Source organism: Rhineura floridana, chromosome 3 (genome assembly GCF_030035675.1).
Source record: "Rhineura floridana isolate rRhiFlo1 chromosome 3, rRhiFlo1.hap2, whole genome shotgun sequence".
Taxonomy (NCBI): Eukaryota; Metazoa; Chordata; class Lepidosauria; order Squamata; family Rhineuridae; genus Rhineura; species Rhineura floridana.
In genome coordinates this window covers 7,783,889-7,855,470 of record NC_084482.1, presented here as the reverse complement: position 1 = coordinate 7,855,470, position 71,582 = coordinate 7,783,889, and the positions used below count along the sequence as shown (strand labels likewise).

The window sequence follows — 71,582 nt, the reverse complement described above, 5'->3', positions numbered from 1 at the left end:
GAGAATCCCCTCTAACGGAAATGAGAATACAAAACCCTTGATAGCTATAGATTGTTTTATGCCAGGGTGGCTAAGCTGTGGTTCTCTAGATGTGGATGGACTCCAAATCCCATCAGCCCCAACTTGCATGGCTAGGTATGATGGTAGCTGTAATCTGACAGCCACCCCTATATGCAGGGGTGTAGTCGTCCATGGTCCTGGTGGGTCTTAGACCCCTTACTGTGTAGGGTCCCAGAAGGGTCTCTTTGTTTCCAGGATCCTGTGAGGCAATCTGCATAAAAGGGGAGTGTGTTAGCCATTGAGAAGAGGTTTCTGACATGCTTCCTTGTCCTTTCCTGCGGATTGGAGCCAATCAAGAGTGAAAGAAGGTGAATCAGCCACTGAGAAGACTCTTCTCAATATCTAATACAGTCCTCTTTCATGCAGATTGGCCCCTAGGGATGTCTGTTGTTGTGGGAGAAGGCATTAACAAGGATCTCATTCTGAACCCAGCAGCGAAAAGCAGGGGAGGGGAGTGGCTATGACTATCATGAAAGGACCCTACACTTCTGAATTTGCCACTACGCTATTGCCTATGTGCCTTTCTCAATAGTGCCTTCTCACTGTGCAACACTAGAAAAAGACAGAGTGGTAAGCGGCGGTAACGCAGCCGAAAGCACGGCCGGAGTTCGATTCCAACAAATGGAGGAAGTCGAATCTCTGGTAAAAGGGGTTGAGGGCCACTCAGCCTTCCATCCATCCATGGTCGGTAAAATGAGTACCTGGCATATGCTGAGGGGTAAAGAAAGGCCGGGGACGGAACTGGCAATCCCACCCCATATATACGCTCTGCCTAGTAAACATCGCAAGGCGTCACCCTAAGAGTCGGAAACGACTCACACTACAAGTGCGGGGACACCTTTACCTTTACCTTTACACTTCCTAGCTCCAACCTGCCTTTAATATTTAGAATTTTTCCTTGAACTCATTTATGCTCCTGCTTAGCTTCAGAAAAGTGACTGTAACAAGCATCCTAAGACCAGTTGTGCCTGTCCCAATTTCTCCACTGGCTATTTTATAAAGCTCATGTGTGCCGCTGAAACACACATGGGCCTGCAGGAAACCCAGAGGTACCTTTTTAGCTTTTTTTTTTAATACACAGATAACATTTCAATGAGAAAAAGACTTTTAGCTTTTTTTTAATGCACAGATAACATTTCAGTGAGAAAAAGAGAGGTGATTTCATCATCCTCATAATCATTTTTTTAAAATAACATATTAGCAAAAGCACTTTTGCTCAGAGCTTGGAAAAGTTATTTTTTGAACTACAACTCCCATCAGCCCTAGGCAACATGGCCACTGGATTAGGCTGATGGGAGCTGTAGTTCAAAAAAGTAACTTTTCCAAGCTCTGCTTTTGCTTTTAAGGGTCTGCCCTGCTTCTGAGAGGTCAAATACAGGAAGCACAGTCGATTAAAGCAAAAAGTGTGTGGCGCGTGTGTTTGGCATTGGGAGCACACGTGACTTGCACCCGCACCGGAGCCAGCTTGGTGCAAGCAGCTGCTGCCTTTGCAAAGGGAAGCGAGCAAAGTAACGAAGCTCTGCCAGGCACTGTGCAAAAGGTGGCCTTGGGAGCAGCACATACAGCCCTGGGCCTGCTGCGCACGCCAGAGCAGAGCTACATGCAGCTGGCTGGGATCCGTTTGCTGCTGCTGCCGTTGCAGCTGCTCTCGCTCTTTCTCCTGCCCACTTTGCATCCTATTGCACATTCTCTCCTGGTGGCAGCGCTCTACTTTGCAGCTGCACAGCCGGCTAAGCAGGGAACATGGCGCCAGGCCCTGGGTGTCACCCCCTCTGATGGTGTCACCTGGTGCAGTCCGCACCCCCCTAGTGACGCCGCTGCCATTGGCTCCTTCTGCTGTTTGGCTCCCCCTCCCTTTACTCCTCAAACAGCGCATGTACCTGCCTCCAAATCCACTGCTAATTTCCTTTGTCCTTTCCCCTAAGCCCAGAAGCACAGCCAAGTGGGCTTTCATAGAATCATAGAATAGAGTTGGAAGGGCCCTATAAGGCTATTGAGTCCAACCCCCTGCTCAATGCAGGAATCCAATTTAAAGCATACCTGACAGGTGGCTGTCCAGCTACCTCTTGAATGCCTCCAGTGTTGGAGAGCCCACCACCCCCTTAGGTAATTGGTTCCATTGTCATACCACTCTTAACAGGAAGTTTTTCCTGATGTTCAGTCGAAATCTGGCTTCCTTTAACTTGAGCCTATTATTCCGTGTCCTGCACTCTGGGATGATTGAGAAGAGATCCTGGCCCTCTTCTGTGTGACAACCTTTCTGGGCTTTCTGATGTTAATTTGGCACTTTATTTATTTAAAAAATCCAATCACTGGGTAGGAGGGAAGGGAGGAGACATGACTTTTCAATGGTAGAAGGAACAGCTAATTAGTGCTGTGTACAACCTTCTTCTGCAGGTAATTAATAGGACCAGTTTCTTCTGATCTCAATCCTGCAGGGAATATTGTATGGCTGAACAAACTACTGTAAGGACATTTCCACAGGAACTAGACTGCTTTGATTCACTATCTGCAAGATGTTTTCTTCTACTACTTACACTACTGGGAAAGCTGCATCTGATGAAATTTTCCCAAAAGTACAGAAGTTCTCAGGGCCTGGGCCAAACATCCTGCACACACTTCATAGGGCGACACCTGAAAAATCAAAACACACAAAACAGCTCAATGTTTCCAGAATGACCGGAGCTTACCTTAACGTCAATCAGCTCTTCAGATTAATGGGGGATTGCATGGCTAACTTTCATGGCCATAGTAACTTTCATAAGCAAATGGCACTACACATGTGGCCTTAACCATGAGGCAAGGTGAAGCAGATGGCTCTGATGTCATCATGGACAAAACATGCCAATTGAGTGCATTCAGCCTCTGCCATCCTGGCATCTGGGATGCTGTCCCTCCTACTGATGTCTCACTTCCACCAGTCCATATGGTTGCAAGGGATTGGCAGCAGAGTGGTGCTGGCTGGCAAATCCATCTGTCTGGCTTTCCACAGTGGGTATAGATGACAGTGTTACAGCTGCCTTTCACTAGAATTTGTCACACTGTGGAAGGGCTGGTTGGACTGCACAGGCAACCACTTTGCAGTGGCAGTATTTTAATGTTTTTTTTTGGGGGGGGACAAAGAACCTTGAGGGTGTGGCTCCTTAAAAAGTTTATTATGGCATAAGCTTTCATTGACTAGAGTTCGTTTCATCAGATGCATGAAATGTTATCCATTTTCTAGTCCATGAAAGCTTGCTTATTTATTTAAACCATTTTTATCCTGCTCTTTAGCAAAAAAAACTCTCAGACCAACTTGCAAATGTCAGTGACAGTATAGTCCCTGCCCTCAGGCTTACTGTTTAAAAGACACAACACAAAAGGAAAAGGGATTAGGAGGGAGGAGGAAAAAAGTAAACTCAAGCACTATTTCTTAGTTACAGAATTCTTGTAATGACTAGCTGGAAAAGCTCACTTTAGCTAAGATAGTGCCCTTCGGATGCTGTGGGCTACAATTTACATCAGACCCAGTTAGCATGGCCAATGGTCTGGATTATGGTAGTTGTAGTCTACAACATCGGGAAGGGACACCACATTAGCTACACCTGCATAACTTTTGAGGTGCCCCAAGAATCTTGCTTGCTTCTGTTACAAAAAAACAAACATGGCCAACCCCTCTGGGAAGTATTTTGAAAGGCACCACTGAACAATAGAATGCAATCCCAGAGGTGAACACCAACATCTCTTGCGGTGTCCAGAGGGATGCAAAGGTGTCAAATAGCCTGGACAGCCAGAAACTTCAACCAAAAGATGCTCAGGAAACACCTAAAGCTTTCACCAAAAGCTTTCCACAGGAATTCAACAGGAAATCTTCCATTCCACATCAACCATAAGATTTGAAGGACATTAGAACCACACATACACAATTATGTAAATTATCTATGCTTGCCAGAGGGGTGGAGAACCTCAGGCCCAAGGACCGAATGTAGTCCTCCATCTGGTCCTCTGGACTCTCCCCAGCCACAAGCCCTACAAGCCCTGCTCAGACTGGGTGAAGGATGGAGAGGGGTGTGTGAGTATTTGTAAAAACTAGCTTAGTGTACAAAGGTAAAATTTACATTTATGTCTCTGTCCAATTCTCCCCCCAAAAGAAGGGAATGTGGCCCCTGGGCTGAAAAAGGTCCCCCACCAGTGCTTAACATGGTAGTAAAAAGGAACTGTGCATCTTTGTTTCACTGTGTACTGGAGGAGCCCAGAGAAGCAGGCATGAATGAGCATTGATACAACATCCCCTCTACCTTGCAGAGGTTAGATAACAGTAGAATGGCAGAAGACCCCAGGGGCAGGCATCGTGCACACAAAAAATGCTAATCACAGAACTATGGCACGTAGCAATAACGACTGGAAAATGAATGTCCTCTTCTGCTATGCTTAAGGGTATCTGCTTTGTAATCCTGAAGATAATTCCTTCTGTTGTTTATGCAGAGTACGCTATGGATGCTGTGGGGAGGATTAAGAACTGCCAAAGGTCAAGGGCTGTAACTCCTGATGGTATCCTTCATGCAATGTATTCTGTTGGGACAGCAAAAGTTATGTGGATCCATCCCTGTATAGTATCAGTCGCCACGTGAATGAATCCAAACACTCAACAGGGTCAGTTGCCCTAGATATTTAGGAATTGGGCGTGTTGGGTGGAGGAAATCAATTTCAGAGGCTCCTATACTTAGAGATTTAGCTAACATCCCTTCTAACTGCAAAGAGGCTGAATTTTAAAAAAACATTCAAACTAAATACAAGCACTAGATAGTCCCATAGATCACAGCTCCCTGGGCTAAACAGCAGCAGCATAAAAAACAGTTGACACCCCAGAGATGCCCAAATTGCCGTCTCAGCAGCTAGAGCATAATTACCTAGGATCTGCATCCAACAACATATTTTTCAGCTTCAAAACTTGTTTTTTTTTAAAGGGGGAAAAACCCCAAAGAGATGCTATTATATGATATTAGGATTCAAACCTGCAGCAGTCCTGGAACCTGAGCTTCTCAGAATTGTTAGTCTGTGCAGGATCTCCCAATAAAGGAATTGCAGAGCCACATGGATCCCTTGTATTCTTAACTTCCAGTTTACTGGTGTCAGGCAGAGTTGAAGGCCTGCCACCCCAAGAAAAGCATTCAGGCTTTTGACTGGAACATGTCCAGTGGACTCTTGCAGCTCCTCCAAACTAGGTGGTGGTGGTTGTATTCTGCAGCATGTAATTGTGAATTAGTAGTGGATTTACACTGGATTGTCCACACATCATTCCACTTGATTGGTTGTTCTACAATGCTTCCCCAATGTTATTGCACTATTGCTGTCTCAAGGGGCACTGTTACATTATAGCACAATAACTGTAGGACAAAACATAAACTGGAACACTTAACAAGAGGTACTTCCAGACTCTCACTATTTCCAGGTGGGATTCAGTCACATACCAGCAAATTCAGGCTGTGCAATTCAAACTGATTTGTAGTTTTTGCAAAACAAACCCAACAGATCGGACTTTTTGCAATAAGGAAAGTGATGGGAAAATGCACTTGAAAGAGTAGGAGAACACCTGATTGATGCAGTACTGTCTAATCTTAGCACAAACATATCAGGATTAATGCTCATTAAATGGCTGACATGGTTGGATCGCTCTGCAACCAAATCAGGTCAATAAACAGGTTGTCTGGAAGCAACCAGGATTTCAGCAGGAACCTGTGGGACATCTACCGATTAGAAATGAAGCAATATGTTTGCAGGCACAAACAGTATTGAAAGCGGGATTGCATCTAACCATACAGATATCATCATGAGCACAAATCATCATGAATGCACATAATTCTGGAAGGATCCTTACCCATGGGGTGCTCATGCCCATCTTTACCACGTTCCTGACCTTGGCCTGCAGTCTTTCCTCTTGTTCTCCTGCATGGAGACTTACAGCACACAATCCTGTGCCTGTTTACTCAGACATAAGTGCTACTGTGTCCAATGCTACTTAGTTCCTGCAAGTGTACATAGGACTGCAGCCTTAACTTGGTTTTTATGTTAGGGACGATATAGATGTGACGTGTGAGAGAGATCCATTATGTCCCAACTTTTAGAAACTTAAATGCAGCTAAGAAGGGGATGTTTAAGCCTTCCCAGTCTGAAGCTACTAAGAGCCCACCTTGGGGTGGCACGGGGGTGGGATGCAGGTCCTTTTGTCATGGTTGTATTTTTTTTTCCTCCAGCAGGGAATATGGGGAGTGGAGATCAGATTAGGCTCCCCCTCTAGGATGCACACCTTAATGTGGTGATGGGGTTTGAGAGTGCTGAAGAAGCTGAGAGCAATGCTGTCAGGAGTCTAGACCAAGAGGCTAGACTCCTAGCAGGGGCACACAAGGCGGAATGGTCAAAGCTGAGACACCAGACTAAGATGCATCCAAACTTAGAGGAAAGCAATGGTAAACCATTTCTGGATACCCTATGAACAGAGTGTCCAAAATGCACGAGATAGTGCTGGAAGATGAAACCCCCAGGTCAGAAGGCACTCAACAAGCTACTGGGGAAGAACAAAGGACAAGTACGAGTAGCGCTGTGACTAATGACGCAGCTGGGTCAAAGCTGAAAGGAAGCCCAGAGGCTGATGTGCACAGATGCGAAAGGAAAGTCCGGAGCTGTATGACGCACACAATAGGAACATGGAATGTGAGAAGCATGAACCAGGGAAAGTTAGAAATTGTCAAGCAAGAAATGGAACATACCAACATTACAATACTTGGCGTGAGTGAATTCAAATGGATGGGAATGGGACATTTTCAATCAGGCAACTACAAAATATTTTATGCAGGAAATGAAAAATTAAGAAGAAATGAGGTTGCTTTAATAGTGAGAAGTGATGTAGCAAAACCAATTAGGAGCTATAACGCAAGGTCTGAGTGAGTTATATCAATGAGATTAAACGGGAAACCTATTAACATAACCATCATCCAAGTCTACACTCCAACAGCACACAGAAGAGGAATTGGAGAGATTTTATGCAAAAGTACAGGAAGAAATTGATCACACACCAAAGTAAGATGTGCTGATAATCATGGGGGACTGGAATGCAAAAGTAGGGAACAGAGAAGAACTAGGAATTGTGGGAAATGGGGCTTAGGAATTAGAAATGAAGCAGGAGAAAAAAATATTGAATTCTGTGAAGCCAATAATTTGTTTCTTACAAACACATTTTTTGAGCAACAGAAAAGACGACTGTACATGTGGACATCCCCAAATGGTCAATATAGGAATCAAATTGATTATATAATTGGTAGCAGAAGATGGAGAAGTTCCATACTCTCTGCGAAAACAAGACCAGGAGTAGACTACGGTACAGATCATGAACTGGTAATATCGAAAATCAGAGTAAAGCTAAAGAAGAAGAACAAAGCAATCATAATGCCAAAATACAATTTAGATAACATCCCAGAAGCATATAAAGATCAAATAAGAAACAGATTTGAAGCTTTAAACTTAGTTGACAGAGAACCAGAAGAACTATGGAATGAAGTCAGAGACATTATCAAGGAAGAATGCAAAAAGACAATACCTCTAGTTAAAAAGAGAGAAAGACCTCAATGGATTTATTTTATTTATTTATTTAATTTAATTTATATACCGCCCTAAGCCAAAAAGGCTCTCTGGGTGGTGTACATAGAGGATAATATATGAATAGAACAAATATAAGAAAAGCAAAAAGCAAAACAAACAAAGAACAAAAACCAAACAACATCAGAATATACCAGTAATAAAATACTGTTTTAAAATACACTATAAAACAATTTTTTAAAAATAGAATATTTAAAATTTTTAAAATGCCTGGGAGTATAAAAAGGTTTTCACTTGGCGCCGAAAAGATAGCAGCGTCAGTGCCAGGCGTACCTCATCGGCAAGACTATTCCACAATTTGGGGGCCACCACCGAAAAGGCCCTGAAAGGATGACTGAAAATGGTTAAAGAGAGAAGGAAAGCAAAAGCAAAAGGAGATAGAAACACGGTTAGAACCCTCAATGCAACAATACAGCAACTAGTATGTAGGGACAAAGAGAACTATTACAACAGTTACTGTATAGAAATAGAAGACGACAACAAAAAGGGTAGAACAAGAACCCTATTCCAAAATATTAGAGAAATTAAAGAGAAATTTAAACCAAGAGTAGGGATGTTGAATAATCAACAGGGGAACACACTGACTGACTGAGATGAAATAAAAGGAAGAGGGAAGCAATACACTGAAGAACTCTATAAAAGAGATGCAAGGATAACAGATTCTTTCATGGAGGAGCCATATGATCAAGAACCAGAATTTTAGAATGTGAGGTGAAAGCTGCTCTTAAAATACTTAGAAGAAACAAAGCACCAGGAACAGATAGCATACCAATAGAGTTGCTACAACCTACTAAGACTTAATCTGTCCAAATTTTGACAAAAATATGTCAACAAATATGTCAACAAGTATACATGCTTAGGACTGGAATTCACAGCTGCAGTCCTATACCCACTTTCCTACATGTTCCCTTGAATTCAAAGAGGTTAAGTTTTTGACTAGGATTGCTCTATTGTATTGCAGTTTGTAATAGTTGTATGGAGTCACAACATAAGAACACAAGAAGAGCCTGCACTCTCCCCTCGTGCACCTTCCAGCAACTGGTTATCAGAAGCATACTGCCTCTGACTGTGGTGGCAGAGCACAGCCATCATAGCTAGTAGCCATTGATAGCCTTATCCTCTATGAATTTGTTTAATCTTCTTTTAAAGCTATCCAAGTTGGTGGCCATCACTGCCTCTTGTGGGAGTGAATCCCATAGTTTAACTATGTGCTGCATGAAGACATTCTTTTGTCTGTCCTGAATCTTCCAACATTCAGCTTCATTGAATGTCCACAAATTCTGGTGTATTTTTGTCACATATAGTTGATTTTCCAGACTTTGTACCCACAATGAAAAAGACACTCACACAGCAAACATTATAAAATAACTATTTCCCTCAACATTAACATTAATCCTTGTTGGAAATCAGAAATGCTTCATGTGATCAGTAAAAATTGCAACTAAAGGAATGATCTCTTATCTATTAATATTTCTGTCAGTGGAAGAACATAAGATCATTATGATCTACACAAACATTAGGATCTGGACTTGGAAATGCCTGTTAGAAAGGAAAAGTTGAAAGATCTGGAAAGTGTTACTTGTATAACTCTTAAGGAAGAACAGATTAAATTAATTTATGGATGGTATCACATGCCAGTAAAACTGTCTAGGCTATATGGTATGTATTTCAATTGTTGGAGAAAGACTGGCACTTTCCTCCATCTGTGGTGGCCATTTGCAAGTCAACGACCCTATGAGGAAGTAATCAATATTGTGTAGATTTGATGGAACAAATCATACCTACGCCAATGCCATATGATCCCTATAGTCATGTACAATGCTTAAATACAATGGTCTCAAAATATTTAATGCCATAAATGCCTTTACATCTGAAGAAAATGGCAATAGCTTGAAATTGGTGTACTGTCACTGGTCCCTCAGTTAATGCATTATTGTAAAAGATTTGTGGAAGGTTCTAAGATGATTAACTTCATATAATGCATTCACACAAACCAAGGGAATTGATTGATAGATAATTTTAATCTGAAGTTCATCTAACATCACTTGTTCTGTATTGGGAATAATATGTTAGAGAAATGGTATGACATTTTCACATTGATTTTGAGTCAATCATTAGATGAATGTATTCATAAGATTAGTATACCCAATTTATATACAATTTTTCCCTTTTTTAAAAAAAGAAAGGATATTAAGAGGAAATGAACACAAGAGTTGTATAATTCTACTTGCTCCATCCTGGTTCCATAAAACAAATATGTTTGGGCTTTACTCTTCTTTTCCTGGCAGAGCCTTTGGAGAGTCACTATTTGGAAATATGGAACTTCTGTGATTGGCTCATGGCCAAAGATTGACGAGCTTGGAACCGTCAACTAATGTGCTTCAGCTGCCATTACAGAGTCACTACTAACTCCATTGACCGTGGACTGATGGACTATTCAAGCATTATTAATTAATTAATAACATTAATGACATAGCACTTTACAGAGTACATATAAACAAGAAGAGCCCTACTGGTCCATCTAGTTCAGTATTCTGTTATCACAGTGACTAGCTAGTTGCCTCTGAGAAGCCTGCAAGCATCCCTCTCCCCACTCCTGATTCCCAGGAAATGGTATTCATAGGCCTTTGATACTGGAGATAGCACATAGCAATCATAACAAGTAGGCCATTGATAGCCTTATCCATGAATTTGTCTAATCTCTGTAGGGGGTTACTCTCTCTCTCTCTCTCTCTCTCTCTCTCTCTCTGTCCTTCTCATTTGGATTTTGCTTTTAGACAGGCAGAGAAAACAATATGATTATGTCTAGTTTTTATGGTTTTAAATATGTTATACAGATATTGTTGTAAGCTGTATTTTTATTGTATTGTTTCATTTTGTATATATATTAGCCTTTATTAGCTGCCCTCCTTGGAGATCTTTTTGGCTAAAAGGTGGTATAGAAATAAACTATTTATAAATGTGCCCTTAAAGCTGTCATAAGTGCAGCTTACTCCCCTAAAACATTTTGATGAAAAAATCCAAATGGCACCATCACTTCCATCATCATCATCATCATCATTACATTTGCCAATTGCTTTACAAAAGAAAAGCAACTAACAAGATAAAATACAACAACGAAAAACTATTTAAAACCAGGAAAAAAATTAAAAGAATGAACAATATAATACAAACATGGGGAAGCATGAGGTGTCACCAGGCATTGCTTATGCATTTGAAGCCTGTCTTTAAACCATAAGGGCTAGAAATTTAAGTAGAATGAACAGATAAATGGTGAACAAAAGCCAAAATTCTCAGGTTCTTGAATTCTGCGCCCAAACTATATACCTTTCATGTGAAGTACAATGAAGCAATTACAAAATGCACATAGATCTGCTTGTAACTCTTAACACTGCATGCTTATTTCCTTGCCATCAATTCCGAATGTACCACTGAAATGTTGTTGTAAAGCTGCATCTCTGCTCCTCCTTTCCACAGAATGCACCATCACATCTCCCAAGAGTTTTTCCATTGTCACACATCTGGAATTAATTCTGTAAACTTTCTCCATTTCAAGTTCCATCAAATCCTTCCAGTCCAGGAATTTTTTTGAACCGTTCATATCTTTATCTCTAATCTCTTCATCAATTCCTTCAAGAACAGCGCTGAATTCCAAACAGTGATATTTGTCTCCAGGATCCATCACAGCCATAAAATCCAAATCTTTTTCCAAGTCCATAGTTGATATATCTATTCCAATCTCCAGGGCTTGAACCTTTTCTTTTATTTGTCCAGCCATATCTTTGGTCTCATCCACCTCCCCTCTCACAGAATCCTGAATTTCCTTCAGCTCCTGTCTCATTTTGCCAAATTCACTTTTCATCTCTTGTCTGCTCTGTCTCAGCTCCTGTCTCACCAGCTTAATCTCATTCATTATTTTCTGAAACATATCTAGATAGAGAACCCCTTCCTGTACATCCAGGGTCTCAGCCACCTTCTTGATTGTCATTCTTAACTATTCCCAAGCAAAGAACAGTTTATTTCTTTTTCCAGTCACAAAGGAGTTAATCCTCCAAGCCTGCTGGCATCACCCTCTAGACAGCACAAACCGCCTTATCTCTTATGTGTCCAAAAGTGCAAAACAAATTTAGTTCACAGCATCCAAAAAATTAGTGGCATAAAAAGTAAGCAGATTCGTCCAAAAAAAAAAAAAGTAAACCAGAAAAAATAGTCTCAAATGTCATAAAATCAGATTTCCTCCTTAGATTAGTTGCCCCTCATCCATTTATATCTTTAAAATGCTCAATTCCATGCCAGCTTTTTGCAATAAAAAACAAAGATAGGCTATTTTGATTTTCTTCCTCCTTAATTCCGTGTATATGAGAGAAAGTTATAACTCACCCAGGGATTCTTTGTTGCTGATCCTATAACAAATCTCTTTTACTGTAACGATAACAACATGATAAGAGTAGATAGAAGAATGCTTGCCTGTTAGAATACGTTTTTCTTTAAAGAAAAAAAAGTCTTGCTTAATCAGTTTGAGCTTGCTTGAAATTCCCTGGCTCCGTCTGATGTTGCTGGCAGGTCCTTCGTTCCTAATGAATTCAAGTCCCCCAACAAACACAACGAAGCTTGTGGATAATCTCTTCGTTTCTCCCTTGCCTGGGAGAAAGATTTACCAGTCAAAAAAACCCCTTTTGGCTGGTTTTAAAACTGAAAAAGCTTCCTCTGAGACGAGAGCTCGCCTCAGAGGCAGGCACAAGCTAAGCAATCCTTCCTGGAAGTCGAATTATCATAACATTTTTCAACATGCGTTACTTGAAAGCTTTTTGCACTTTTCTTTTCTGTCCCTTTAAATTCTTTATTTCTTTCAGGCTTTTCTTATCACATTGGTCTTTAAGGTGTTTTTCTGAATTCCATAGATAGCTTGGCTTTCACACCTTTGGATTCCCTTTGTTCCTGAAATCTGCATCTGACTGGCTGTCGGTCAGCAGCCTGTTTGCTTAAGAAAGAGGAGACTCCGTCTTCTCTTGCATCAGTTTTTCCTTTGTTCTTCTGAAAGAACTGCACTCTAACTTCAGAAATAATCTCGTTTAGAGTATTGTTTTGTTGTTGCATTATAACTACGAAAGTCTCCATATATTTTGGAAGAGAATCCAGAAATAATGCAACCTGTACATTTTGGTCCAGCTGCGTTCCTGCCTCTTCCGTTCCTTGGATTAACACCATAAATTTAGTAAGATGTTCCTCAAAAGAATCATCCTTCATTTGCAAATTAATAAGGCTTCTTAACATTGCAATCAGATATTCCTGGCTTTTCGGATTATGATGGGATTCAAGAGTATTCCACATCTCTCTGGCATTTTTAGAATTCATAATCAATGGAATCTGAGCATTATTCACAAATTTAGTGATGAGGTCTTGTACCGTTACATCCTTCTCAGTCCAAATTCTTTGTTCCTCCCGAGAAGCACCTTCTCCTGGTTCCGATCCTGTAATAACTGCCAACAGCTTCTGTTGCTTTAGATGCTTCTTCATGCGAAACTCCCAGAGTTTCCACTCTCCGGGCTTGAGTTTCTCCAGACCTAGCCGCTCTGTCACACTGGCCATCCTGAAGTAAAAGCCTCAACTCTTCACTGACTAAAAACTCTGAAGGTCTCTATTTTAGCTTCCTTGATTCAAACACAATAGCTCCTTTAATTGCTCAAATCTCCATTTGCTTGGCTGGGCCCGTAACCTGTCGGAATTTCTCTCTAGCAAAGTTGTGTAGCGCTGCAGAACGGAGAATATTGAGCGAGCTGTGTGTGTTTGAATCTTTACTAAGATTCTACCTTCCCTGCAAATTAGTCAGACAGAGACTTTAAGTTTTAAAATAAGAAACAACTACTTTATTCTGGAAGTACATGCTTGATAGGAAAGAGTCCTTACATCTAACTAACTAACTATGTTGGAGCAGTCTGCACTGGTCTCAGTGCAGCTCTCATCCTGGTTGAGAGGAGAGACAAAGAGAAGATGTCTGCGCCCCTCTCGAGAGAAAGAGAACACAGAGAGAGGCGAGAAGGAACTGAGATCAATATTCCTTTACTTATCAGCCTAGCAGGAAGGGAAGAGAGGGCAGGATCAAAGGGATAGGTATAGCCTCAACCAGCAAGAGGTTTAGCTCTCTAGCTACCCTTATTAACCCCCATGCAGCCTCAACCCACCAAGTTGGAGTTGAGCCTCATACATTGGTTTTGGGCTACACCTAAATGAAACAGCATTGAACTCTTTACATTTGTGTCCCTTCAGTGTGGGATACTACTGCAGCCCCCACCTTTAATTTAAAATACACCACACACACACAAATCCTGATGCTGAAGATTTTTACCGTTTTTATTTTATTTCACAACATTTAGATACTGCTTGATTATAATAAAAGCTCTAAGCATGTTACAAAATAAAAAAATAAACAATCGTCTTATGCATGATTACTCAGCATGGTAAATCTGCTGACTCCTGCTGGACTCCTGCTGGGAGGAATAGCGGGATATAAATCAAATAATAAATAAATAAGTCTTGCTCATTTTAGCAGGGATTTACTCTTAAATAAATATGCAGACAGCTGAGCTGAGTACATGTTGTCTTGAGTTAGCAGGGAATTTGAACCCTGATCTGACTCTGAGATTATTATTAGGAGAAGGAGAAAGAGGAAGAGGAGGTCAATAATTTATATACAACCTTTCTTTTCAAGAAGAATTACCAAGGCAATTCACAAATAATAAATTAAGTTGAGACCTATCCCAGTCTGCATCTGTGTCAAAATTGTTTAATATGTTTTTAATAATGTTTTACCCCCTTTTTAAAGTTGTTTTAAAATGTTTTTTAATGCTGTTTTGTTTTAATGTATTTTAAGATCTGTTTTTTATGATGTTTTAAAGCTTTTTAGTGCTTTGTTCGCCGCCCTGGGCTCCTGCTGGGAGGAAGGGCGGGATACAAATTAAATATTAAATAATAAATAAATAAATAAATTTTGAAGGCATGTTTTTTTATAGGTGGGAGGTAGTGGAAGAAAGGGCATGTAGAGTTCTCATGGCATGGGGGCAGGGAACAGGTGGATAACAATATATATTTGTGAGGAATGTTGATAAGAGACATTGCCCTTTTGCACCCCATAGCCTGCTCCCTCTTCACTGTCTGAACCCCCATTTCTGTTCCCCACTCCTACCCATGCTGCACTTGAAATTTCCCTGCCCAGCTCTGCTTTGTAAGGATTTGGCATGACCTCTGTAGTCAGCCCTAGTATAGCCCTCAGCATTCTGGGTAAATAATCCATGCATAAATTAGTTGTGGCAACTCTTAAAAAATGGCAGGATTGCAGAGTTTATTCACATTGTCATGGGAAATGTGCCTGACAGAACCTTGTGTGCATGCATGAAGTTCCTGCCCATGCAGCAGCCAATCATGTGCACTCACGATCCAGTGAAGCATCTAGCCTTTGGCACATTGCTGAAAAGAGTCGAACAGTGAGGTTTGCAGTGATGCCTCAGGAGCAGAATTGGGTGTACATGACTGGCTGCCTGTGGGCTGAAAACTGGCATGCACAGGATATTCAAGCACAGTTCCCATGGTTCCCATAGGCCATGTGAACTTATTGCTGCCGCCGCCACCACCACCACCATCATCATTTATTACCCAGCCCTCAACCAAAGATCCCAGGATGGGTTACAACAATTTAAAAACATATTAAAAACAACCCAAAACAATCCATTGTTGCCTATGGGATGAGAGCCAACTTCTGAAATCGGTTGAGACATATATCTGACTTGACAATATTAGATATTAGCAAAATGCCCTTATCATGAGAAGCCAGCTGTGTGTGGAAGGAGGGATAGCCTGCACATTGAGGGAGGAGGTGCAATGCATTGTACTCTGTGCAAAGGAGCATATTATACTCACCTAAGGAGTCACTATGGGTTGAGGCCAGGACATTTCTTCAGAGGTGCTGGATTGATTTGGTGACACTTGCTATGTTGCTTCCATAATTAACCCATATGAGTAAATGGTAGCAATCAAGCCATCAATATAACAAAATAAGAACAGTCTGGTGGAACACACCAGTGGCCCATGCAGTCCAGTATCCTGTTCTCTCGCCAACCAAATCCTTATGGATAGCTCACAAACGGAATCCATGTGTAAAAACACTTCCCCTGTTACTGTGTCCAGTGATTTGTGTTCAGAAGCATTAAGTCCTATGGGAGAAAGTAAAGGCATATACTTTAGACACCATTTGTGTGTTTATTGGGAGTCGGAAAGGGTGTGAGATGAGGTTGTATTTTATCACCCTATTTGTTTGATCTGTACGCAGAACATATCATACTGAAAGCGGGATTGGACCAAGATGAAGGAGGTGTGATAACTGGAGGGAGAAACATCAATAATTTAAGATATGCAGACGATACCATACTCTTAGCAGAAACCAGTAATGATTTGAAACGAATGCTGATGAAAGTTAAAGAGGAAAGCACAAAAGCAGGACTACAGCTGAATGTCAAGAAGACTAAAGTAATGACAACAGAAGATATGTGTAACTTTACAGTTGACAATGAGGACATTGAACTTGTCAAGGATTATCAATACCTTAGCACAGTCATTAACCAAAATGGAGACAACAGTCAAGAAATCAGAAGAAGAAGACTGGGGAGGGCAGCTGTGAGAAAACTACAAAAGGTCCTTAAATGCAAAGATGTATCACTGAAAATCAAAGTCAAGATCATTCAGACCGTGGTATTTTCGATCTCTATGTATGGATGTGAAAGTTGAACAGTGAAAAAGGCAGATAAGAGAAAAATTAACTCATTTGAGAGGTGGTGCTGCAGGAGAGCTTTGCACATACCCTAGACCACAAAAAAAACAAATAATAGAGCATTAAAACACATTAAACCAGAACTGTCACTAAAAGCTAAAATGATGAAACTTGAAGTTATTATACTGTAACTATAACATGACAAGACATGACTCACTAGAAAAAACAATAACACTGGGGAAATTACAAATAAGTAAAAAAAGAAAAAGGCCAAGCAACAGAAGGCTTGATTCCACAAAAGAATCCATATATCTGCACTTACAAAGACTAAACAGAGTGGTTCGTGACAGATGTTTTTGGTGGTCGCTGCTTCATAGGGTTGCCATAATTCATAATCGATGTGAAGGCACATAACAACAACAACAAATCTGCCCTATAGCCCAGATGTCTCCAATGTTTTGGGTTGGATTGTGAGGTCATCTTTCATTGAATCTCACTTGTGTGCCAGAGTAGACCCCATTGACTTTGTCCCAGAGATCTCTGTGGCACCTACTGAGAATTGAGGCAGCTTCATCTGCATAGCCCCACCTCTTCATCTGCATAGTTCCCTCCCTGGGTTCTTTTTCTTTGTTTAATGCTCATGTGCCAGAACCGTGGAAACTGGCTTCTATGTGGCATATTACTCCAACCACAGGAATACATTTTAGAAGACCACTGTGATACTGTACAAGTTTCATCTATGCATTATATGCCAGTATATCAGATGATCCTCTTAGCATAAAATGGGTTATTGGGCTAGCCTCCCATTGAAGTTGTAATTAGAGAATTTTGAACATGAATGGACGGTGCAGTAATGTTTAGCGTTATTTTTTGTTTGCTTGCTTTAAAATTTCTGTGATCAAGTGCAGGTGAACTGTCCTGTATTGTCATGATATGCAAAATCTTCCTCATGAAGGGCTCTTGTAAACAAGCCCTCGATATGGCTGGGAAGACTGCTTCTATTATTGTTGTTGTTAGTAGTGGTAGTAGTAGTAGTAGTATTTCCTCTGAGAAGCTCAGGATGGCATCCAAACATGGTTCTCTTCCTTCTGGCTTTATCCTTACAACAACCCTGAGAGGTAGGTGAGGCTGAGAGGCAGTGACTAGCCCAAGGTCACCTAGCGAGGTTCAGGGCCAAGCAGGGATATGAACCGTGGTCTCCCAGGTCCCAATCTGTTACTCTAACCACCACACTACACTGACTCCCAACAAGTTCCATCTCAGAGGCAGCTGCACCTCAGCAATAGGTGTGTGTTTGGGGACGCACACAAAACCCACACAGAGGTGATAGCATCAGGAGAGGAATTCCCTTATAAACAGCTGTGTATTTCATAACCCCATTACTTCCTTTAACTGGCTGCTCCTGCTGTTCATCCACCCTGGCCTGTCACAATGAATCAAAGAATCAATTTGCCTCCTGACTCACTCCATGCCTAGAATCATTTATGAGATGTCGCGGGGACCCCTGCAGCAAGCATTGCAGTAACAAATGAACCCCCTTTCTCCTCACTTACATCCTCTAACCCCTGCCTGTTTATGCTCCATCCCCAGAGCTGGAGTAGGGAGCAGGATCCTGCATGTTCCCCCCATTTACGCACAAATAATCCATCTGAACAGGGACTCAGCCTCTGGAAGCGGTCAGTCATATATGAAGAAGCTCAAAAGCAATATGAGATTATGCCGCCGTCACAACCCTTGTTATTTGTCCCCACCTTCTAGTACTAATCTGGCATATGTTATATCTGCATGTGAGAGATTCCTTCCCTGTTGTGATTAATTTACAGACACTGCTAGGCCTATCTTCTATAAATTTGTTGCCTATAAATTTGTCTATTTTTTAGAAAACCCACTTACGTTAGTGGCTATCACATTATCCTGATGTATTTTCAAGTAACTCAACTCAGTGGCAGGTTCTGTGAAAGGAAACGGGTTAATGCTGATGGACAAGGTGAGCAATGACACAAGAAGGATAAAGGGCACTAGCTAGGACCTCCTTTGGCTCCTGGCTCTTCTCTGTTCTGTTGATCTCTTACCTCCATTCCTGTCTGCTGCTGCTGCAGATGGTATACCCTCTGGGTTAGGGGCACCACCCTTCTATTGAGGTTTCTGCAGTACCTAGCTTACCACTAGGACCAAATAAGTGTTTGCTACTGTAGTACATACTGTTAGCATACTGCTGGGGCTAAATGAATGTACCTCGCATAGCACTGGGATTAAAAAAATTTTTACTAGCCGTAGGATGGCAGCAGTACATTAGCATACTTTAGAGAAAGGACTGTAGCTCAGTGATAGAGCATCTGCCTTGCATGGTTCCAGGTTCAATCCCTGCAGTAGTTTAGTGGCGAAATCAGAAGTGCAGGGTCCCTTCACGATAGTCACACCATACCCTCTCACAGCCACACCACCTTTTCCACTTTCCCTCATGTCCCTTGCTCTCTGCATTTCCGAGTCCACACTCAATTACAACAGACATTCCTAGGAGCCAATCAGCACGATTGTGTGTTAGCTACTGAGAAGAGTCTTCTCAGTGGCTGCTTCACCTCCTTTTCACTCTGATTGGCTCCAATCAGCACAAAAGGACAAGGACTCTTCTCCGTGGCTAACATTCTTTTTTCATGATGATTGGCTCACATGTAGGGACCTAGCTGAGAACCTGCACCCCCAAAAATAAGGGTTCTATGACTCCCACACAACCCTGGATGACTACACCCCTGAATCCCCCACCATTCCCAGTACAACAGGGAGAGAACCCTCCCTGTAGACAGTACTGAGCTAGAGGGACCAATGGATCTGATTCAGTATAAGGCAGCTTCCTCTGTTCCTACTGCTGGGGTTAATGCAATTAGCATACTGGGACTAAAATAATGTATACTAGCAGTGCTGTAGGACAGCAGTAGTACATACTATTAGCATACTACTGGGCCTAAATAAAGGCACATGGCATACTACTGGGACCAAAATGTTTTCTACTAGTGTAGGATAGCTATAGTAATCTATACTCTTAGCATGCTATTACTGGGGCTAAAGAAATGTTTAGTAATAGTGTAATAAACATTCTTTTAGCCTTACTGGCATGCTAATTGCTGCTGTACAGGAAACATACTAGTCACAGAGGGTAGCAGGATGGACAGATTAATTAATGGATGGTTGCATGCTCCTCCTGCGGCCACGGAGCCTTACTTCCTCCCCATGCCTAATGGTCAATCCCTGGCTTCTTAAGAACATAAGAAGAGCCTGCTGGATCAGGCCAGTGGCCCATCTAGTCCAGCATCCTGTTCTCACAGTGGCCAACCAGGTGCCTGGGGGAAGCCCACAAGCAGGACCCGAGTGCAAGAACACTCTCCCCTCCCGAGGCTTCCGGCAACTGGTTTTCAGAAGCATGCTGCCTCTGACTAGGGTGGCACAGCACAGCCATCACAGCTAGTAGCCATTGATAGCCCTGTCCTCCATGAATTTGTCTAATCTTCTTTTAAAGCCATCCAAGCTGGTGGCCATTACTGCATCTTGTGGGAGCAAATTCCATAGTTTGACTATGCGCTGAGTAAAGAAGTACTTCCTTTTGTCTGTCCTGAATCTTCCAACATTCAGCTTCTTTGAATGTCCACGAGTTCTAGTATTATGAGAGAGGGAGAAGAACTTTTCTCTATCCACTTTCTCAATGCCATGCATAATTTTATACACTTCTATCATGTCTCCTCTGACCCGCCTTTTCTCTAAACTAAAAAGCCCCAAATGCTGCAACCTCTCCTTGTAAGGGAGTCGCTCCATCCCCTTGATCATTCTGGTTGCCCTCTTCTGAACCTTTTCCAACTCTATAATATCCTTTTTGAGATGAGGCGACCAGAACTGTACACAGTATTCCAAATGCGGCCGCACCATAGATTTATACAACGGCATTATGATATCGGCTGTTTTATTTTCAATACCTTTCCTAATTATCCCTAGCATGGAATTTGCCTTTTTCACAGCTGCCGCACACTGGGTCGACATTTTCATCGTGCTGTCCACTACAACCCCGAGGTCTCTCTCCTGGTTGGTCACCGCCAGTTCAGACCCCATGAGCGTATATGTGAAATTCAGATTTTTTGCTCCAATATGCATAATTTTCCCCGTTTATCTGTCTAATGTCTATCTACTGTGTTCAATAATAAGATTAAATTTGATAGTAAATTTGACATGCGGATGACATGGAGATTAATGGCCAGATTTTATACAGATTACCAAAATATGGGAATATCTTTAGGGGAATGAAGGAACTGCCAGTGAGTGTGTGAGGGTAGATTAGGATGGCATAACAGAGATGAGGCGGACCGGAGATTTATCGATGCAAGAGTGCGTGGGGACGGACGAGTAGCAGCTGAATGATTGTAAGGGGGGCAGGCAGAGGGCATATAGCGGACGGACGGGATGGCGGGGTGGTGGTGGATTGGTTTAGAGATGCTACGCAGGGCAGGACAGGACTGAGCTCGTTGGCGGCCACACACAGACTTCGGGCTGGACAGAAGGGATGGCGATGGAGGAACAGAAAACGCGAACGTCGTGGGGCACTGATGAAAACAAAGTGACGTCTAGTCTAAAGGCAGAAAGGCCGTGAATGAAAGGAGTCGGCGACGGGGCTGTGTGGTGGTGTGGTGGGATCACCGCGCCAACCTCGACTGGCGGGCTCGGAGTCCCCTCCCCTCCCCGAAGTCATCCATATTTATAAAGCGCCCCGTCCCCCCCCTGCTCCTCTCCTCCCTCCCTCCCCCTCTGTTAACTGAATGAGGGAGTGAGCCAGACCAGACGGCAGACGAGTGTGCATTTCTCCGCAGCAGCGACCAGGCGGCCGCCCTGTCCCCATCTCCTCGGGGGGTGACCCCGCCTGACACCCCCACACGGAAGCGGGGCAGGCTTCGCCCTGTCGCGCCCCCTTTTCCCTCTCGCAGCCATGCCCCCAGGGGGTTGAATGGGGGGCAGTGATCGGAGGGCATCCCCACCCTTCCTGCCCAGGGCTATGCCAGGGTGGGGGGGCCGGGAGGGTGAGCGACCCGCCCCCCCACCTGTAGGATCTGAATGAGTTGACCTATCTCCCAAATTACGGCCCTCTCGGTCCCACCCCTCGAGCGGCATCGCCATGGGATGTAACATGTGTGTGGTGGAAAAGCCTGAAGAACAATATAGGGTCATGCTTCAGGTAAGGGGAGGGGGGATCCATTGTGTGGGGGGGGGGGAGAAGGGAGCGACCCAAACGGGAGGGTCCGAGGGGGAGTCTGAGAGGAAGGGGACTTGCGGGTGGGGATATATACGTGTGTGTGTGTATATATAGTTAAGAAGTATTGTGGTTTATGGGGTGGCAGGCGGGAAGCACTGATGGGGTTAAAAGAGAATGGGGTAGGTTGTGTGGGCTGGGGATAAAGGACTGTATATGTGTGTTTAAGGGAGCTATGCGGGTGAAAAAAGGGGTGTGAGGTTCTAGGAAGGAAGACGTGGAACGGTTGAAGAGAGTTTCCTAGTGGGGTTCCTTGGGATGGATGGCGTGGAGAGGCTTGCTGGGACGTGAGAAAGCGACCTTTGGGTGCAAGGAAGGAGAACGGGTAGAAAATGGGGGGGATATTAAAGAAAGAAAATGCGAACTGGAATTATTGGTTGAGGGGGGCCCACAGTAGAAGAGGAACCCCAGAATTTCTGGGGAGGAAAGGTGTGTGTGGGGAGGGGATTCTGTGGCATTAAGAGGGTGTGGGGAGATGATGCTGCAGTGGGGGAGGGGAACAGGTACCGGGTGAGGGGAGGTTGCCTAGCAACTGGTCTCTCTCTCCCCCCCACCCATTTTCCCATACCACACAGTCCCTGAAATCATGGGGAGGGGGCTTTTTCTGCAAAAAAGAAAGAAAAGAAAAGGGGGGGAAAGAAGAGAAGGAAAAGAAAGGAAAAATAGGAGGGAATGTCAAAGAGCAGCTAAGGTGGAAGCAAAGGATGGGGATGGGTCTGAGAGGGAATCGGGCAGACTCAGATTAAATAGCAGGTATTCATTCACACACACTCCTCCCATCCATTCACTCATTCTCTGTCACTCTATCCTTTCAGTCCCTCAGTCCTTCTATGGTTCTGCATTCATTTAACCCATCTGCCTTTTCCTGCCTATTCAGGTATCTATTTTCAGACTGTCTCCCCTTTTCTTTTTGTCTACATCAGTCCATATTCATTCATTCATTCATTCCTCTCTCTCTCTCTCTCTCTCTCAATTTATATATTCCACCCATCCAGGTCTCTTCCCACCCCACTTTCTCATCCCAGATCACAGGTACAAAGGCACCTTCCCACCCACCCCAAAACCCAGTCAGTCAAAATTTGCTGCTTTGAGGCATTGGGACTCAAGTCAATGTAGAAGAGCTTGAGGTAGAATTATGATGTAGTATATTGTGGGAAGGTATATTGTGATGAGGTACTGCCAGTGTTTTTGCATAGTGAACAGATGTGGATTACTCTGTGTGTGTGCGGTGTTTTCTCATAGGGGTGCCCAGGGAGGGTGTACCTCTATGAGCATGGTTAAAACGTGCAAATTTTTACATTTCTGTGAGCATTCAGAGGTGCATATGTGTCTATGCAATTGTGTGTGTGTAGACATCAGTATTTTTGCCAGTGTGTACATTATACTGGTTATTCAGACATGCTGTATTTGTGTAGCTTTACATATTCTTGTTTGCACAATAAGGGGACAGTCTCTATTCTTTTGGTTTGCTTTTTAAATCTCTAACTTTGGGTGTTAACTCAGAGACATGCAGCATACAAATGGCAAAGAAGCCTATATGTGTAGGGAAAAATGACCACAAAGTCATGGTTTATATGCTGTATAGATGCCCATACTATATTTTCACCCACTAACCCAACACTCCTCCACAAAACTATTTATATATATATATATACAAAGTCAATTATGTCCACATACAAGTTACATATATTTAACACAGAGAAAGTGTGTGTGTTGGGTGCTTCCATATCGAAGCTTATTGTAAACGGGTCTTTCAGATATTGCAAATGGGACGTTGGCAACAGGTTTATGAACACTTATCAGATTTCCCAGAAAGGGTAAATGAATCTGGATTAAATGGGAGGGGAGGAGAATTATGGGCTGGCATTTTGATGCCAAGTATGTCATGTAGATGTTGTGAAAAAATTTCATGCACGAGGAGCTCTCGTCCCATATCAAACATCCATCTGGAAGCACCCTTCGTTTTCTGGGAGCTGTTGCTTGAATATTCAGCCAGTGATCTAGCAAAGAGGATCCTGTTGAGTTGTCTATGAGTTGGAGGTGACTGCTTTAACTATATTGGCATTCAAACTTTCCTGTTCTTTTGAGCCATGTCAAAGAACTGCCTCTTTTCTGTCCTGGTAGTCTTACCTATGAACAAAGGCTACCTTGCCGGGGTGAGGTTCTTTTGTAGTTTCATTCCATTTTCTAATAATGGGAACCAGATTTCCTTCTAACAAAAAAGAGCAGATTAGTGGTGGTCTAAGTATAAATGGGGTTTTTTTACAGCAGGGATGGGGAACTTGTTGCTCTCCAGATGTCACCGGACTACAATTTGCATCATCCCTGACTGCTGGCCATGCTGTTTGGGACTGATAGGAGTTGAAGTCTGTAAAACCTTGATCCAATATCATGAGGTTTTTCACCTCCTCCACAGACTGAGCTTTTGCACTTGTCAGCCATTTCCCAAATATGTCCATCAGTTTTGCCCCCAGCTCCACGAAAGACCTCCCTGTCTGTATCTGGCAGTTTCTGAAAAGCTTTCTAAAATAATCATGTGACGCCCTTCCCTGGCTCTCCCTGTCAGGTTCCTACCTGCGCATGGCTACTGCCTGTCACTAGGCACCACTAGGGACTCCACCAGTCCGGACTGTCCTTTATTTTATTTTTTCTCTCCCCGCTCTAGCACAGATCTCAACAGATCCCCCTGCTAGGCAACCACCAGTCACGTCCTAATACTAGTATTCCCAGAGACTCTGAATACTGGTATTGTTATTCTCTTCACCGCTGCCACCATTTGTTACAGTTCCCCTTCAGCCTTGGTCATTACCTTACCAAATTAAGTATTTATTAAAGATAACAAAGCTAACAAGATTAACAAGATTTCTTCTTAAGGCACATAAGCATATGGTTTTACTCAATACTAATCCGAACTCCACCCCCCTCCTTCTCCACTCTCTCCTGGTAAACCACTCTCTCAAACCCACCAAACAACCCACTCTTTCTCTTCTCCCCCCTCCTCAAACCCCAATCTCATTCTCTCAATTTCCAACTCCCTCTGTTTTTCCTTCTCTGCACCTTCCATCCTCAATCTCTCAGCTTCCAACTCCCTCTGCTTGTCTTTTTCCTCAGCCTCCCATCTCTCTCTATATAAGCGGGATTGCTTAAATATCCTTCTGGGGTCTCTTCCCTGACAGGTTGTTTTTGCTGGGCAGTTGCAAATCCTATAAGTGCTACCCTCAATTCATCTACCCCTTTACCCTCGTGAGGTAAATTGAATGTTATGCACTTCTCCACCAGCTCCTCTCTTTTCATTTTTATGTATTCAGCCATGGTGTTTGAGTTCACTCACTCTTTGCCACACACTCTTTGCCAGTCACTCTCACAAGAAATCTTGTTTTGTTATTTCTGTTTGCCACACCACTGTTCTGGATTCTCTAGTATTCGTATCTGGATTCTCTGTTGTTCGTATCCCACCGCTACTGCCACCACGTGTGACGTAGTCTCCTTTGTTCGTATCCCACCGCTACTGCCACCACGTGTGGATTGGCAACCACCAGTCACGTCCTAATACTAGTATTCTCTTCACCGCTGCCACCATTTGTTACAGTTTCCCTTCAGCCTTGGTCATTACCTTACCCTCCCTTCTGGTCTGTGAAACCCCAGCCAAGGATCAGGCCTTTGGTAAACCAAATTAAGTATTTATTAAAGATAACAAAGCTAACAAGATTAACAAGATTTCTGCTTAAGGCACATAAGCATATGGTTTTACTCAATACTAATCCGAACTCCACCCCCCTCCTTCTCCACTCTCTCCTGGCAAACAACTCTCTAAACCCCACCAAGCAACCCACTCAGTTCACCTCATCCACCACCACCACCTCCTTTTTGATCTCATTCAAAACTTTCCCATTCACACGGTACGGATTGGGGCATGATCTCCAGTATCAATGGAATGTATAACTAAACTGGTTCGGCCAGGTTTGTTGCTAAAGAGATTCCTATAGGTTTTCAAAACTCTCAGAATCTCTTCTTTTACTTCCTCCTTCACCTCCTCTGACCATTCCACTTGATCTACCCCTCCTTTGTCTTTGCTTTCCTGTACCAAATCTGGAAGTTCAGGCCCACTTCCCTCAGGGAATAAGGTAACTTGCAACACCTGTACATCCCTGGTATGGTAAGGCTTCAACATATTTACATGAACCACTTTGCTTTTGTTTAATTGGTCTGTGGTGATTGCATACGTCACTGTGTCAAGCCTTTCTCTGATGGTATATGGTCCTTCCCAGTTAGCCTGTAATTTGTCATGTTTCCTGGGTATGAACGCCATAACCATATCTCCCACATCATACACACGTTCCCTGGCTGTTCTGTCATACCAGTAACGTTGCTTCTCCTGTGCTTGACTCAAATTCTTTTCCACCACCTCCATCATTGATGTTAATTTATTGCGGAATTCCAATACAAAATCTACTACAGATGTTTTGTACTCTCCCAGGGTTCCTTCCCATGAATTTTTTAATAGTTCCAAAGGTCCCCTCACTTTTCTAGTGAACATAAGTTCAAAGGGTGAGAAGCCTGTTGACTCCTGAGGGACTTCTCTGTGTGCAAATAAGAAGCATCCCAACTGTTCATCCCAGTCTTGTGGGTGATCTTGTGCCCTTCTGATTTTATTTGAGGGTTTACTCTCTGTCATTTTCTGCCATTGTTATTTGGTCTAGCTTTAAAATCTCTTTGTGGTTTTGCCATCCACCCAGATCTGTTTGAGGCGAAATGATCGGCCAGCTCCGCTGCTTCTGTTACAGTTTTAGGGGAACGATCTTTCACCAGCAACCTAATTTCGGGCGGCAATTGATGGTACAACTGATCCAATATCATGAGGTTTTTCACCTCCTCCATAGACTGAGCTTTTGCACTTGTCAGCCATTTCCCAAATATGTCCATCAGTTTTGCCCCCAACTCCACGAAAGACCTCCCTGTCTGTATCTGGCAGTTTCTGAAAAGCTTTCTAAAATAATCAGGCCCCAGTCTGAATCTTTTAAACACTGCTTCTTTGAATTCAGCATAGGTGACGGGCCTGTCTGAGGGGAAATATTGGTATACCTCTGCCAATTCCCCTTTGATCAGATTTGATAAATACTGCATGTATTTATCTTCAGGTAGCCCCCACAACTGAGCTGCCTTTTCAAAGGTTGTGAGATAAATTTGAGGATCTTGACCAGGCTCATAGACAGCAAAGTCCTTTGAAGTAATTTTTATTTTTGCTCCATCTCTGTCCTTTCTTGTTTCATCAGAATGAAACTTCTCTCTTTCAAATTTTAACTTTTCTACTTGTAATTCGGCATCCACTGCTCGTTGCTTCTCCCTCTCCTCAAACCCCATTCTCATTCTCTCAGTTTCCATCTTCAACTTCTCAGTTTCCAACTCCCTCTGCTTGTCTTTTTCCTCAGCCTCCCATCTTAACTTCTCTCTCAAGTACTCTATATAAGCGGGATTGCTTAAATATCCTTCTGGGGTCTCTTCTCTGACAGGTTGTTTTTGCTGGGCAGTAGCAAATCCTATAAGTGCTACCCTCAATTCATCTACCCCTTTACCCTCGTGAGGTAAATTGAATGTTATGCACTTCTCCACCAGCTCCTCTCTTTTCATTTTTATGTATTCAGCCATGGTGTTTGAGTTCACTCACTCTTTGCCACACACTCTTTGCCAGTCACTCTCACAAGAAATCTTGTTTTGTTATTTCTGTTTGCCACACCACTGTTCTGGATTCTCTAGTATTCGTATCTGGATTCTCTGTTGTTCGTATCCCACCGCTACTGCCACCACCTGTGACGTAGTCTCCTTTGTTCGTATCCCACCGCTACTGCCACCACATGTGAGGCGTCCAACAACATCTGGAGAGCCACAGGTTTCCCATCCCTGTTTTAGAGAGAAGGACCAAGAATGGTCATCTGTTATGAAGTAAACTTTTGGTTCCAAAATGTACTTACCTTCAGACTCAGAAAATGGGAGCTCTTTCCTATCTTTGGCTCTTTATAACAAAACTAGCAAAATGCACATAATTATGAGAGGAATGGGGAGCATTGTCAGGTGAGATTAGCAAAGAGAATTATGCTGTAATCTCAGTTCCCATCCAATTTAAGAAGCCCTTTCAGGCTGGGTTCCTAACATGTGGAGGCCAAGGATAACTAAGCCTGCCCTTGTTCCTCAGCTTTGTGTTTTCCAGTCCCATCTCTTGGTTACTATGGAGAGTGACCAAGAGCATTAGACATATATATATATTTAGCCTGCCCTTTATCACAAGTGATCCCAGGACAATATACAATAATCAATATATACATATATGTGGCTTTGAATTCTTTTTCATGGTATGCATGTTAATTTCTCCAAGCTAAGCTGTAAGCATAGATATTAAAATGGACCAATAACATTCAAAGATTCATTTTGGGCATGGGGTTCCAGGTTGAAATTTTTGCCATCACAAACATTTACAGGAAAGCTTTCCTGATTCATATTCTCTTGTTCAATGCTTGTTTTTGTTTTTTAGTCAAAAAAGGACTCAAATAGAATAAATAGCTTGATTTACTAGAGTTTGCTTATATATTGAATGGGGTAAAGGAAACAAAAGTAGAAATGTGCTGACTAGACAAATTTCAGCTTCATTAAACAAGTATATTTTTGTTTTCGGTCTTGGCTGTGACATATGTGGGTGACCAAAGATAACAAATAACAAATTTCATGACAATCCAAATAACAAGTTCTGAAATACAATATTAGCATTAAATTGTGAATTAATAATGGCCTGGTCTTAAGGGTTGCTTCACACATTATGGTTCATTAAGACACTCTGCCTATAGTAGCATATGTCATAGTTAATAGTACAGTTTTTCACAGACATGCAATTTATGACACTTCCAAAGATCACCAGTTAATATGTTCAGGGATATATTCAAGAACTTCATTGTGAACCATTCTTACTATTAGGAAGAATTTCTAATTTCAAGTGGCATTTGCTAGTTTTTACTAGTTTCTTTTCCACGATGTGTGTGGGTAGACCGGCTGTAAATACTTTACAATTGTTATCTCTGCCTTGTTAGGGAAGTGAGTTTGGTTCTTCTTTTATAGATGAGGAACAAAAGCTATGGGATTGTGAGGAACATATCTATGGCAAAGATGACTCTGGAGCCTAGATCTTTCAGGTTCACACTGTGTTCTGACAGCAAGCAACAAGCTTCTTGTTTTGGAGTCCTGGGATTTGGAATTGTTCCTGTAAAGTTTATAGGTCATTTGTTCTCAAAGTATAAGAGTGTTACGCAAGTCAATGCTGGGGCAGGGTGAGTTCCTTCCTAGGTTGACAACCTTATGCCTGTTCACCACCTGCCGACAGCAGCATCAAGTGTGAGGCTTGACATGCATGACTATGCAATCACAAAACAAGTAACAGAGAGAGCTTTCATAGCACCTTGTGCACACTGCTTTTTTTCAATGGAGTCAGTTCACGTATTCAACTGAGTCACGAAGCCTTAAGTAATCAAGTGACGGATATACAAACATGGTCAAACTGGCTCCTGGTTTTCATGTGTATTCAAGGGGTTGATGAAATGGAATTCTAATGGAATCAAGTGACAAAAAGCAAGTGTATATACAAACATGGGTGAACTGGCTCCTGGCTTTCATGTGTATCCAAGGGATTGATGAGATGGAATTCTAATTTTCTCTAGGCTCCTCCAAACCAAGATAATCTATCACAGGGACAGAGGACCTGCAGCCCTCCAGATGTTGTTGGATTCCAACACTCATCAGCCCAAGCCAACATAACCAGTGATCAGAGATAATGGGAGTTGTAGCCCATCAACATCTGCAGGGTTACAAGTTGGTCATTCCTGATCTATGTGATCCTCTGTAGTCATACCACACATGGGCAGAGGTGGGGGCCTGTGGATCTCCATTTCTTATTGGTTAATGGTGGCTAACTACTGGGCAACTCCAGTTTAGCGACAATTTATTTATTAATTATTTGTACTTTATGGTACCTTCCTTCTGTATCTTTAAAGCACACTACAGCAATATTATCTTCTTGTTCTACTTGCCCTCAGATCCAGGATGTGTGAGCTTCACCAGTTTAGGAATTCACTGCCAGAAGATGAGTGCCACTAGCTTAGTTGTGGTTTCTTTCTTTTTTCAAAAAAGGATTAGACAAATTATTGGAGGAAAGGTCTAGCAAATTGCTGTGACAGCTAAATGTTCAGAGTCAGTATACCTCTGACACCAGATACTGGGAACAATGAGGGATTTTGCTTTCAGGCTCTGCTTTTGAGTTTCTTGGAGCATTAGCTTGGTTGCATAGGAAAGTTCAAACAAGCCTGCCCTCACCGTCACCACCCCTGACTTCAGGAGACTCACTAAGACAAATTTTCTCTATTGTGAAGGTTGTCTGTCTGCTGTAAAGGAATGTTTGCCACATGTTTGTCAATGTTTGCGGATTTATTTCCCACAGAGGAAATACATATTGATATGTATGGCTTAGAGTGTGTAATGGTCTGAATATAGTATTTACTGTTTTATTGCAGATGTTACAGAATACCTCTCTGAGGTTGCTGTAAAAAGGGATGTGATGGGGAAAGTGTCTGGTGCATGGGTTCTCTGAGAAACTCAGTAGGATGCGTGCCTCATAATGACAAGACCAAAGGCAACAATAAAATCACATACAACCCAGGTTAGGTGCAAAAGACCAAGCACACCTGTAGAAATACACACATACCAGGTGAGATACAAAGCTTGTGACATAAATATATACCCTATCCAAATATGAATAATTACATGATTAGTGGCAGACAAAATATAGCATAGCTCCTTTTTATCATATACCATTCCTGGCAGGCAGAAATGGGACCTTAAAAACATATCAACTCTCTTTTACAAGATTGGCTAAATCCTTCCCTGTATGTATATATGGATACACTGCTTGCACCAAATAATTACACTTACAGACAGTGCCATGCACTGATGCAACAATGCAAACCCCTTCTGAACACAGTGGGTTGCACGCATGCGCGCGTGCACACACACACACTCATATCCTGCCCAGACAAAAACATAGCTCTAAATATAATACACACACACACCAATAGTAGTTACACACACAAACATTGCTGTACATATTTACAAAGCCACAGCTCCTATGGCTGCTAACATTTCATAGATGCTACTCACGCACCGGGTTACATCTCCATACCCCAGACACAATCACAGTTAGCACACAAATAGATGCCTTTGCACCACCGGCACCACTACCACCATCCCGCTTGCTATTTTCTCTGCTGCAGTGGGACGGGACTGCACGTTCAAATACCAATCCCTAGCCAAAGATTATTGCAAAAACAGAATGGGAGGCTTTTGTTCAGAACTAAGAGGAATCATAATATATAAGAAGTGTCCAAGGCTGGAGAATACATAAGAGAAAAGGCTGTCCAGGAGGCTTATAGAGGGAAGGGGGTGGTGGAGAGTTGCTGGGAGAGGCAGTTTGGGAAAGATGAAGAAGAAAAGAGACACACAAAGGAAAGCTGTGGGGAACCATCTGCTGAAGGCCTGAGGCTGGATCTCATTCCAGACCTGCCTGCAGGAATGTGATTAGCATTTGTTATAAATTCCTGCAGGGCCTTCTCAAGGCAGAGAACATTCTCCCCATCCCCACCCATAGCCCCTTCCCAAACCACCAGTCTGGGGTCTTTCTTCCATCTTTTAAATATCCAGCCTCATTTCTCCACCCCGTAGCCCTTCTGATTCCCGATCATCCTCCCCCCAATCTTCTCAGTTATTTTTCACTTCAGCCTACAGCTCTCCCTCTCCAGTTCTGTGGGCTTACCCCCTAATAACCCTCAATTTGAACAGGCAATCAATCCACTGTCCTGGTTGCTCCTCCCACTCCATATTTCATCATTTGAAATGTGAATTAATGATACCCCAATTTCTGGGCTTTGAGCAGAGGGAGCAGGGAGGCGATTTGCTCTGCTTTTGATTCCCTTTCCCCATATTTTCCTTCTCCCCAGCTGCAGATGCCTGTATCAATCACTCTAGTTTCCATGGTAACTGCAGCTGCAGTGATGGAGAAAGAGAGAGACGCACACAAGACTGTTCAGCAAAAGGCAACGCAATACACAGAATTGTTCTGCACACTGTACAAGGGTGCAGTGTACAATGACGCACCCACAGGTGCGTCAATCCATGACGCATAATGAAGTGGTGGTTGTGTAGGTTCCCACATTCACTGCACCATGTGTTGATTTATGTGTGTGTGAAAGTGAAAATGTGTGTGTATGTGCATGCAGGGGGCTGGGGGTGTTGTCATGGGCCTTGTGCAAGACAAAATAAACTACTTTACATCGTACAGGGAATGTGCCAGGGTTTGGATGATGATATCGTAGAGACAAGAGTATTATGGCCAATCTGAAGGCTGCCAGTTAACTACCAGGCTAGGTTCAAGGCACTGGTTTGGGTGTATTTATTGTTTTTATTTATTGAATTTATATCCCACCCTTCCTCCCAAAGGAATCCAGGGTGGCAAACATAAATAAAACCATTTAGCAAAAACAAGGAAAACATATTAAAAACAGTTAAAAACATGCCAAAGTACAATTATGATTAAAAACATTCTAAATCACATTCTAAAATATTCTAAAACACAGTTAAAAACATTCTTTCATCAGTGATCTTCAGGTTGCAAGGAACAGTCCTCCTCAGCCATCAAATGCCTAGGAAAGTAGGAATGTTTTCAGATTCCTCCTGAAAGTTAATAGTGATAGAGACACATGCACCTCACTAGGAGGGCATTCCACAAAAGGGGAACCACCACTGAAAAGACCCTGTCATGGGTGATTGTCAACTGGGCAGAACTCAGTGACAGCAGTACCAACAAGGCCTATGCTGCTTGGGACCAGGATACCTGAAAGATGGTCAGTCAATCACTTTGCTCTGCAGCTGAGGGCCTCCTGCAGATACTATCTTATCAGGAAGTCCGTTCCACACAGTATAGGCATTGGCCCTTTAGTGTTTGTGGCATCTACCCTTTGGAATTCCCGCCCTTTAAATATTAAACATGCTGTCCCTGTTGTCTTTTTGACACTTACAGAAGACCTTCCTTTTCCAACAAGCCTTTTAAGTAGAGACCTTTATCATAGTCTGCATCTGTATTGGAATTGTTTTTAAGATTGTTTGTTTGTTTTATTACTTGTTTGCCACCCTGGGCTCCTTTTGGGAGGAAAAGTGGGATACAAATGTAATAAATAAATACATTCAGATGCCACTGACCTATAACAGGAAAAACCTGTTTCCCCCACAGGTTCCCATCTGGAAAAGGAAAGTAATGAAAACAGGAATTAAATCAATGTTCAAATGAGGGATTGTGGAATGTTTCGTGATCTTTATGAATGGGTACACAGGAGTATCAGGGCATGTTTATGATATTTGCTAAGATATTTGGTTAGTAGGAGTAGCAATTTCTTCCTCCGACCTATGTGTCAAGTAGAAATTCAGGAGGTGGAGCATTTCCTAAACTTTAGATAGTACAGTATTGATAAAAAATGCTGCACCGTCTGATTTTCTTCTTGTCTTGCTATTATTAAGGACATAGGAGTAATTCAGGGTGGCTGTGGCAAGTATATCCATAAGCATGGTTGATCAAATATGCCTGCCCTTGGAATTTCTCATGTTACTGCCCCAATTATACTGTGAGTTAAAGTACTTGAGTTTAGCTACATAAACAGCTATCCTGGTCCAGCTTTTAATTTGCTTCTGCAATCAAGAGGTGAATCAGCAACTAAAGTGAGGTTAAAGGCAATGATAGAGCCTCTGATAAAGGCGAGAGCTCTGGAATCTCTCTCCCTCCCCCCAATTCAAACAATGAACAGAGAACAGAGTTCTCTGCAGACACAATTTAACTGTGAAGGATCCAAGATATCAGGGATGCAACTCCAAAAATCATCCTGGCATTCTTTGTTAATGTGTAAATGGAGAGTGCTGCCTCAGGGGATAATAATAACCCTGTGACAACCTCTGAAGCAATCTTTGAATGTGTAAACAAGTCCCTTATCTCATTTTCCCACTACTGCTTTAATGGCTTTTTTACATGATCAGTTATCCTGTGACAACATCCCCTGAACTCACCACAGACTCCAATTTGTTTATATGCTCATGGGGCTGATAGTCAGCAATCCCCAGCAAGGTTGAAATATGTCTGTGTAGACATACCTATAATCTAGGGTGGCCAGATAGAAAAGAGAATAAGACCCTTCCTGCATCTTTAAATGCTGTGTAGAAGAGGGGATTTCAGCTGATGTAGCTTCCATGAGAGCCTACATCTGCTGAAATACTATCTTCTTCTACACAACTGATAAAGGTGCAGAAGCAGCCTTCTTCTCTTTTCCATCTGGCCACCCTAGGTGATTGAATCCCAAGGTCATACTGTAGAGCAGGGGTAGCCGGTTTGGTGCTCTCTAGACGTTGTTGGACTACACACTCCCATTGTCCCTGACCGTTAGTCACACTACCAGGAACTACCAGGGACCTTCTATCTGTCTGTCTTCTCCTCTCCGCTATAGGTGAATGGTCGGGAGTTGTCCCGTCTCTCACAGGAGCAGACCCTTGAAGCCCTGAGGTGCTCCAAAGAGCCTCTGGTCATCCAGGTGTTGCGGCGCAGTCCCCGCAGCCGGGGTGGTGCCAGTGAGGGAACCGCCCTCCAAGGGGACCCCACAACGTTGGTGGACAGTGGAACTCAGACGGACATCACCTTTGAACATCTAATGGGGCTAGGCAGGATGCGGCCCCCAAGCCCCCCAGCTGTGACACTGGAACCTTATGGGCTGCCTGATCTGTGAGTGCTCCTCTGAGGAAAATCTTCCCCTATTGCCTTCACTCTTTGTGCCTTTTAATCCTTCATAGCCCCACTGTCCTTCCTGCTATCCTGTTCTTTTGGGGTTGGCAGTTTTTAAACTACCCACTGTAGTTGTGCATTTAACAGCAGCTCAATATGCAGAAATTAGTACAATTGAGATTAACCTCTAAATGTCTTCACAAGAGAAGGCCAGACCCTTTTTTTACTCTATGAACTCTCAAATGACTAATTTGAATCTGTTTCCCCCAGCATCAGGGCTGAGGTACGTTCACAAGCTGCTGTTGTCTTCTTGAGCTTCATCTTTCTATATTATACAGGCTGGCTAAAAAAGCACAGGCATACACAAAATCAAATTCTCTCCCCCTTGAGATGGCCATGGCCAGACCCCCCCCCCATGTTTCCAGGTTCCAGATTCAAGTTTTCACATCTAGTTTGCATTTGCTGAATTTTCATTTGGGGACAGAGCTCTGGGAGACTTCAAAGGGGTTTCTCAGTGCCAAAGGGATGCTTTAACTAACTGCTTTATGTCTTTCCTTGTTCGCAGCCCCTCGATCGGGCATGAATATTATGACCCTGTGGAATTCATGGAAGGAGGCGCCCCAGAGACTGAGCGGGCAGAGGAGCTGGAATATGAGGTGAGAATGTGATGAAACTGGAAGGTTCTGGGCATATATCTGCAGATCAGGGAGCAGGACTTGACCCCTACCACTAGGCAGAGCGAAGTAAACAGCACTGAGTGGCACATTTTGGGTATTATTAAGTGGCAGTACAATGCAAAGATATTTAATGTGGTGTTAGGTGACAAAATCCGGGCTGGCTCCAGAGAGGTACAAGGTTGGACACTGGCAAGGACACCAAGGACATCTGCACTATACTTTATTTATTTATTTATTGAATTTATATCCTGCCTTTCCTCCCGAAGAAGCCCAGGGTGGCAAACAAAACCAACCAATTTAATAAGGAAAAAAAGGTGTTTTAAAGCATTCTAAATTAAAACATTTTAAACACAATTACAATTGTAATTCTAAAACACAGTTAAAATATTCTAAAACACAGTTAAAATATTCTAAAGATACAGTTAAATACATTCTTCCTTCAGTTGTCTTTGAGTTGCTAGAAGCAGTCCTCTTCAGCCATCCAATGCGTGGGTAAACAGGAATGTTTTCAAATTCCTTCTGAAAGTCAAAAGTGATGGAGACAGACACATCTCACTGGAGAGTGTATTCCACAAACTGGGAGCCACCACTGAGAAGGCCTTGTCACAGGTGAGCACCAACTGGGCAGCACTTGGTGGTGGCACCACCAACAAGGCCTGACCTGCTGATCATAGGGTACCACCTGCTGATCATAAAATATTATATTACCACATTAAGCAGCCATGGCTTCCCCAACAGAATCCAACTGTAGTTTGCTAAAGATGCTCAGAGTTGTTAGAAGACCCCCTATTCCCCTCAGAGAGCTACAATTCTCAGAGTTCCCTGGAAAGAGGGATTGATTGTTAAACAACTCTGAGAACTGTAGCTCTGTGAGAATAGGGGTCTCCTAACAACTCTCAGCACCCTTAACAAACTAGAGTTACCAGGATTCTTTGGGGGTAGCCATGACTGTTTAATGTGGTATGGTACTGCTTTAATATATAGTGCAGATGGGGCCCAAGGTTGGCAAAGAGCCCACCACCCCAGCAATTTTGCATGGAGCACCCAAAAATGTCAGAAGCAGCATCAAAGAAGTTTCAGTTCACAAGTCCCACCTCGTTCACTCAAAGGGGTTGGGGCTCTGAGGATGTCTTGTCCAAGGATCCCCAAATCCTGGAGCAGTTGTTGTGCACAGTATTTTGCTTTCCAAGGTACTTCCCAGTATTTCTTGAAAGGACACTGCTGGCACTGTGAAAAATATTTGGGGAGCATATGCTGGTGCCAGGAGTGGTGCTCTCCTTCCTTTTCATTGCCTCCTGCCTTCACTGAATGCTGTCTCCATACACCCTATATCTGTCTCCATACATCACCGAGCACTATCCCCATACATCCTAGATCATGTCCACATGGACATTTGCTTCCATTTAACAACCACTTACTGTGTGTTATTCCTTATTGAGAGAGACCTTTGAGTGAAGAGAGGAGGAATAAGGACTCCTTTTTAAATCATTCCTTCTAATAGCGAACTCAGGTGGCGAGTGCCACCAGAGCTGTAACCAAAAAGAAGCTAGTGAGAAACAATACGGAGGTATCGTCATAGGGGAAATCCCAAAGTTTGTACAAGTACAAAAAACCCTTTTAAATCAAATCCAAGGAGGGCAACTCCCACCCACCCACAACCTAATGAAGCCTGAGAGTGCTGAGTAGCCACGGAATGTAGAATGACAGTTGGAAAAGAAAAACAGAGGAGGTGGTGGATGAAATGGAATGCCAATTTGGAGGAAAAGACTTACTGGAATCGTGAACATGAGCGCTCCTTTTTGGAGGTAGACTACACTGCAACTGTGAAAGCAAGTCCTACTTGTTCTCCCTATTCTTAAACTTTTTGCTCATGTGAGAATTACCAGATTAGGGGCTGCACTCACACTCTTCCCAGAATAATAATAATAATAATAATAAAATTTTATTTCTAGGCCGCCTATCTGGCCGAATTAACGGCCACTCTAGGCGGCGTACATAGACTAAAATATAATATAGAGTAAAATATAACATATAATACTAAACAAAACCCCAGAAGTCTATAGACATCCCGAGCAGCAGGTTCACGCACACATACACACACACGGTCTCTGGCCCCTTCAGCAGCTGCTGCTTTTGCAGCTGGAGAGAGACAGGGCCCCACCCTTCCAGGCCAGGTGGAAATCAGCCAGAAGTGCAGGGAGCAGGTCTTGCAGAAACTCACACAGGTAGATGGTCTCTGGCCCCTTCAGCAGCTGCTGCTTTTGCAGCTGGAGAGAGACAGGGCCCCGCCCTACCAGGCCAGGTGGAAATCAGCCAGAAATGCAGGGAGCAGGTCTTGCAGAAACTCACACAGGTAGATGGTCTCTGGCCCCTTCAGCAGCTGCTGCTTTTGCAGCTGGAGAGAGACAGGGCCCCACCCTTCCAGGCCAGGTGGAAATCAGCCAGAAATGCAGGGAGCAGGTCTTGCAGAAACTCACACAGGTAGATGGTCTCTGGCCCCTTCAGCAGCTGCTGCTTTTGCAGCTGGAGAGAGACAGGGCCCCGCCCTTCCAGGCCAGGTGGAAATCAGCCAGAAATGCAGGGAGCAGGTCTTGCAGAAACTCACATAGGTAGATGGTCTCTGGCCCCTTCAGCAGCTGCTGCTTTTGCAGCTGGAGAGAGACAGGGCCCCGCCCTTCCAGGCCAGGTGGAAATCAGCCAGAAATGCAGGGAGCAGGTCTTGCAGAAACTCACACAGGTAGATGGTCTCTGGCCCCTTCAGCAGCTGCTGCTTTTGCAGCTGGAGAGAGACAGGGCCCCACCCTTCCAGGCCAGGTGGAAATCAGCCAGAAATGCAGGGAGCAGGTCTTGCAGAAACTCACACAGGTAGATGGTCTCTAGCCCCTTCAGCAGCTGCTGCTTTTGCAGCTGGAGAGAGACAGGGCCCCGCCCTTCCAGGCCAGGTGGAAATCAGCCAGAAATGCAGGGAGCAGGTCTTGCAGAAACTTACACAGGTAGATGGTCTCTGGCCCCTTCAGCAGCTGCTGCTTTTGCAGCTGGAGAGAGACAGGGCCCCGCCCTTCCAGGCCAGGTGGAAATCAGCCAGAAATGCAGGGAGCAGGTCTTGCAGAAACTTACACAGGTAGATGGTCTCTGGCCCCTTCAGCAGCTGCTGCTTTTGCAGCTGGAGAGAGACAGGGCCCCGCCCTTCCAGGCCAGGTGGAAATCAGCCAGAAATGCAGGGAGCAGGTCTTGCAGAAACTTACACAGGTAGATGGTCTCTGGCCCCTTCAGCAGCTGCTGCTTTTGCAGCTGGAGAGAGACAGGGCCCCGCCCTTCCAGGCCAGGTGGAAATCAGCCAGAAATGCAGGGAGCAGGTCTTGCAGAAACTCACACAGGTAGATGGTCTCTGGCCCCTTCAGCAGCTGCTGCTTTTGCAGCTGGAGAGAGACAGGGCCCCGCCCTTCCAGGCCAGGTGGAAATCAGCCAGAAATGCAGGGAGCAGGTCTTGCAGAAACTCACACAGGTAGATGGTCTCTGGCCCCTTCAGCAGCTGCTGCTTTTGCAGCTGGAGAGAGACAGGGCCCCGCCCTTCCAGGCCAGGTGGAAATCAGCCAGAAATGCAGGGAGCAGGTCTTGCAGAAACTCACACAGGTAGATGGTCTCTGGCCCCTTCAGCAGCTGCTGCTTTTGCAGCTGGAGAGAGACAGGGCCCCGCCCTTCCAGGCCAGGTGGAAATCAGCCAGAAATGCAGGGAGCAGGTCTTGCAGAAACTCACACAGGTAGATGGTCTCTGGCCCCTTCAGCAGCTGCTGCTTTTGCAGCTGGAGAGAGACAGGGCCCCGCCCTTCCAGGCCAGGTGGAAATCAGCCAGAAATGCAGGGAGCAGGTCTTGCAGAAACTCACACAGGTAGATGGTCTCTGGCCCCTTCAGCAGCTGCTGCTTTTGCAGCTGGAGAGAGACAGGGCCCCGCCCTTCCAGGCCAGGTGGAAATCAGCCAGAAATGCAGGGAGCAGGTCTTGCAGAAACTCACACAGGTAGATGGTCTCTGGCCCCTTCAGCAGCTGCTGCTTTTGCAGCTGGAGAGAGACAGGGCCCCGCCCTTCCAGGCCAGGTGGAAATCAGCCAGAAATGCAGGGAGCAGGTCTTGCAGAAACTCACACAGGTAGATGGTCTCTGGCCCCTTCAGCAGCTGCTGCTTTTGCAGCTGGAGAGAGACAGGGCCCCGCCCTTCCAGGCCAGGTGGAAATCAGCCAGAAATGCAGGGAGCAGGTCTTGCAGAAACTCACACAGGTAGATGGTCTCTGGCCCCTTCAGCAGCTGCTGCTTTTGCAGCTGGAGAGAGACAGGGCCCCGCCCTTCCAGGCCAGGTGGAAATCAGCCAGAAATGCAGGGAGCAGGTCTTGCAGAAACTCACACAGGTAGATGGTCTCTGGCCCCTTCAGCAGTTGCTGCTTTTGCAGCTGGAGAGAGACAGGGCCCCGCCCTTCCAGGCCAGGTGGAAATCAGCCAGAAATGCAGGGAGCAGGTCTTGCAGAAACTCACACAGGTAGATGGTCTCTGGCCCCTTCAGCAGCTGCTGCTTTTGCAGCTGGAGAGAGACAGGGCCCCGCCGTTCCAGGCCAGGTGGAAATCAGCCAGAAATGCAGGGAGCAGGTCTTGCAGAAACTCACACAGGTAGATGGTCTCTGGCCCCTTCAGCAGCTGCTGCTTTTGCAGCTGGAGAGAGACAGGGCCCCACCCTTCCAGGCCAGGTGGAAATCAGCCAGAAATGCAGGGAGCAGGTCTTGCAGAAACTCACACAGATAGATGGTCTCTGGCCCCTTCAGCAGCTGCTGCTTTTGCAGCTGGAGAGAGACAGGGCCCCACCCTTCCAGGCCAGGTGGAAATCAGCCAGAAATGCAGGGAGCAGGTCTTGCAGAAACTCACACAGGTAGATGGTCTCTGGCCATAGTGTAGGATGACAACTATTTTAGAAAGGAGAATTAAGGAACATTTCTGGGATATATTCACATGATTTTGCTGAATATGATCTACTGTGTGCACTTCTGTAATAAAGCATGGGCAGACAGTACAGGAATATGGAAGAACTGGTTTGTTCGTACACTCTCTCTCTCTCCTTCTCCCTCTCCCTCTCCCTCCCTCTCCCTCTCCCTCAAAAGTTTGATTTATGATGGGTCATCATTCACACATTCATTCTTGAACCATCACTTGACATTGCAACATCGAATGATGAACCTGAAGGTGTGAACTGATGATTCCACTTTGAACATCACTTGACCACAAACATGATATATGACTGAGTGAGGGGCATGGCTTGGTATAAGTGTGTGACTTTGTCTGGGGCTTTCTTTGTCCCGCAGGAGGTGGAGTTGTACAAATCCAGTCACCGGGACAAGCTGGGCCTGATGGTTTGTTACCGAACTGATGACGAGGACGATGTAGGCATCTACGTTGGAGAGGTGGGGGAGGGGGCAGCTCTTGATGGGGTGTGCTGTGTGGCCTGGGGGGGGTCAGAGGTAGGGGAGGGGGGAGGGAGAGGCATGCTAGGGTTCATGCTTTATGAAACGGGAAATAAGGAGATCCTGGTTTTGTTGCTGCAGCAGCAAGACGTAAATGCTTTTTTGGGGGGGGGAGGCAGTGAACTACCAGTACAGAACAGTTTGCGCATGCCCATGAGGCCCTTTTGGGGACTGAACACAGAAGCTTCTGAAGATTTAGTTACAGATGGCTCCAGACAGTTGGCCAGAGCACTCTTAGAGGGTAACAGCGCAGACTATGGAAGCTCCATCTCCAGGAGATTTAGGGGAAGGGGCAAGTCTTCAGGTGCTTTCCTGAGATGAGGAGGGAAGACTTAAAAGGAGTATCTGGAAGGAGCAAGATCCACAGAAATGAAGGCTTCCCTCCTAATCTCGATGAAGATAGCAATTTGTGTGGGTGTGTGTTGTGTGTGTTAGAGAGAGAGTTAGTGGGATCACAGCAGCAAGAAATAGGTTAAACCAAGGATGGGGAACTAGTAGCCTTGCTGGCTGGGATTGATGGGAGTTGGAGTCTAACAACATCTGGAGGGCCACAGGTCCCCCATCCTTCATTAAGCGCTCCCTTTTTACCCCTTATTATTATTATTATTATTATTATTGTCTTTATTTATACCCCGCCATTTTTCCAAAACTGGAACTCATGGCGGCTTCCAGATAAAAAATACATAAAAACATACAAATTCTACATTAAAATAAGATTAAACTATTTCCAATATTAAAACCATACACACATATAGCTAAAAGAGTTCAAACTAGTTTAAAAATAATATAACAGACATTAGCAATGCAGCACCCTTCACGCCCTATCCTTAGCCTTCAATTCCAAAGGCTTGTTGGAATAGGAAGGTCTTTGCTTGTTGGCGGAAGGACTGCAAGGAGGGGGTCATTCTTACCTCCCTAGGAAGGGAATTCCAAAGCCTAGGGGCAGCCAGCGAGGGCCCTCTCACGTGTCCCCACTAGTCGTACTTGAGAAGATGTGGGTATTGAGAGAAGGGCCTCTCCTGAGGATCTCAGGGCCCGGGCAGGCTCATACAGATACGGTCTGATAAATAGCCTGGACCTAAGCCGTATAGGGCTTTATAGGCCAGCACTTTGAATTGTGTCCAGAAACAGACTGGCTGTCAGCTCTGCAGGTGGGGGCTGGAAATTCCTGGGTATTTACCAGGGCGGGAAAGTCCTTAGCTGGTAGTCTGGTTGTAAATCTGCCAGGCTAACGAGGATGAAGCATGATAAGGGCAAGGCCCTTTCCAAGCTTACGTGCCAAGCCAGAAGTCCAGAAGCGAGGTCAGTAGAGGTCCGGGTTCAATTGCCAAGGGATCAGTCCAAGATAAGGTTCAGGGAAACTAGAAACACACAAAGCCATGCCTGACGTTGTAGTCAGCAACAAGCTGAAGCCAAGGTTTGTCTTTTAAGGAGCAGGTTTGTCAGCAGGTGTGAGCCATCAGCGTTTTGGCCTTAAGTGGACAGGCCTGCCCCTCTTCTGCCTGACCTTCTGTTGTCTACATTCTGCAGGTGAGGGGGGAGTATCCTGTTCACTGTCTGCGTCTGGCTGAAGGGCTTCAGCTGTGCCTGGGGTGCTCTGCAGCTGAGGGGGAGAAGGAGCTGGGTTCTCAGGAGTTTCCTCCATTTCTCCTTCTGGGTCTGCTGCTGTTACTCCCGAGTCATCCTTGTCTAATGAGTCCTCTGACGGGGCCATGACACTGGCAACCAATGGAGCTTTTTTAACAGGGGTAGTATGGTCCCTGTAACCAGCCCCAGTTAGCATTCTGGCTGCAGCACGTTGTACCAACTGAAGTTTCCGAACAGTCTTCAGAGGCAGCCCCACATAGAGCGCATTACAGTAATCTAAACGGGATGTAACTAAGGCATGTGTCACCGTGGCCAGATCAGACAGCTCAAGGAACGAGGGGCAGTTGGCGCACTAACCTTAACTGTACTCCTGGCCACTGCAGAAACCTGGGACTCCAAATTTAACGCTGAGTCCAGGAGCACACCCAAACTGCGAACCTGTGTCTTCAGGGGGAGTGTAACCCCATCCAGCACAGGCTGTATCCCTATTCCCTGATCTGCCTTACGACTGACCAGGAGCACCTCTGTCTTGTCTGGATTAAGCCTCAATTTGTTCACCCTCATCCAGTCCACCACTGACGCCAGACACTGGTTTAAAACCGAGACAGCTTCCTTGGAATTAGGTGGAAATGAGAAATAGAGTTGGGTGTCATCAGCATACTGATGGCACCGAACCCCAAACCCCCGGACAACCACTCCCACCGGTTTCATGTAGATGTTAAATAGCATGGGGGACAAAACTGAGCCCTGAGGGACCCCACAGGCCAACAGCCAAGGGGTCGAACAGGAATCTCCCAGCACCACTTTCTGGGTTCGTCCTTCCAGGAAGGAATGGAGCCACTGCAAAACAGTGCCCCCAAGTCCCATCCCAGCAAGGCGGCCCAGAAGGATACCATGGTTGATGGTATCAAAAGCCGCTGAGAGGTCCAGCAGAACCAACAGGGACACACTCCCCCTGTCCAGTTCTCTGCGTAGGTCATCCATCAAGGCGACCAAAGCCATCTCTGTCCCATAACCAGGCCTGAAACGAGACTGAAATGAATCCAGATAATCTGTTTCATCCAAGAATCCTGGGAGCTGGGAGGCCACCACACGCCACACCTTACCCAAAAATGGAATATTGGACACTGGCCGGTAATTATCCATTATGGAGGGGTCCAGTGAGGGCTTTTTTAACAGAAGCCTTACAACTGCCTCCTTTAGGCAACCTGGAACTCTGCCTTGGTGTAAGGAGGCATTAACCACTCCCTTCACCCACTCAGCCAGTCCCTCTCTGGCACTTTTTATAAGCCAGGATGGGCAAGGGTCTAGCACCTCTCCAAGGATCTTGTCCACATCCTCGGGCTGTACAAATTGAAAAGAATCCATCATTATCGGACAGACAGGAGCCAAAGTTACATCCCCTGAGACTGTACCAATTATAGTGTCTAAGTCGGAACGAATCTGAGCGACTTTATCTGCAAAGTGCTGTGCAAACTCTTGACAGCGGGCTGTTGAGTGATCTATATTACCCTCTCGTGGGCCAGAATGTAAAAGACCCCTGACCACTCAAAACAGCTCCACTGGACAGCTCCCCGCAGATGCAATGGTGGCAGAAAAGAATGATTTCTTTGCTGCCTGCACTGCCACAGAGTAGGCCTTCAAATAGGCTCTAGCCCATGTTCGGTCAGACTCGCTCTGAGTCTTCCGCCAACGTCGCTCTAGTCTCCGTCTCATTCGTTTCATCACCGCCAGCTCCTTGGTAAACCAAGGGGCTGGTTTGGCTCCACTTCGTGAGAGGGGACGCTCAGGAGTGATCGTGTCCACCGCCCTGGCCATTTCCCCATTCCAGAGGTCAATCAGAGCTTCGACAGAATCGCCTGCCAAGGTGGCAGGAAAATCCCCAAGAGCCATCAGGAAACCATCCAGATCCATCAGCCTCCTGGAGCGGACTATCCTAATCGGTCCCCCACCCCTGCAGAGGTTCCGAGTCCCAGTGAGTCTAAACCCCACCAGGTAGTGATCTGTCCATGACAAAGGAACTACAAAATGTTCCTCCACACCAAGATCACCATCATCCCCCTCCACACAGAAAACAAGGTCCAGGGTGTGGCCAGCAACATGAGTGGGGCCAGATACTACCTGTGACAGACCTATGGTTGTCATGGAGGCCATGAAGTTCTGAGCCACTCCCGACAGGGCGGTCTTGGCATGGATGTTGAAGTCCCTCAGCACCACAAGCCAAGGGGACTCCAACATCAGCCCTGAGACCACCCTGGCTAGCTCGGGAAGGGAGACTGTTGTGCAGCAGGGTGGGCAGTACACCCCTTGCAGTCTTGATGCTGCTGAGGCTCCCCCTATAGCAGCTTTACATTTAAACAGCCATGCATGTTAATTGCATTCACTACCATTAATATTGATATAATTAATAATTATATTAATAATATAAACAAATATGGAAAACTAAACAATGGCCCACAGACTGGAAGCGTTCAATATATATCCCAATTCCAAAGAAAGGTGATCCCAGGAAATGCAGTAATTATCAAACTATTGCCTTAATACCCCATGCAAGTAAAGTAAAGCTCAAGATTCTACAACAAAGGCTCTTACCATATATGGAGTGAGAAATGGCAGACGTCCAAGCTGAATTTAGAAAGGGCAGAGGCACCAGAGATCATATTGCAAACATCATAATGGAACGGAGCAAGGAATTTACAGCAAAGCCTTTGACTATAGATCATGAAAAACTATGGAATGCTTTAAAATGCCACATCATCTGATTGTCCTGATGCGCAACCTATACTCTGGACAAGAGGCTACTGTAAGGACAGAATATGGAGAAACTGATTGGTTCCCATTCAGAAAGGGTGTGAGACAGTGTATTTTATCACCCTATTTGTTTAATCTATATGCAGAACATATACAGAAAGCGGGATTGGACCAAGGTGTGAAGATTGGAGGGAGAAATATCAATAATTTAAGATATGCAGATGATACCATACTACTAGCAAAAACCAGTAATGATTTGAAACGAATGCTGATGAAAGTTAAAGAGGAAAGCACAAAAGCAAGACTACTGCTGAATGTCAAGAAGACTGTTGTAATGACAACAGAAGATTTATGTAACTTTAAAGTTGACAATGAGGACATTGAACTTCTCAAGGATTATCAATTGGTCATTAACCAAAATGGAGACAATAGTCAAGAAATCAGAAGAAGGCTAGGACTGGGTAGGACAGCTGTGAGAGAACTAGAAAAGGTCCTCAGATGCAAAGATGTATCACTGCACACTAAAGTCAGGATCATTCAGACCATGGTATTCTTGAACTGTATGTATGGATGTCAAAGTTGAACAGTGAAAAAAGCGGATAAGAGAAAAATAAACTCATTTGGAAGAGAGCTTTGCACATACCATGGACCACGAAAAAGACAAATAATTGGGTGTTAGAACAAATTAAACCAGAACTATCACTAGAAGCTAAGATGATGAAACTGAGGTTATCATACTTTGGACACATCATGAGAAGACATGATTCACTAGAAAAGACAATAATGCTGGGAAAAACAGAAGGGAGTAGGAAAAGAGGAAGGCCAAACAAGAGATGGGTTGATTCCATAAAGGAAGCCACAGACCTGAACTTACAAGATCTGAACAGGGTGATAGATGCTCTTGATTCATAGGGTCACCATAAATCGTAATCGACTTGAAGGCACATAACAACAAAAACCATTAATATTGCCTCTACTTTGGCCCCCACACTCCAGGAGCGTGCTTTTGAATATAACCAGGAGTTCTACTGTTTGGAGTCTTAAATGTCAGCACGCAGTATGATATTAAATTAATGTAAATCATCATTTATCCTTGTAAGTAAGTATCATATGGGCATCTTTAGTGCTCTTGGCCTCATAGCATTGTTGAATTTGTAGCTATTGCGAAAAGGGTTGGAGGCAGGGAAAATACCATGCACCAAGTTATTGCCACAGAAAATCAGGGGCAGGCCACACCATCTGGGGGACTCTGCCTACCTGAAGATATCAACTTAGGACATATTCACCAACTGCTCCCTAAAATTATCAGTGTATTCTGGGAAGGAACTCTTCAGTATTAATGGATCATTGTTAAAACAGGCATGGAATTTGCAAGACCCTTAGCTCTAAATCATGCACATAGTACATTTTTATTCCACTCTTCATGTAAGAGCACAGGTCAGCATATAGGGTTTCCCCCATTTTATCCTCACAACAGCCCTAACTGGTGATTGGTCTGAGAGAGTGTGTGACTGGCTCAAGATCATCCAATGAGCTTCATGGCAGAGTGAGGATTTGAACAAGTGTCTCCTTGGTCCAAGACACTACTTGTTGTGCCACTGGGATGCCAGCCCTTTAGCAAAGAGCAAATCCTGGAAATCAGCTGCTGTTAGATGGAGAAGAGTTTCCCCCTCCTTTTCCAAATCTTTATGGCCAAGTACTGTGGTACAAACACAGGAGGCAACAAGCAACACAGGGCCTTACATAATTCGTCCAGATCTCAGGGTGTAGGATTTGCAGAGCAGAACCAAGTTCTTCACTAAGGGAAATAATGTTTTGTCTGGTGTGTGTTAGTATACAAGGGGGTCCTGGGTTCTCTGCCCAGAATTCCACGTTTAGTAGAGTTCTAAGTTACCAGCAAGAGAAACTAGGAAGCAGGCAGCTTGAGTTGTCCTCCTAGTGCTCATTTAATTTTTCTTACACCAGGTAAATCCTAACAGCATTGCTGCCAAGGATGGACGAATTCGGGAGGGAGATCGCATAATCCAGGTGAATGTTGGGGGGAGGGAATGTTGTGGGTGTTAACGAGGATGATTTAATGCATGCATTTAAACTTGTCTTTCTACACATTTCCTTCAATCCTAGATAAATGGCATGGAGGTACAAAATCGGGAGGAGGCTGTAGCAATTCTCACCCAGGAGGAGCGTACAAATATTTCTCTGCTGCTGGCTAGGCCTGAGACTGAGGTGAGAGGTGTTTAGCTGCACCACATGTCTGAAAGAGAATGGAGAGGGGCCATAGCTCAGTGGTAGAGCATTAGCCTTACATACAGAAGATCCTAGGATCAATCCCTTGCCTCTCCTGGTAGCACTGGGAAAGCCTTATTTGGAAAACAACAACAACAACACTGATACAGATTTACAAATGATCTGACTCCATATAAGACAGATTCCTGTGCTCCTAGATTCAGAGGATGAGTGGAGAGTGTATATGAAACTGCACAAGGCTGGGGAACCTTTGGCCCTCCAAATGTTGGACATCAGTCCTGACCATTGGCTATGCCGGTGGGAGCTAATGGGAGTTGCAGTCCAGCAACCTCTGAAGGGCCAAAGGTTACCCAGTCTTGTTATACTGGTATGGACCATGGAAATCTTGGTTCAAATCTCACCTCAGCTGGTAAGAGGTATCAGGTAGCTGTCAGAAAGAAACTATCAGCTGTTCCATGCGTTACAAGGAACATGTGCATTTGAGTCCCCCTTTCCTTGTTTGTTATTGAACCCCATGGAAGGGAGTAGGCTCCTTTCCACCAATGTCCAGTGGAAGCAGAGGGGTGGCGAAAAGCTTACAGGAGCTGGCTTATGTATTGCTTGTCTTGCTTGACCCTGAGAAGGACCTTGCTTACTTTGATTTAGGGATGCTTGTGGAAGTCTCCCTATCTGAAATCCTCTCTCTGATTGTGGCAGTGCTTGGATTAGCATATGTGGCAATGGTGGCCCCTCCTCAGGATAAGGCAAGGCAAGTGGTAAATAAGTGAGTCCCCATGAGCCTCCTAAGCCCCACTAATTGTCGTTGGCCCTGATGAAAGAGGCTGCTCCTTTTGTATCTTATTCCCTTCATGTTACTTTTCTCAAGCCTATATTTAAAACTTCAAACTAAGGACGAAGCAACATGTTACGAGGCACACGTGGGATTTCACATCTTGTGTTTGTCTTTCTTAGCCCGGTTGAATCAGTGGCTGAAGGGTAGGTTAAATACCCTCTCTTCCTACCCCCAGTTTTCTCTTCTATGAATGTTATTTATATTTTTATCCAGTCCTTCATCCAAGGAGCTCAGGGCAACAACAATGCAAGGTAGGTTAGGCTAAGAGATAGTAACTGGCCCAAGGATCTGAATGTGAGTCTCAACAACACTAGTGTTACCCCAGAAGACACACATTTTGAAAACTGCGTTTGAGGCAGTGATGTGTAGTTCCATTCCCAAAGAAGAAACAGAAAAGGCGTTTGCCTTGTTTTGGAAAGAAAAAGTTTATAGTGGGTGAATTAGACAGATACCCCATATGACATGAAGATTCGTTGTCCAAATGCGTCTGGCAGTTTGAGCAGAGTATGTTGCCATCTTCTGAATTTGCTCCTCTGAGTCCAGGCAGATATTGTTGAGTTTAGGCTAGTGGAAAGTATATCACCAGCTTTGATGGAGGCTGATGCAAGAATGAACAAGACTTGGTTGGGGATAAATAGTGGAATTCCTGACTCTGCACCATTATCCTCTTCACTCTTCCAGCTGTCCAAGCGCTGGAAGGACAGTGACCGTGAGGATTTCCTGGATGACTTTGGCTCTGAGCATGAAGCTGGAACAAAACCCCGACAGCTCCTGTCTCCTCCAGACCAACAGGTATGTGACCCAGAAGGGGAAGTGGGGGTGGGGTGGGGTCAGCAGCTTGCTCTGTGGAAGAGGCAGGGTATTTGCTTCTAGGGCAGTGGGGAGGAACCTTTTCCAGCCCAAGGGCCTCATTCCCTCATGGGCTACCTTCTGAGGGTCACGTGCCAGTGGGGTGCGGGTGTCAGAGACAAAAGGGGGTGGAGCACTAGATGTGATTCTTTATCTTTGTACCGAAAGCTAAATTCCAGCCACACAAAAGCTAGAGGTTTCTACGGCACCTGCCCCAACATCTCCCTGTCCTCCATCCAGGCAAGCAAGAGGGATTATCGTCACAGTTCAAGGACACTTTCCAGCCAGTCAAAGGCACTTGAGGAGGGTTCAGAGCAGGGCCAGTGAGGGGTATGGCCTGAGGGGAGGCTTTGCAAGGGGAAGACAGAGAGAGGGCTTACTGGGCCCGTGTGCCTGAGGTTCCTACCCCTATTCTAGGGCATACTTATGTATGGTTTGCAGAGTACTGAGACACAAAAAGCAGAAAAGGGGTTCCCTGTGAGGTACGGTATGTATTAACTATTATTATTTATTAGGCATGTTAGTTGCTTGTTACCCAAAGGTCTCCAAGCGACTTGCAACATGGTTAAAACCACAAATAAATATATGATACCATAAAACAGCAAAAAAACCTCCACACGACCTCCCCCCTAACAGCCACAGGAAGCTAGTGCCTGATAGAGGCGATTTATGGTAGGACCATTCACTGATATCCACTTCAGCAAGTGCATTAAGGGATAAGCTCCCTTCCAACTGATGGAAAGCTCTTTTATGCTGAGTCAGACCACTGGTCCATCTAGTTCATTGTTATCTATACCAGGGAGGAAGGGTACAGATCTACACAGAGGAAGCCGCGGCCCTGTAGATGATATTGAGGAACAATCCCCATAATCATGGCCAGTTGACCGAAACGGTGAGAGTTGTAGTCCAGTTATACCTGGAGGGCCAAAGATTGCTGGGGATTGAACCTGGGACCTTCTGCATGCAAAGCACACACTCCACCACCGGGCGTCAGCCCCTACTGTTGCAAATCCCAGCTGACCCATCCTGAAATGTTATGTGGATTATTGTGTCCATCATGGGTGTGGTTAAATTTGCCTCCAACTGTTCATCTCAAAAGATTTTCAGTATGATGGTGTTCCTGTGGTTGCACTTGGCGTGAAATAAGGGGCCAGTCTTTTCACTATGAATTTGGTAAACAACCTCCTTCCTTCTGTGAGCAACAACAGAGGCTTTGACAAATCTCTCATCTTATTATGAAGCTGCTCACTTCCATTTCTCTGTGTCTTGGCTTACACACTATAGGTGGGGTAGGCAGACAGCAGATTGGGATCTACTTGCATATTCCTGGATGCTTTTGCAATAGATTGGCAGCGGCGTCACTAGCGGGAGTGCGGGGGGGTGCGGATCTCCGGTGCGCGCCCTCCCAGGGGCATGGATGAGGTGGCTGGGCTTGCGCACACGCTGGTGCGCCTCCCTCACCCCGCCGACACTGCTCCCGGTCTCGCCCGCCCGCCTCCGAGGAGGAGTTGGAGCAGCCCTCCGCACCCCGGTAGATTGGCAAGGATTTCTGAACTACCATTGATGCACAAACAACTAGGTTAGAATCCCTCCAGTGTAGCAATTTAGGAGTAGATTAGTACTTATATGTGCAGTCCCAGGGTGTAATAGGGTAATGAGCTTTACCCCCACACCAATCAATTTGCACTAGTGGAAAACAAAGTACATTTTGTCAGCCTGAAGTCTGTCCATGCCTGTGCTAGAGTCAAACCCCGAAATTTCTAAGTGGGAAAGCTCTGTTTCTGTTCACATCATGGAAGGAAAGGGTCTAGAGAGGCCATTGACACACAATAATAAGAAGGGTCTCTGCTTAAGCTTCTGTAGTCATTCACATCTTGGAAGAAGGACTTAAAAAGAGCTCACATGGGAGTCAGCCATGAAGTAGAGCTAGTGTTGCTGGGCCCTCAGTCATAGCCAAGTACAAATTCAGGCCCCTGTAAAACCTTACTTGCCAATCAGGGGATCTACATGTGGCAGAAATGTGTCATGCAGGAAATTCTGGGCCAGAAGGCTGGGCATGAGAGGCTATCCATGCTTCTTTCTCTGAGTGGTGCTCTCTCCCTTCTTCTCTCTAGAATGAACCTCTACAAGAAAAGCCTCCTGGGGATCCTGCCACTCCCCTGACTAACAGCCAGGAGCTGGACAGTGGTGTTGGCCGCACCGATGAAAGCACCCGCAACGAGGAGAGCTCTGAACATGACCTCCTAGGAGATGAAGCACCCAGTGTTGCCAACACCCCCGGGAGCCTGCGAAAGTTTGGGTCTAGCCTGCAGCCCCGTGACTTCCACTACAGTATGGACTCACTGCTGGCAGGAGAACCGCCTAGCGCTGTGGGCACTGACATGATGCCAGGGCTTACAGATGAGGAGTATGAACGCTACCGTGAGCTGCTGGAGCTTAAGTGTCACCTAGAGAATGGCAATGATCCGGGCCTGATGAGTGCTGCCCTGGACGTCAACCGCAATGAGGTAGCCTTGCTCGAGGAGGAGCTCCGTCACCTGGAATTCAAGTGCCGCAATATCCTGCGAGCACAGAAGATGCAGCAGTTACGGGAGCGTTGCATGAAGGCCTGGTTGCTGGAGGAGGAAGGACTGTATACCTTGGAAGGGGAACCTAAGAAACACGAGTTGTCTGACATCACTGAGCTGCCAGAGCGCTCGGATAAGGACAGCACCAGTGCCTACAACACTGGGGAGAGCTGCCGAAGCACCCCCTTGCTGGAGAGCCCTTTGCGCCGCTTGGCCGAGCACCCCAACCTCAACCGGACTGCCCCACCTTCACCGCCACAGCCCAAATTCCGTCGGGAAGAGCGGGTACGGCGTAGCCCCAAAGCAGCCGGGGAAGGCAGCCCTTACTTGAGTCGGCGGCAGAGGGAAGAGCTGCCTGCTCCCATCAGCCCTATGAGCTTAGCCAGCATATGCAAAGACTCTCTTGGGGGCAAAGGAGAGCCCCGCATGGAATGGAAAGTGAAGGTCCGCAGCGATGGCACGCGCTACGTGGCCAAGAGGCCAGTGAGGGACAGGCTGCTCAAAGCCAGGGCCATGAAGATCCGCGAGGAACGTAGCGGCATGACTACAGACGATGATGCTGTCAGCGAGATGAAGATGGGGCGGTACTGGAGCAAGGAGGAGCGGAAGCAGCACTTGATCCGTGCCCGTGAGCAGCGGAAGCGCCGCGAGTTTATGATGCAGAGCCGGCTTGAGTGCTTGAGGGAACGGGAAGGTAGTGAAGCCCGGGGAGTGTCTGGTGAGGTCAACATCTTGGCCCTGAGTCACCGCAAAACCATGAAGAAACGGAGCCGGCGTATCCTGGATAACTGGATAACCATTCAAGAGATGCTGGCACATGGCACCCGCTCAGCTGACGGACGCAGGGTTTACAACCCACTGCTGTCTGTCACCACCGTTTGAGGGCATCGGAAGAGAGCTGCGGTGTTCTCTTTCCCTCCAGGTGTGCTAGAGACAGAATAGATGGGTCAATCTCTTTGAACACACCAGGGAAACTTTTATTATTTGCCGTCTGAGCTCTGTGGAGCTAGGAAGGGCCCTACTCTTTGAACCTCATTTAGAGTGGACAGTAAGCTCAGCATCCCTTCCTGCCTTAAGAACTAGGGAGCAAGAGGGGGCCATAGCCCTGAGGACTTGCTTCAGAGAGGTCCAGTTTTTTCCACCACTGGATGTGCAAACAGTCTGTATTGAAGGTGTTTGCGCAGGGTGACTCTTTCACCCAACTCTTATGGATAGCTTTTGCCAGCTTATCTCCCTGCAAATTACATTCAGAAGCACAAGGAATCAGCTGTTTTACATACAGTGTGCAGAGCACAAGGGAAGTGGGAAGGCTCACCCCGTACAGGTCGCCGAGACCAGAAAGACACCTCCCACACAGACACACACGGGATGTTGTGACATCTTTCTCGTTTTCTTTCTCTCTCTTTTCTCTTTTGTGGTTGTGGCTCTCAATTTCTTTTTCATTTCTCTATTTGAATGGAAGCTTGGGCCCTGGCGGCTCATCCCACAAGCGACTGCTGGTCCTCTTCCTGCATTTTCTGTCATCTGATTATCCCACCCACCTGCCCCATGGAGGGGGTGGCAGCTTAGCAGGGGGAGACTGTGGAACAAATAGCTTGTGGTAAAAACCCTGTATCCAAGGCTGAAATTGCATTGTTAAAATAAAAACAAAACTTTTTACTCATTGCAAAAAACCATAAAAATAGGTTTCATGGGGTTTTATTTCTGAAGTTCAGGGGTACAGGACACCTGAAAACATCCTTGCTAAATGTGTAACAGGCTGGCAGATAGTGAAAATAGGCTGCTTCGGGAAGATGGCTACACAACAGCTGAAAAAGGAAAACTTGTCACATTTTCATTACATAACCATGACCAAAATGCCTCTGTGAAGTCTGGTGGCATGGTCTGACAAAGCAGTTTTGAATAATTATTTACTAAAGTGCAATCCTATCACCACTTCAATGGAATGTGCCAGTTGAAGCTAATGAGATTTTTAAGTAAGCAAGTGTTGGATTTGCATGGTAAATAAATGTTCCTGCACTGTGCTAAATGTCCTAGATAAGGAAGGGGGGCATGACTTAAAGGATCAACACATGCTTCATGTGCACGAAGCCCTGGGCTTTGTCCCTAGTTATGTCAAGTCAAAAGGGTCTCAAGCAGCAGAGCTGGGATACACAGCTTACCCCCCCCCAAGACCTTGCAGAGCTAGTCAGTGAGAGCTGCAATTGTCTGCCGTAGTAGTTTATGGCTGCTTAAACTGACATGTGAATGTCATTTTTAAAAAAATGGTCAGTATGTCACTATCAAAAAACCTGAACGTTCTTTTTATTTTAGAACACTCAAAAGAATTGTGCCAAGTCAAACGTTATTGTGGCAAGAACCAGCCACAAGAAACAGCTAGTGGAGACGCTCCTGCATGCTTAGGTTGTGTCCCAGTTTTGAAAGGTATAGTTGAAGGGTATGTAGGGGGCTCCCCCTGGTGTCTTTAAGAATGTGAGGGTAACATGTCTAATAAACACATTAATTGGTTTATGAATTTTAACTGTCCTTGCTGGAAATTGTGTGTGCAGGGGGGGGCTGCTCTCTGAGAAAACTACAATTCCCAGAGTTCCTTAAGAAATTTCATGCCACTTAAGTTAGTACAGTGCATGAAGCCTACCATCAAGGAATATCCCAGGCAAAGGAAGGATGGATACATGGCTGTTCTTTCTACTTTTGGGGGTGGGGGGAGTTGGCAGCAAAACAAACAGGAATGCATGTGTCTCCATTGTGCTAAAATACATATTAGCAACTATAGGGCCCCATGTCAAATCTAGCCCATGAGGTATGTTACATGTGCACATACTGTTGACAACCTAGTGGAGGGAATGGCAACTGCAGGCAGGGGGTGCGATTACACACTACTTCGGGTCCATAGTTTAGAAGTCAGATGCTAGAGAATGGAACAAATGTGCTTCCTTCCTTCTGCCTTACATCCAGCACTAACTGACATTTGTGCAGGCAGTCTCCTCTTCCTACTGTTGACTATTGTGAGCTGGGATATACTAGGTTTTTTTGTGCAGAATAAGCTTGAGTGACTACTTTTCTGGTTTATATAGTGCCACCTCACCTCCTGTTCCATTTTTTGTTTCTGCTGTACACAGGAGGCACCCAGCCACAGAAAAGGGGAATATACATACCGTATATTCCAGCGTATAAGACAACTTTTTAACCCAGGAAAATCTTCTCAAAAGTTGGGGGTTGTCTTATCTGCTCGCAGCCTGGCCCGGCGTCCCCTCCCGAGGTGAATCCCCATTGCTCCTCCGTCCCGCCATCTCCGCCTCCTCCACTGCGGCGAAGGCGGCGCCCTGCGCGGCCTCCTCCTCCGTCGCAAAATGGCGGCCGGGGTGGGGAGCAGCAGCAGCAGCAGCAGCAGCAGCAGCAGCAGCTTCCCCGCGTCCTTCTCCTCCGTGGCGGCCTCGCCTGCGCCGCCTCCCGCCGCTGCTGCTGCTCCTCCACCCGCGGCTGCTCAGGCGGTGGCGGCAGCTGCTCCTCCTCGGGCGGCCAACGGCGGGCCGCTTTTGCTGCTCTCGCCGCCGCAGGCTGCACTGGCGCCTCCACTGACGCACAACCACCGGGCGGCGGCAGCAGCAGCAGCAGCGGGAGGCGGCGGAGGCGGGAACCCGCTGCCGACAGCTGCCCCTGCGGCCTCCTCCTCGGCGCCCTCCGCCGCCGCCTCCGGCCCGCTGGCGCCACGGGAGCCGGCCTACAACTGGCAGGCGACGAAGCCGACGGTGCAGGAGCGCTTTGCCTTCCTCTTCAACAACGAGGTGCTCAGCGACATCCACTTCTTGGTGGGCAAAGGCCACTTCTTGGTGGGCAAAGGGGAGAGGGACGCTGGCTTTTTAAACGGGGATCAGGGTCAAAAGTTGGGGGGTCGTCTTATACGCCCAGTCGTCTTATACGCCGGAATATACGGTAGTCCATTATTTAGTGACAGATTCAGCTGGAACATTCCCCTCCTATATGTGGTATTCGTTGTTTCACTCTTGCATTTAGCAATCCAACTTTTGGGAAGCCTTTCAGTTATCCATGCTCAAAACAGTATTTAATGCAAACATTTGTATTGCTTTAAATCAGTTTTGACATATAATAAAATCATTGTAACTGACTTAAAAGCTGGGCTTAGATATTCACCTACTGAATTATAACAAAGGTATGATACCCATTTGCTTTACTCTAGCTGTCAAGACAAAGCAGTATTCAGTCAGGGATATCCTGACCACAGAATGTCTGGGAAGAGACCAAGGCATTGGATGGCTAACAAAGCAACTGAACACATCATATCAAGCTGGTCACAGAGATGGGGGCAGCCACCTGGAAAACAACTCTGGATAGCAGGAAAGGCCAAGCTAGCCTCAAGCAGTGATCTAGCACTAGCCACATAAGCTTTGCTTGCTTGCTGAAAGAAATTGCAAACAGGGACCAGTCAATAACCAGTAAGATTCACTGCCTTTCTAGGATCACAGTAGGAGATTCAAGTCAGAGATACTCCCTGCAGCTCCTTTGTGGCTGGTTTTTGCCCTTTAATCCAGCATTAGTACAACCTTAGAGCAGTGGTGCAATCACAACTGCACTGTACTGGCTTCCACCAGGAGCAGCTGTCATTAGGTGGATAAGGAGCAGTGGTACAACTATTGCTGCGCCCAGGGACAGACTGCTTAACAGGATTAAGGTTGGTATGAAGAGTTTATTGAAGTGGCTTATGCTTGGATGTTGCTCTTGGCACTGAAGGCCATGTAATATACAAGGAGACCAATGATGGCGGCCAGCACCTCAGTGGAGACCCATGGTCCGCTCCAGGCACCCTGTGATTGGGGGGTGGGGAGGAGAAGAGAAAAAGGACAGAAACATTTTAGTCATGAAGCTAGGCATACTGGCTCAGGGTTATCACAGGCCTATCACTGGGGTGACATTTTCAGGCAGTACTGTTGAACCAGATTATACATAGCCTTGAGTGCAAGCCACAGCTATCCAAACCAAATTAAAAGGGACAGAAAAAACTTCATTCTAGATCATCCCCTTGTGCCCAAGGCCTAGTTGCAAGTTCTCTTCTTCCTCCTCTATATGCAGCCTCTCCTTCATCTAACCCCCAAAACATATCTTGAGAAGTACAGAGAATATCCCCCTCATGGGCAGGTGTCCGATGTCCCACATTCCCATTCTTGTGAGGCCAAGGGGATGGCTTCCATCTTAAGGCTAAGGACCCAAGCCTTCTACCTTTTCTTGGATATCAGCCTTACCCTTGGAAGCAGCCCCTTCCCCCAAAGCACAGCAAGCTCCCTTTTACTCACTCGATGATCCACACTGACCGAAAAGAGGGGCTTGATCTCAGAGACATCCTCATTATTACGCTGAGCCTAGAATGGGGCAGAAATAATTGGAATAGCAAAGTTTACATGGAGTGAAATTGGGCTCCTCATAGTATAAATATTCTCTTGACAGATCTAGCATCATCACCCCTAAACTGAATAGGGAGAGGGATGGCGAGAAAGTTAAAGAGGTACAGGCAGGTATGACAGACTGACATATAAAGTTTAGCAGCAAAACAAGAATACTAACAAACTTTAAGATTTGAATTTTTAGAAGTACCCACCATGAGATCCTTGCCATCCACTATGAAAGGAAAACTCACTCTTCAGATCTGGGTGTGTACAAACAGACTGCAGTTGCTCAGTGGTGAGGGAGACACTGTACATGCTCAGACATACATTACTTCAGGAGTTTTTTAAAAATGGGTACAAATGGGAGATGACATGGGGTAGAGCTATGAGACTAAGGCCAATATCTGACAGATATTATACAGCCATGAGAATGGCTGTTTACTATGGTCAGCATGGATTTTTCGCATTCTGCAATGTTAAATTGAGAATGCCCCCATGCCATTCTGATGCTTCCCATAAGCTCCTTTCAAAACAGAACCTTACAAAACTTATAGTCCTGAACTCAGAAATACTTGCTTAACAACCCTCTAAATTTTCATGGTGATACACAAAACAGTTAGAGAGAATTGAGAGTTCCAAGTGTAGAGAGACAGAGAGACAGAAACCAGATCCCTTCTGGACTTTTTTCTGTCAGTGTTCTCATAATCTGTTGAAATTAATTAAAAATCACCCATGTTCATAGAGTACCTGTAATCCTATTACTGACCTTGGCCCATACTCTGACCTTCATCTTCTGCAGTTTAAAAGTTAAAAAAATACCTGGCCGATTTTTAATTAATTTAAGAAACTTTGCATTGAACTCAATGATAATGTTGGGGATGCTCAGTAAGACCAACTGTCTCACAGCTGCTGGGCTTGCCTAATCAGGGGACCACACCCAGGCCAGGCTTTTATTTCACTTAGACAGTCATGGCTTCCCCCAGAGAATCCTGGGAAGTGTAGTTTGTGAAGGGTGTTGAAAGGTGACTCCTATTCCTCTGACAGAGCTCCAGTGGCCAGAGGGGTTTAACAGTCAGATGCTCTGTGAGGGGAACAGGGTGTCTCCCAGCAACTCTCAGCACCCTTCACTAACTACACTTCCCAGGATTCTTTAGGAGAAGCCATGACTATCTAAAGTGAAATAAAGGTCTGGTGTGGATGTGGCCAGGGACAGCTTTGGTTTAAATTTGGGTGGGAGTCTACATGTGCTTGCTGTAGAATAAAAAGGTGGTGGGAACCCTGAAAAAGAATGATACTTTCACAATGTTCTCCTTTTGGAAACAAAAGGGCTTTCCCCTCTGTCCAGTGCCTGCCCACCCACCAAATCTCCTCTTCTCCTCCCCCTCCCCTCCCCCAGGACAGTTTCACCTATCCTAAGCATGACTGCCCAGGAGTAAATCCCACTGAACTCAAAAAGCATGCGAATGATCAAACCTGCCCTCCCCTCCTCCTCCCTCCTCCCCTCCCCATCCTCCTTCCCCCTCCCTCTGCTCCTCTCTCCCCTCCCCCCTTAGTCAGTGTTATCTATCCTATCCATGATTACACAGAAGTAAATCCAATTGAATTCAATAAGCATGCAAATGATCAGACCTGCCTTTCCCCTCCTTCCCCTCTCCTCTCCCTTCCTCCTCCTGTCTTCCTTCCCTCCCCTCTTCAGTCTTCCTCCTCCCCTGCCCACTCCAGACTTCCCTCCCCATGGTCAGTTTTACCTATCCTAAGCATGATTGCAAGGGAGTAAATCCCACTGAACTCAATAAGCATGCAAATGATCAATCCATTCTCAACAAACTTGCACAGGATCCCATTCCTTACCTCTCGGATTAAAAAGCATGGAAATTCACTAATAGGCAAAAAACCTTGCGGTTTAAGAACGTACCTATAACCTAGAGATATTTCTATCAAACTTTAAAAAGCAGGGAAATTGGGCAGCTATAGTGAATACACCAAGGGAGCAGGAGACCTGACCTCCTCTCTGAGATATTGTACTGCCCTACAAATTTGTCACAATGCAAACACAATTTGGGTTGGTCTTTCACAGTCCAATCCACTTCCTGTGAAGCTTGGAAGAATTGGGTAACATGTGCCTCTGAGCATATAGTGAGTGTTGACAACACCTGCAATCAGTCCAAATAACAGAAACAAGAGATGTGCTGTGCACAGCTTTGCAGTCTCAATGCGTGGACGAGCCGATGGTGTCCGGTGGAAGGGTTTGGATTTGTTAGGCACTGGGGAACATTTTGGGACAAGCCGGGCCTGTACAAAAGGGACAGGCTCCACTTGAACCAGAATGGAACCAGAGTGCTGGCACTTAAAATTAAAAAGGTGGCAGAGCAGCTTTTAGACTGACTGAGGGGGGAAACCCGACAGGAGCTGAGGAAGGTCCGGTTTGGAGTAAACCTCCCCCCTGGGATAAAGACCAAAGAAATGATGAAATTTTAAAAGGGGTAGGCCTAGAAGTAGGGCAAAATTACCACAGGCCAAACCACAAGTGCCAAAGATGCTTGAAGAGAGACACTGCTTAGAAGTGCCTGTACGCTAATGCTAGGAGCCTCCGAACCAAGATGGGAGAACTGGAGTGCTTGGTCTTAGAGAAGAGCATTGATATAGTGAGCGAGATGTAAGTGTTGTTGAACCGATTGGGAGCAGTGAACATAGTGCTATTAAATTAAACATACATGTAAATGGCCAATTGCCAAGAAAATCCAACACGGTCACATTTGACTTCAAAAGAGGAAACTTCACAAAAATGAGGGGACTGGTAAAAAGAAAGCTGAAAAACAAAGTCCAGAGGGTCACATCACTCGAAAATGCTTGGAAGTTGTTTAAAAACACTGTATTAGAAGCTCAACTGGAGTGCATACCGCAGATCAGAAAAGGTACCGCAAGGGCCAAGAAGATGCCAGCATGGTTAACGAGCAAAGTCAAGGAAGCTCTTAAGAGGCAAAAAGTCTTCCTTCAGAAAATGGAAGTCTTGTCCGAATGAAGAAAATAAAAAAGAACACAAACTCTGGCAAAAGAAATGCAAGAAGACAATGAGGGATGCTAAAAAAGAATTTGAGGAGCACATTGCTAACAACATAAAAACCAACAACAAAAAAATCTATAAATACATTCAAAGCAGGAGACCATCTAGGGAGGCGATTGGACCCTTGGATGATAAGGGAGTCAAAGGTGTACTAAAGAACGATAAGCAGAGAAGCTAAATGAATTCTTTGCATCTGTCTTCACAGTGGAAGATATAGGGCAGATCCCTGAACCTGAACTAACATTTGCAGAAAGGGATTCTGAGACAAATAGTGGTAACGAGAGAGGAAGTTCTAGGCTTAATGGACAATATAAAAACAGACAAATCACCAGGATGGCATCCACCCGAGAGTTCTCAAAGAACTCAAATGTGAAATTGCTGATCTGCTAACTAAAATATGTAACTTGTCCCTCGGGTCCTCCTCAGTGCCTGAGGACTGGAAAGTGGCAAATGTAATGCCAATATTCAAAAAGGGATCCAGAGGGGATCTCGGAAATTACAGGCCAGTCAGCTTAACTTCTGTCCCTGGAAAACTGGTAGAAAGTATGATTAAAGCTAGATTAACTAAGCACATAGAAGAACAAGCCTTGCTGAAGCACAGCCAAAATGGCTTCTGCAAGGGAAGGTCCTGTCTCAGTAACCTATTAGAATTCTTTGAGAGTGTCAACAAGCATATAGATAGAGGTGATCCAGTGGACATAGTGTACTTAGACTTTCAAAAAGCGTTTGACAAGGTACCTCACCAAAGACTGCTGAGGAAGCTTAGCAGTCATGGAATAAGAGGAGAGGTCCTCTTGTGGATAAGGAATTGGTTAAGAAGCAGAAAGCAGAGAGTAGGAATAAACGGACAGTTCTCTCAATGGAGGGCTGTAGAAAGTGGAGTCCCTCAAGGATCAGTATTGGGACCTGTACTTTTCAACTTGTTCATTAATGACCTAGAATTAGGAGTGAGCAGTGAAGTGGCCAAGTTTGCTGACAACACTAAATTGTTCAGGGTTGTTAAAACAAAAAGGGATTGCGAAGAGCTCCAAAAAGACCTCTCCAAACTGAGTGAATGGGCAGAAAAATGGCAAATGCAATTCAATATAAACAAGTGTAAAATTATGCATATTGGAGCAAAAAATCTTAATTTCACATTATACGGTCATGGCGGTGACCGACCAGGAGAGAGACCTCAGGGTTGTAGTGGACAGCACGATGAAAATGTCGACCCAGTGTGCGGCAGCTGTGAAAAAGGCAAATTCCATGCTAGGGATAATTAGGAAAGGTATTGAAAATAAAACAGCCGATATCATAATGCCGTTGTATAAATCTATGGTGCGGCCGCATTTGGAATACTGTGTACAGTTCTGGTCGCCTCATCTCAAAAAGGATATTATAGAGTTGGAAAAGGTTCAGAAGAGGGCAACCGGAATGATCAAGGGGATGGTGCGACTCCCTTACGAGGAAAGGTTGCAGCATTTGGGGCTTTTTAGTTTAGAGAAAAGGCGGGTCAGAGGAGACATGATAGAAGTGTATAAAATTATGCATGGCATTGAGAAAGTGGATAGAGAAAAGTTCTTCTCCCTCTCATAATACTAGAACTCGTGGACATTCAAAGAAGCTGAATGTTGGAAGATTCAGGACAGACAAAAGGAAGGACTTCTTTACTCAGCGCATAGTCAAACTATGGAATTTGCTCCCACAAGATGCAGTAATGGCCACCAGCTTGGATTTAAAAGAAGATTAGACAAATTCATGGAGGGCAGGGCTATCAATGGCTACTAGCCATGATGGCTGTGCTCTGCCACCCTAGTCAGAGGCAGCATGCTTCTGAAAACCAGTTGCCGGAAGCCTCAGGAGGGGAGAGTGTTCTTGCACTCGGGTCCTGCTTGTGGGCTTCCCCCAAGCACCTGGTTGGCCACTGTGAGAACAGGATGCTGGACTAGATGGGCCACTGGCCTGATCCAGCAGGCTCTTCTTATATTCTGATCTTGTTTTAGCAGGGAGGAAGCAACTATATTAAAACAGTTGATATAGTTTAAACAGTCACTTTAAATATGATTGATTTACTTTGCAATTTTAGTGAAATTTTCTATAGTAAATTGTTTTTTGCTTCCGTTTCTGTGAATATGTGAAGTACAGCAATACTTTGCAACACTAAAAAAAAGCTCCAAAAACAATTGTGGAATAATAGCACTGACTGTTCTGCAAAATAGTTTCCAATGGACAACGAGGAGTGTCTCAGTTTGCACAAGACAAAACAGCCAGAGGTGAAATATATTCTAGCAAAATTCTAGTTGTGCTCTATGTTTTTAATGGACCATGCCCACCTTTCCTTAAGTGGAGTAGTTTAAGCATAGCAGGCTGAAAACATGCATCTTGGGCAGGCCAAGTTTGTTGTAGAAACAGTAGTTACACAGAAAAGAAGCAAAGTAAGAAGAACACCAACAAACATACAAAAATGTAATTCTCCATCTTTGGAGATGGCAGGTGTTTCCACCACTCACCATATGCTCAGAGGCACATGTTCCTGCTTATAGTGTAAATATGGTAAGTGCTGTTTATATAGAAGACATATGGTAAGTGGAGTGAAAGAGGAGGGGGGAGTACATGAGCAGTAGAATGCTGGATGATTGGCTGAGCGTTTGAATGGCTGGGTGTATAAATGGAAGAATGACAGTTGAATCATGGATGTTGGGAGTGTGGAGAAAGAGGTGTTTGAGGGTGGAGGTCAGGAGTGTGGAGAAAGAGGGAGTTGGAGTTCTGATTAATAATAAGTCAAATACAAAACAGGAATAGATGAAACCATACGCTTGTGAAACATTCTAAAACTAATCTTGTTATTTCTGATATTTAATAAATACTTATTTGGTTTACCAAAGGCCTGATCCTTGGCTGGGGGATATACATACCAGAAGGGAGGGCAAGGTAATTACCAAGGCTGAACAGAAACAGTATCTAATGGTGGCAGCGGTGAAGGGAGGAATAATAACAATTCAAGTATCCAGAGCAACCCAGAGTTGTATGCGTTATCTATAAAGATACAAGGGGGTTGGGAACAGCATAAGCACGCAGTCACAAAAGTAACCAGCTAGAGAGAGACTCAGACAAAGTCTCTGGGAGTATTGGTTATAGGACGTGACTGGTGGTGCTGCCTAGCAGGGGGATCTAGTGAGATCTGTGCTAGAGTGGAGTGAGAAACCATATAAAGGACGGTCCGGACTGGTGGTATCCCTGGTGGTGCCTAGTGAAAGGCAGTAGCCACCAGCAGGTGGGAACCTGACAGGAAGAACCGGGGAAGGACGTCACAGCACACGTTACCCAATTCTTCCAAGCTACACAGCAAGTGGAGTGGACTGTGAAAGACCAACCCAAATTGTGTTTGCATTTTGCCAAATTTGTAGGGCAGTACAGTATCTCAGAGAGGTCAGGTCTCCTCCCTGGTATATTCACTATAGATGCCCAACTTCCCTGCTTTTTAAAGTTTGATAAAAAATACCTGTTGGCTATAGGTATGTTCTTAAACTGCAAGGTTTTTTGCCTATCAGTGAATTTTTCTTCCATATGCTACTGGGGAGGTCATATCACCAACTTTAGAAAGCATTCTGAAGTTCACATGCGGATGTCTCCACCCTCCACTTCCCCTACCCCTCCTATTTGCTAGGAATTTGAATGCCTGTAGCCCATATAGTTAACTAAGCATTCTCCTTCCATCCACCAGGGGGCAACCTCACCTTGCGCAAGATACTATAGGACTCTTCATCAAAGAATTTCACCTCGTAGGTGCCAGAGCGGGCCAGCTTATGCTCCATGCTCCAGGAAACCTGTCCAAGAAAGAGATAACAGATCAGAGCTAACAAAGACTGGACTCTCACTCAGAATGGAGAGGGACATGGATGGACACACACACACACGATATATATATATATTGATGTGCCCCCCACTTCAGTAACCAGGGCTACTACAAAGCGGACTGGCCAATGGTTCAGGGTAGCAGCTCACTTTAGCATGGAGTACACTACAGAGGGATCTATGGAATCAGATCCACCATAAATCCAGAGCCATGCATCTGTGCAGGGAGATTACTATTTCCTAAACCCCCAACTGATATAGTACAGACTGGCAACTTGTTCAGCAATGCCAACATCAAATACACACCCTAAAAGCTGTAAGGAAGTTGTTATAGCCCACTTACTGGTAAACTGCACAACATTCATATCACCATACCACAATCTTCACTGACCAACTATACTCAGTGTTCAAGGTTTATTTTATAATATCCTAGCTCCGATTACCTTTATGCTCAATTGTAAAAGACGTGAATCAGGGACTTCATCCTGAATGTTGCACGAGTCTGATGAGTTTTTCTTAATTTTACTTGCTTCTTTTTTGTTATTTCAAATAACAAAGCCAAAAAGGGGCGGAAATGTTGAAACAAACCAGAAGAAAAAGTCAGGAGTCTGTATTTTAACAATACATCACCAGTTGCAGAGAAACCTGAAGGTAGCACATTTTCCAAACTTGAGATATTAAAAATGCTTGCTCTCAAAAGAGTCTTGGCCCATCCAGAAGATGTATGACTGTACTAGGATTTCAATTCACATCCAATACTGTTCTGTCCACTGAGCGTCACTAGCATTTCACTGCCTCTAGCAGAAATCACTGCTTGTTCTTACCTGATAGCGGCCAACATCTTGACCCCTAGTGACAGGAAACTGCTTGCCATTGACATCTGCATAGAGGGCAACATTCTACAGAAAGAAAAAATACGACGAATATAAAGTCAAAAGGAATCCACAGCATACCCTCATACTGAAAGCTCATCAAGGTCTGTGTCATCAGCCCACAACAACAGAATTCTGGAACAATGGGAAAGGCAGATCCTACTGCCAGCATACTCTCCAAGTTATAGGTCTTGTAGGGCTTCCACAGAGCCAAGCTCAAATGGTCACTGAATGAGCCCTTTTCGTCTCCTTCCAAAAATGTACATGTGCCACCCACCTCAGTGTCTGGGGCTACAGCAAGCAAGGCCAGCCAATGGTTCGGGGAGGCAAGTTACTGTGGCATGGGGTACACTATGGGAAGCCCATGGAGTGGGACCCACCATAAATCCAAAGCCATGCACATGCTTGGGCACGTTCATTCCGAAACTGGAAACCCTGCCTCTTGTTTTTTATGCCCATATCAAAAGGTGCACTTTCTTCTTAGAACTAAAATAAGCCAAGCATTCCAACACTTACTTGAGCTCCATTCTTACAAGTAAGGGAGATCTCAACAACAAAGACTGTCTCAGAAGAGATAACAGCATCTGAGGTAGTGTAGTAGGAAGGAGAGATGACTGGGTCTGTACAAGTTTCAGCTGAAAGAAAAGAGAACATTGCTTGTGTATCAACACATTTTGAGCATGAAAGGGGATAAGTAAGCATCTGGGGCCATTCACAGAGGATGGTCAACATGGTAGTGTCCCTTCAGAGCTCAGCATGTTATATCAGAATGTATCTTAAGGCATTTCTAACACACACCTAATGCATCAGCAGCCACTGCCTGATTAATGAAAAGATCCTGTCCAGATGATGGGATCTAAGGCCAAAGGCCCCAAAACACACCCCACTATTTTAAAAATAACACTCCCTAAAATTCAGAAGTCACTAAAAATCAAAAGCGCTGCACTCACATTTCTGAAACAAGATGGATGCATGCATGTATAAACCTATTACACATTTCTAAAACTGTGCCCATGAATCACCATATCTCAGTGGGGTGGATTCCCAGTTGTGGAATTCTTAGGGAGACCCAACTGATTAGCTTCCTTTCCATTTTTAGAGAGGTGGCCTTATCAGCAGGCATTTGCCATGCTAGATCACAATCTGAGCTAGTTTTAGCTGTTATTAACTAGAGAACATTGATTTTAGTATGGTCTGGTTGATTATTTCATATCACTGTATTGTATCATTTTAATTAAATTTTATTGCCAAGAGGAGGAAGACTGTGAGGAGACTCTGTCTGTCATCAGGGGAGGCTACTTCCACCTGCCTTGCCCCACCCTCCAGCCCTGGAAGCCTTCAAACGCAGCTTCTTTCAGAAGACTTTCTGGCCCTTTGGGTTGAGCTATGGGGGTTCGGGGGATGGAAGAGATTTTTGTATCAGCTTACGGGTTAGTTTTTAAATATTTTTGCTTTGGCTTTGTTGTTGAGCTTTATGCTCATTTATGCTTTGGTGTATATATTTTTTTCTTAATGTAGTGATTATACTTTTTATTATGTGTTGTGCTATTGCATTTGGACTATTTGTGTGAACCGCTTTGAGCACATGTGTATTTGTGGAAAATGCGGTATATAAACAACAACAACACCTTCAAGAGCTTTGGCTAGAAATTGATTTAAACATTAAGTTTCAAGATATGCAACATCTCAATTCAACCCCCACTATTAAAATCTAGTACAGCCTTGACCAGTTCAACACTTCACCCTTTCCCTCATTGCACACACTGGCAAAACTGCACATTATTAAGCTTCAAGTGGGACTTGCAATGAATTGAAGTGCTCTTGTTCAAGATACTTCATTGCATTCCCCATAATCATCATCATAAGCATTAAATATTGCCATTTGTTAACTGCATATTTTTTCTACTTCCCACCTTTATTTTCTGTATAAGACCTAGCCCAAGAAAGAGCTGTGAAACGCAAAAGAAGTTGTTTGCTGTTTTAAGACTTCCAGTTGGTTCTAACAATGGTATTAAACTACTGCTGGTGTTTATTCAGTAGTATTACTACCTTCAAGAGTGAGCAAAAATCCAAAGTAGAGTAACACAATACCTTTTTTTAAGACAAATTGAAAAGGTTGTAAAGAAATGAGCAGGCTTTAGAGTTCTTCTTAATCCAGTTTTGCATATCCCCAGTGCAGTTTTCATTGTGCAATTTACACGTATGTAGATCTACAGGGCAGTCTTTCTAGGACATTGTCACAAATTATCATCTGCACAATATCCCTAAATTTCAGCCACTTACCATTTTTCTACTGGAAACAAACAAAAAACCACTCCTGGGGCCTAACATGTCCCAGAAATGCATTGGAATGTATGTACTACCCCAGTGAATGTTAGCAAACTGGGGTAGTAAAAATACCCCATTATTTCTTCATAGGTCAACAAAGACCACTGAATTGCACAGAACACTGTCTACTCTGAATCAGTGTTTTCTGGCTCTGGGTGCTTGGGTATTGTCAAGCACATTATGCCTGACACCACAGACACAAATGTTATCTGGGGTCAAGATATCAGCCCACATAGATTGGAAAATAGAAAAGGTAGAAAATACACCCCAAAAACCGTTAGTGATTTTTTTGAACTCCTTTTCATCACATGATATGTTAAGCAATAACAAAAGAGGAGAATGGGAGAGAAACTAGGTGGACATGATGAAAAAGCTGCCCATCTGCAAGTTGCAACAGTCGTAAACTGGAACGGAGGTGTTACAGACACAGAGCCCAAACCTATGTGTTTACTCTTCAGTCCCGCTAAATCTGACTTTCTTCCAAGTAAGAGCGATCACGTGGCAGTGCTTGCTGTAAAGTTACCAGACTGCACTTCTAGCTTGCTACAATGTTATTCAGCTGTCTGGAGCACCGATGGGAGCAAGCGAGACAGAAGCAAAAAACCCGTGGTAGCCCTTGTATTAGCACAACGGGAAGTTTTACACTGTACAGCAGGTATACAGCCAAGAGATGCCAAACTGGATTATTACATCTTTAAAAACCACATTCTCTGTCCAAAGACCCGAGGGCATTCTTTGTCCAAAGAACCTCCAACAACAACCCTGTAAGGTAGGTGATCCTGCGAGATAGTGACCGATCTTCACGGCCCCAAGACACGGGTCTCTAGTTCAACGCTCCAGCCACTGCTTCACACGCGTTACAAAGTGGAGGGCGGGCACGGGAATTCCCCCACAGGCAAAGCTTCTGGGAAGTCAGACGCGGATGAGAAAGGGGGGGAGTGCCGGGAAGCGGTCTAGTGTCAGGCCCCGGTCCCCGACCAGAGACACACCCCACCCCCAGAAGAGGACGGAAGAGAACGGTAAGTCCACAACAGCAGCTACGGAATCCACGGAGGGTCTCCATACCTCGCACCCCGCTCAGCGCCAGCAGTGCGGAGGCCAGCCAAAGCAGCCCCAACCCGACCCCCGCCATCACCAGCTAGGAAGAGAACGAGGAAGGGGCCAATCTGAGACTGTTAAGCGACATGCCCCTCGCGCAGGGAATGTCGGGAAGGCCCTCCAGCCAATCCGTGTGGGTTCCTTCGCCGCGTGACACAAAGAGACACGAGAGGAAAGAAACGTGGCCTTTCTTTGAACGAGTTCTTAAAATGGCCTCCCGCGACTTTTGTCGTGCCGGAAACATGGAGGCGGCTCCTACTATGGTTGCATGATATCTACAGTCTTTTTCTTGTGCTGGAACAGAGGAAAAAAATCAGGGCAATCCTGTATATACGTACTCAGAACTACGCCCCATTGCGTTATAGCCTGAATGTCTGCTGGGGACTGATTTTACATTCACATAGCAACAGGACATATGTTGAATAGAACGGGCTGCCAGCGCTGCCACCCATACGCTCTCCTCATTGGGTGATTTGTAGTTGAGTTGGACATGTTCGTTAATCAGCAGAACGTAGAGGGTTGTATTTAACTAAGTAGTACCCACTGAAGTAGACCCACTGAAATTAATGAACCAAAGTTTGTCACATCTATTAACTTCAGTGGATCTACTCTGAGTAGGATTAGCATTGAATACAACCCAGAGATACCGAAAAATACTCCTATTCCTTGCCGAAGTTGCTGATAGCCAGAAATGGAAGCATCAGACCGAACATTGCTTCTGTTGTCAGATGTTTTCTGTCATTGGTTGTGCTGTGGCTACTTGGCATTGCCCATTGGACAAAGGTGAAATGGCAGGATGTGTGTGTATAAGCGTAAGCTGTTGAGATCCATTTTATAATAGGAAGTGGAAGCTCAGAGTGTGTCTGATCATCAAGGCAGGCTTCATGAGTTTTATAGATTGGCTACATCAGCCACACCTTCCACACACCTCTCTTTCTCATTGGTACAGGACAGGCAGACAGATTTGGCCTTGTGGTCTCCAGTTGCTGATCCTTAGATTTAGCAGGGATGAAGAAACCTGTGGCCCTCGAAATGTTATTGGACTCTAGCTCCCATCAGCTCAGCCAGCGTAGCCAGTGGTCAGGAATGATGGTGTAGTCCAACAACAGCTGGAGGGCAACAGACTCCCCATCCCTACCCAAGGCTTAATTCTCACTGAAGTTGCAAACCTGTGCCTGAGCTGTGTGGAAGAACATGACCAAATACTATTTCAGTTTTATTTTGTTTTATTAAAACCCACCCACAATGCTATCTACAACGTAGCACATTAGGGAAAATAGTTCTAGTCTAACATTTTCCCTCTTGTGGTAACTTTCTATGTGTATGGAGTCTTGTGTGTGTCAGGGCATATCTTCATGAGAGACTGACCCCACCTGCAGCTTCAAATGGTACAGCCGTGACACAGGTTTATCATCTCATAAGAACCAAGATCTAAAAAGTCTCTGTACCTTAGCAGATTTCCTAAAAAGTAAATTTTGTTAAATCTAGTTTCAGTGATGTCGAAGTAATCAGTTTCACAAGAATAAAGGATGACCAAAGCAAAAGAGGAGAAGCCTATCCCATTTAAGAACATAAGAACATAAGAAGAGCCTGCTGGATCAGGCCAGTGGCCCATCTAGTCCAGCATCCTGTTCTCACAGTGGCCAACCAGGTGCCTGGGGGAAGCCCGCAAGCAGGACCCGAGTGCAAGAACACTCCCCCCTGCATCTACCAAAATTTCTTAGAATTAACACACACACACACCCAGTTCTTCGACAGAGTTCAGAGTGGTTTAGGTGTGGTTCCCAGGCAGTCAGCTGCAAAACTATTTGCCTTTTAGAACATTTTCTTAATAGCTGAGGAAAGTTCAGGAGGTGCAGCTTCTCTTGCCTGTTGGTAATGGGGAATTATATATATCCACACACATATAATCATAGATATTAAGAAGGCACATTTCTTTTATAATCATAAGGAGTTAAATATTGAACTTCAGGCCTATTGGGGCCCTGAGATTCATACTTATAGAGAACCCTGAATCTTAGCATTAAATTCAGATCTGAAAGAAAGAAAACCTGTTGCAAAACAGCAGCGGTCACAGAGAGCTTCTGTTTCTTTGCCAAGACCCGATGCAGAAAATTAATTATTGTTTGGAATAAAGGAGTGTTTAAATTGTAAGAAGAAGCTATGATTGATGTAATAAGAAGGAATTGCCAATGTCTGTTTATTGAATGTCATCTAAAGGAGAAAAGTTTTATAGCATAATCAAATGTTTTAATGAAGAGAAATAGTGAGATTTTAATAATGATTTTAAAACAATCCAGTGTATTAAATTTACAACTTTATGTGTGTTTTCATAAAGAAAAGGGTACATCTGGGGTGGCCTGCTTGCCTGCCTCTATATTTCTGAGGCTGAAGGATACTAGTTAACCAGAGTTATCCAGTCTTCTCCTTTTCCTGTGTGGCTTCAAGATGAAGCTCAAGTTCTTAAATAATCCCCTCTCTTGAGCTATGTATTTTATAAGTAAGAAAATGGGATTTCTGAGAAGGAAAGAAGCCCTATGGCAAAGGAATAGAACTGAGGGTGCTCATACATTCACAAACACCCTGAATTAAGTTTGCAAACTTAACTCAAGAAGCCGCCGTGAGTTCCAGTTTTGGAAAAAGGGCGGGGTAAAAATAATGATAATATAATAAATAAATAAATAAATAAATAAACTTGTCCAAAATATTTCCAGATGTACCTGGGTCAGCGTGACTGATCAGAAACAATGCAACAGTGGCATATGGAATGTACTGGGTATGCTTGAAAATATATTCACAGTAGTAACTGTTCCAACTTGTCCCAAAAATTCATTAGTCTTTTAAGACAATAGGATAATGGAGACATTAATGATATGGACAGAATCTTGGAATTACCATTGGAGTTAGCTAATGCTTTCTGATTGGTCTGGAATGATTGTAGAGAGGAGGAACTGTGATGAGATTGGTGAAATCATTGTCACATGCTGTAACTGTACTGTATAAAAGAAGCTTGCACACAGTGCCTCAGTGCAGTCTCTCCTGGATGTTTCTGAGGGACCCTGCATATGCTTGTAAAGAAATAAAGGCCTACCTTTTTGCTTCAAACCTGTGTCCTCAAATATTTTCTTTAAGGACCCCCAGCAAAAGACCCCAATGGAGAAAGAATTCTCCTACATTGGACAAGCTGCATCTACCAAAATTCTTTTCTCCACAAAAGCGTCGCAGAGCTTGGAAAAGTTACTTTTTTGAACTACAACTCCCATCAGCCCCAGCCAGCATGGCCACTGGATTGGGCTGATGGGAGCTGTAGTTCAAAAAAGTAACTTTTCCAAGCTCTGCGTTCAAGGTATAAGAGCCCTGTTGTCCTCTGCACCTGGTCATTTTA

General features: G+C 44.7%; 2 protein-coding genes and 1 non-coding gene across 5 annotated transcripts; 1 reads left to right on the top strand and 2 right to left on the bottom strand.

The window, feature by feature from the left end:
• The first annotated feature begins 21,605 nt into the window (after positions 1-21,605).
• Positions 21,606-53,214, top strand: PDZD4 (PDZ domain containing 4). 3 transcript variants are annotated; one of them, XM_061621670.1, is made up of 8 exons: positions 21,606-21,665; positions 34,316-34,587; positions 35,153-35,243; positions 40,608-40,706; positions 47,070-47,132; positions 47,229-47,330; positions 48,865-48,996; positions 51,147-53,214. In XM_061621670.1, the coding sequence occupies exons 1-8, from the start codon at positions 21,606-21,608 to the stop codon at positions 52,479-52,481; spliced, it is 2,154 nt and encodes a 717-aa protein (XP_061477654.1). In that variant the 3' UTR covers positions 52,482-53,214. The 3 variants fall into 3 exon arrangements, with proteins under 3 accessions (XP_061477654.1, XP_061477655.1, XP_061477656.1); XM_061621671.1 differs by lacking the exons at positions 21,606-21,665; positions 34,316-34,587 and adding an exon at positions 34,799-34,870 and having other exon boundaries at positions 48,865-48,975; XM_061621672.1 differs by lacking the exons at positions 21,606-21,665; positions 34,316-34,587; positions 40,608-40,706 and adding an exon at positions 34,799-34,870 and having other exon boundaries at positions 48,865-48,975.
• A 3,073-nt stretch (positions 53,215-56,287) lies between these two features.
• SSR4 (signal sequence receptor subunit 4) lies at positions 56,288-68,315 on the bottom strand. Its single transcript, XM_061614251.1, has 6 exons — positions 68,165-68,315; positions 65,288-65,406; positions 64,724-64,798; positions 63,782-63,871; positions 56,912-56,977; positions 56,288-56,425 (listed from the first exon to the last, which is right to left on the bottom strand). Exons 1-6 carry the CDS (start codon positions 68,229-68,231, stop codon positions 56,321-56,323), a joined length of 522 nt encoding a protein of 173 aa, XP_061470235.1. The 5' UTR covers positions 68,232-68,315; the 3' UTR covers positions 56,288-56,320.
• Positions 65,034-65,170, bottom strand: LOC133382655 (small nucleolar RNA SNORA42/SNORA80 family). Its single transcript, XR_009762039.1, has one exon. It is a non-coding gene; the product is annotated as a small nucleolar RNA SNORA42/SNORA80 family (small nucleolar RNA).
• Positions 68,316-71,582: the final 3,267 nt, after the last annotated feature.

Coding starts and splice junctions, on each gene's coding strand:
- PDZD4 (XM_061621670.1), top strand. CDS start 21,606: ATGGGATGTAACATGTGTGTGGTGGAAAAGCCTGAAGAACAATATAGG. Junction 35,244..40,607: donor CAGAGGAGCTGGAATATGAG/GTGAGAATGTGA, acceptor TTTGTCCCGCAG/GAGGTGGAGTTGTACAAATC. Junction 48,997..51,146: donor TATGTGACCCAGAAGGGGAA/GTGGGGGTGGGG, acceptor TCTTCTCTCTAG/AATGAACCTCTACAAGAAAA.
- SSR4 (XM_061614251.1), bottom strand. CDS start 68,231: ATGGCGGGGGTCGGGTTGGGGCTGCTTTGGCTGGCCTCCGCACTGCTG. Junction 63,872..64,723: donor AAGATGTTGGCCGCTATCAG/GTAAGAACAAGC, acceptor TTTCTTGGACAG/GTTTCCTGGAGCATGGAGCA. Junction 56,978..63,781: donor CCTATAGTATCTTGCGCAAG/GTGAGGTTGCCC, acceptor GCCCCATTCTAG/GCTCAGCGTAATAATGAGGA.